The 69928-nt window shown below is 47.3% G+C and overlaps 7 protein-coding genes and 1 pseudogene across 7 annotated transcripts; 1 reads left to right on the top strand and 7 right to left on the bottom strand.

The window, feature by feature from the left end:
- Positions 1-1384: 1384 nt before the first annotated feature.
- LOC128278680 (uncharacterized) lies at positions 1385-2048 on the bottom strand. Its single transcript, XM_053017411.1, has 2 exons — positions 1671-2048; positions 1385-1564 (listed from the first exon to the last, which is right to left on the bottom strand). Exons 1-2 carry the CDS (start codon positions 2046-2048, stop codon positions 1385-1387), a joined length of 558 nt encoding a protein of 185 aa, XP_052873371.1.
- A 1942-nt stretch (positions 2049-3990) lies between these two features.
- LOC128278679 (uncharacterized) lies at positions 3991-5643 on the bottom strand (annotated as a pseudogene).
- An 8676-nt stretch (positions 5644-14319) lies between these two features.
- Positions 14320-17100, bottom strand: LOC128278678 (uncharacterized). The gene is made up of 6 exons (XM_053017410.1): positions 16942-17100; positions 16745-16878; positions 16388-16678; positions 15553-16309; positions 14616-15498; positions 14320-14549 (listed from the first exon to the last, which is right to left on the bottom strand). Exons 1-6 carry the CDS (start codon positions 17098-17100, stop codon positions 14320-14322), a joined length of 2454 nt encoding a protein of 817 aa, XP_052873370.1.
- Positions 17101-45932: 28832 nt separating this feature from the next.
- On the bottom strand, positions 45933-49278 carry LOC128267705 (spondin-2). Its single transcript, XM_053004595.1, has 4 exons — positions 48693-49278; positions 46681-46958; positions 46390-46611; positions 45933-46298 (listed from the first exon to the last, which is right to left on the bottom strand). The coding sequence occupies exons 1-4, from the start codon at positions 48913-48915 to the stop codon at positions 45933-45935; spliced, it is 1089 nt and encodes a 362-aa protein (XP_052860555.1). The 5' UTR covers positions 48916-49278.
- A 2914-nt stretch (positions 49279-52192) lies between these two features.
- On the bottom strand, positions 52193-57239 carry LOC128277646 (uncharacterized). Its single transcript, XM_053016135.1, has 4 exons — positions 57106-57239; positions 56541-57031; positions 52354-52768; positions 52193-52288 (listed from the first exon to the last, which is right to left on the bottom strand). The coding sequence occupies exons 1-4, from the start codon at positions 57237-57239 to the stop codon at positions 52264-52266; spliced, it is 1065 nt and encodes a 354-aa protein (XP_052872095.1). The 3' UTR covers positions 52193-52263.
- LOC128277647 (ER membrane protein complex subunit 8/9 homolog) lies at positions 53159-53947 on the bottom strand. The gene is made up of 2 exons (XM_053016136.1): positions 53719-53947; positions 53159-53641 (listed from the first exon to the last, which is right to left on the bottom strand). Exons 1-2 carry the CDS (start codon positions 53905-53907, stop codon positions 53237-53239), a joined length of 594 nt encoding a protein of 197 aa, XP_052872096.1. The 5' UTR covers positions 53908-53947; the 3' UTR covers positions 53159-53236.
- Positions 57240-57394: 155 nt separating the features above from the next.
- Positions 57395-58418, top strand: LOC128267510 (DNA-directed RNA polymerase II subunit RPB3). The gene is made up of 3 exons (XM_053004360.1): positions 57395-57539; positions 57620-58182; positions 58244-58418. The coding sequence occupies exons 1-3, from the start codon at positions 57454-57456 to the stop codon at positions 58414-58416; spliced, it is 822 nt and encodes a 273-aa protein (XP_052860320.1). The 5' UTR covers positions 57395-57453; the 3' UTR covers positions 58417-58418.
- Positions 58419-58506: 88 nt separating this feature from the next.
- LOC128267914 (protein Dr1) lies at positions 58507-59168 on the bottom strand. The gene is made up of 2 exons (XM_053004868.1): positions 59016-59168; positions 58507-58941 (listed from the first exon to the last, which is right to left on the bottom strand). The coding sequence occupies exons 1-2, from the start codon at positions 59109-59111 to the stop codon at positions 58507-58509; spliced, it is 531 nt and encodes a 176-aa protein (XP_052860828.1). The 5' UTR covers positions 59112-59168.
- Positions 59169-69928: the final 10760 nt, after the last annotated feature.

Raw genomic sequence — 69928 nt, 5'->3', positions numbered from 1 at the left:
TAAGCATAATTGTTGCAAAGTGAATATTTTGCTTTGGTTGCGATGGACCTGGTTCACCAGGCTGTATTCAGGGCTTTTTGCGTTTAGATTCTTGTAATAACTGCTTTTTTCATCACCAGTGACGATTCGGTACAAGAACCCCTTTCTTTTCAGCCGCGCTAGCAGAAATTCGGAAACGGTTTTCCTTCTTTCAATGTCTTTTTTGTACAATTCTTGTGGAACCCATAAGACATTTTTTTAATCATTCCCACGGACACTCAGGCGATGGGAAACAATCGTGTGGTTAACTCCTAACATTTCTGCAAGTTCTTTTTGCATCTGACATGCATCCCGATCGAGCAATGCTGCCCATTCTTCATCATCACCCTTTTGTGTCTGTTCTGGTCGCTCTTGGTCTTGCAAGCCAAAATCACTACTTTTTAACCGTGCAAACCACATCCGACACGTTCTGTCAGTACGAGTTAAGTTCATCATAACCTTCCATTAAAATGTTATTACTTTCGGTAGCAGTTTTCTTTATATTGAAGTAATGAAAAAATACTCGCCGAAAAAACACTTTACCAGGAACAAAACTAGACATGTTCAAAACGGTGTTATTTACACTTAAGATAACCTATACTGCGTTAGATGCGTAATGACAGTAGCTATCAAACACATATTTCAGTAAAAAAATTGTGACATTTAGTGAGAAATGCCATCTATTGTAAAACCGCAAGAAGTAAGTTTTACACCTAATAGTATTCCCGACGATTTAATTTAAACATCATTGGTTGAATGAATTGGTTGTGGATCGGCGCTAGTTAAAGTTTGAACTCGTTGCCGAAGAGATAAGGCTTGTATTTTCCAATAGGCCATATGATTGCTAAAGGTTCTCTTTCAATCGTAGTGTAGTTTTGTCTGCTTTGTTTAGTGTCCTTCTTGCCACAGCGATGGGTTTCTTTTATCTTATTCTGGACTTGAGACAAGATTGCGAAATTAGTCTATAATTTATAAGTATTTTGTATGGTGTGAATATTTATCATACATTAATTATACTGCGGTCTGTAGAGCCCTGGAAAAAAGCCAACATTTATGCACACGAATGTGCATGTTGCCTCCTTATATCTGGCGCGTACTGCCTGAGCGTAACCAGATATTGGTTGCTTAAGTCCTCCTAAGAAGCAAGGCGGCTAGGGCATCTTCCTCTATACAAGCATTTGTAGCCTCCCAGCTCTTTTTGTGTGGCTAAACTTTTAATATTTTGTGGAAGATTTCATTTTCAAAAATTAATTTTAAGTGTCGAAGTCTGCCTTACCCGTTAGTACAGTACAGTACCTTGTACATTTTGTGTCCAGTTGTAAGACCAAATAGAATATTTGTTACAAATAACTTAATTTTATTATCATCACCACTCAATCATGGATCGAAACAATCCCTTGCTCCTCACATTGAAGAAAACATGCACTGAAAATAATGTCACGTTGTCGAAGAACAGAAATTTTACTTTTAGCCTATATTCACCAGTCGGGATCGACCTGGGAAGAATGTTGCTGTCCATGGTGAATTGTAAATTGTACGTCTCGTTCTACGGAGTAAAACTTTATATTTAATTCCACAAATGTTTACACTTATATTGAATGATTGAAATTACACACCTCGTGAGGACATGGGTGAAGAATATCTGGTACTACTTGCATCATAGTCCAGTATATATATTGTGACAAAGGATCCCTGTACTTTTTGGTAATAAACGCACAACCCTCTGTTCTAAAATTAAGCAACAATGGTTGCCACGTCGTATACTTATAGTCCAACTGGGCAACGAAGTACACAATATTAATTACTTCCGGTACGGTAAGGGACACGTTTAATGTTGCCGATTGATTACGCCGAGGAATCGTTTTGCAGCAATGGAGTACCGTCCGCTGATAGGGTGCATCGACGCAAACGAATTTAGTCAAGCGAAGGGTATTTTTTGATGGCGTATTATTGAAATAGTAGTTGACCCCAAACGATGTGTGAAGAGTGTAGCACAAACATATACCAAGAAGCACTAACGAATTTTTCATGATATGCAAATTACAGAACACTATCCCGTTATGATAAACTACACATGCCAGGAAATCACCTTACATTCTGACATTATTTTCCAAATTCGGATGGTGTTTTATACCGGTCTTTTATTATCTATGAAGCTTAAGTCCAATTAGTTTGAAGTTACGCCAATTAGACCGACTAATGGTGATGCTGACGTGCTTGATAAACACTAGTTGGTATTAGATGATAACCATTAGACCTTCAATGGTATATTGAAACAAACACTGATCACTGTTAGAGACATTTTTTTTCTTATAAACAAGAGACCATTCGCTCCGGTTTGGTTTATTTTGGACACTACATGCATTCTGTACTCTAACTGATAAAGCTTGGACATGATTCGTTAACCTGATGAACGGGACAAGCGGTGATCTACCCGATCATCGCTATAGAGTAGAGCAGAGCATGTGATTTGAATACTCGCATTTGGTCACATTCCGATGGTTGTCTAGGCTTCGCCAGACTTCGCTGGTCAAATCGTCATTTTTCTATATTATAAGTCGTTTATTGTATTTAGTTATTGTTTATTGTTATTAGGCCGAGATCACCAATCGATCATGGATCGAAATAGTCCTTTCCTCTTTATTATAAAGAAAATATTCGCCGAAAACATTGTCACGTTGTCGAAAAACAGAAATGAAGTTCTCAATCTGTATTCACCTGTCGGCACCGACCTGGGAAGAATGTTACTGTCCATGGTGAATAGTAAGTTGTACGTCTTGTTCTATGAAGTAAAATTTTAAGGTTAATGCAACAAATTGTAAAACTTATTAAATGTTTGAAATTACAAACCCCTTGAGGACATGGGTAAAGCAATTCTGGTACTAGTTGCGTCCCCATCCAGTATATATATTGTGACAAAGGATCCGTGTAATTTCCGGCAACGAACGCACAAGCCTCTGTTCTAAAATTAACCAACACTGGTTGCCACGTCGTATACTTATAGTCCAACTGGGCAACGTAGTACACAGTATTAACTACTTCCGGTAAGGTAAGGGACACGTTTAATGTTGCCGATTGATTACGCCGAGGAATCGTTTTGCAGTAATGGAGTACCGTCCGCTGATAGGGTGCATCGAGGCAAACGAATTTAGTCAAGCGAAGGGTATTTTGCGATGGCGTATTATTGAAGTAGTAGTTGACCCCAAACGATGTATGAAAAGTGTAGCACAAACATACACCAAGGAGCACAAACGAATTCTTCATGATATGCCGATTACAGAACACTATCCTATTATGTAACAGTACGCACTTGCTAAACTACATATGCCAGGAAATCACTATAGCTTTCTGACTTAATGTCCAAATTCGGATGGTGTTTTATACCGGTTTTTTATTATGCATGAAGCACAAGTCAATTGGTCTGAAGTTACGCCAATTAGACCGACTAATGCGAGTGCTTGATAAACACTAGTTGGTATTACATGATAAAAATTAGATCTTCAATGGTATATTGAAACTATCCTTGATCGCTGTTAATAACGTTTTTGTCTTATTAACAAGAGACCATTCGCTCCGGTTTGGTTTATTTTGGACACTTCATGCATCCTGTAGTCTAATTAAATGGCATGGACATGATTCGTTAACATTATGAACAGATACACGATCTTCTACCCGATCATCATTAAAGAGTAGAGTAGAGCATGTGATTTGAATACTCCCAAATGGACTGAACAAATGCCGATGGTGGTCGAGGCTGCGTCACACTTCGCTGCTGGTCAAATCGACATACTATAAGACCTCAGCTCTTTGGGCGTACGGCCTTAAAATTTCAAGAGAACATTGCTGCGTTCTGTTTCGTTGAAATTCTTTCTATATTATGATTACAAACCGTTTATTTGAGGAAAATTATTGTACGATCCTTGTAGTTCACCGCAACGATCTAATAGTTCAGCGAAGTTCAGTAAACCGAGATCACCATTCGATCATGGATTGAAATAATCCTTTCCTCCTTACATTACCGAATATATGCATCGAAAATAATGTCACGTTGTCGAAGAACAGAAATGAACTTCTCAACCTGTATTCACCAGTCGGAATCGACCTGGGAAGAATGCTGCTGTCCATGGTGATGAGTAAATTGTACGTCTTGTTCTAAAGTAAAATTTTGTATTAATACAACAAATTGTAAAACTTACATTGAATGATTGTAATTACGCACCCCTTGAGGACATGGGTAGAGGATATCTGGAACTATTTGCGTCATATCCAGTATATATTGTGACAAAGGATCCGTGTAATTTTGGGCAAACGCACAACCCTCTGTTCTATAAAAACAACAGAGGTTGCCACGTCGTATACTTATAGTCCACTGGCAACGAAGTACACAGTATTAACTACTTCCGGTACGGTAAGGGACACGTTTAATGTTGCCGATTGATTACGTCGAGGAATCGTTTTGCAGTAATGGAGTACCGTCCGCTGATAGGGTGCATCGAGGCAAACGAATTTAGTCAAGCGAAGGGTACTTTGCGATGGCGTATTATTGAAATAGTAGTTGACCCCAAACGATGTGTGAAGAGTGTAGCACAAACAGATACCAAAAAGCACAAGCAAGCTTCTCATGATGCCGTATGTTGCCACAGTTTATCCGTTAACGTCGTATACCAGAACACTCTGGTTATTTTTTAAAGCGCTCGCTTTTATATACTTTGTTTGAATCAATGGGAAAATGTATGTTCCAATTATAACAGTTTGATTGACATAACTGATGAACATGAAACGATTAACATTAAACGATTGTGCTCAGGAAAGGGTTCTAAAGGGACATGGTAAGCAGATTCTCTTCATACGGGATTGTTTTTCATGAACAAGTTCATAAATGCTTTCGCATTCACTTCAGTAATTATGGTTTTCGCTGATCTTAGTGATATGTTATAATGTCCTGACTTAATTGACTGACCTGTAATTGATATGAGAATTGTAGAAAAGACCACAATACTTCATCCAAACTTGATTCATCTGCTCGCTGTGATTTTGGGAACATTTATTGTACAAAACAATTACGTTTGATACTCTTTCAGAATCACATTTCTAGATACGATATGTAAATTAGTCATGCACTACAATCTGATACGATGAATAATCAGTATAATGACTGAGACAGAGCGATTAACGTGAGAACATGCTAAAACTGCTCAATCGTTCAGTCGCACTATGATAACGATGCCAAAGGAATTAAGAATGCCTACTCGTGGAAATACAATTGACGTGACCATTGTTAGTGATTGTGTTTCTCTCAGATTTATACAATTTTCTGTAACATGTACACCGATGGTTATTTCTGCTTTTTATTACGTTGGATAAATTTGTCAAAAGCCTAGCCTTTTACCACTCGATCATCGAATCGAAAATTCCCCTCTTTCTAGCCACGAGATATGTGAGGACATTCAAGGCTGTTACGTTGTCTTTAAACGTCATCGTCGTTGTCATTCGATATTCTCCCGCGGGGATTGATTTCGGAAGGTACTTCGAATCCACCCAATGTTTCACTTCATAAGTGCGATTCTGGAATAAAACATATTAGAGCGATGTTAATCATAATGCGCCGCCGAGAACTTACTCCATGTGGACACGGCGACTTTAGACTTGGCAAATTTTCTACAATTACATTGTAAGCGATGCTCGCCGCGGGGTCTCTCAGTTTTGGTCTAAGAAATTCACAAAACTCAAAATCGTGGTTAAAAATGAACGGCCGATAGGAGTTAAACTTGTAATCCAATTTAAATTGTAACTTAAGATAATTGATCACTTCCGGTATGGTGATCTTCAGATCAAGAAATGTTGGCTCGTTACGGCGCACCACAGTTCTGCAGTAATGCAACTCAGTTCTCGCGTACGGTGCATCTATGCACACAAATTTCGTAACTTTGATCGAATAGTCCAGCGTCCGCGTTTGGTGTACCACAGAAATTAGAAGAAAAACACGAAGCAAGCTAACGAACGTTCTAATGCGGTTCATGACTTGAAACCCAGCAATATGTAGATAGTTTGATGCTTGTGTGTAATTACGAATGCCAATTGTAAACGACAGAAAATAGAAGATAAACTATCATAAAATATTTTCAATTGCTGGCAATTGGTCCTAAACGAGCAATTATCTTACGAATATTTTAATAGGGCAAACAATCGGATTAAAATTGGTTCATCTCTTGCCTACCTGATAAATCTACGCACTATCGTTCTTTTATGTCGTTTCCGTTACGGACGAGCAGTGCACCTAGTTTGTAGTATTTGCCTTCGTTATATATGTGGTCTGTTCGAAAAGGATAGATAATTTGTATTTCCTCGGGTTAAGTATCCTCGATTTTGATTATTTTTTGTGACGTTATGCTACTCATGTCACTCACATCGGCCATTCGGAAAGTTCGACCATTTTGAATGATCAGTTTGTTTTTGACAGCTACTTTGCTTGGACGCGTTTTGGCTCATCGTCGATTGTTGTCTACTCCAAAAGATGGATATCAAAGAATCGTGAAGGTTTTGCTTGCAGTTTTCTTCGATTTCAGGGGCGTGGTGCATTATGAGTTGTTACTACAAGGTAGATCGGTCAATTAGGAATATTACCTGCAAGTATGCGCATTTGCGAAACAATCCGCCACAAACGCCCGAATTTGTGAGAAAAAGAAAATTAACTTAGACACCCAGCTTACACATCGTATTTTCTGCCCAAAATTTTGGCCCAAACAACACACTATTGAGCAGAAAGAGACGGTATCAAAGAACGATCAGTACAAGATCCCAAAAAATGTTTTTGAAGTGTTTCGAGGATAGGAAAAATGCCGGCACAAGTGTATAATATCTGATGGAGATTGCTCTAAAGGGGGTAGCCCAACTAAAACCAATATTTTTATAAAAAACACACAATTATCCATACTGTTTTAACAAACCTCATATTACTGAAGCTGCATGTTTGAGTTGAAATCGATCACATTTCCTGGGGCCTTACCTGGTGCTACCTTAATAAAAGTATTCCGTATCCGTCGTTAGCTACTACTTTCTTCCATTGTTTTGGTAGTTCCTCGAATACGTGTCGATAGAACTTCTTATCTTTAGAAGCAATCCAATCACAGATCTATTTTTCAATAATTTAATAAGAAGTGAACCGCTGTGCGTACTCATGCAACGGAATAAATAGTAGTCCGAAAGAGCCACGTGGAGTCGACCGTTGTCATCTGAAAAAATCAGTCTATCATGTTTTTTATCCCATTCTAATCGTTTTTTTATGGGATTGTCCATCAATAATTTCATTAGGTTTCGAAAGCTCATAGTACACCACACCTTTTATATCCCACCATATGCATAACCGTTGCAAAGTGAATATTTCGCTTTGACTCAACTGACGAACAGATATTGCTGGTTTCCTTTCTAGAGATCACTCCTCTACGCTATCTCAGTTCTGTTTCTAACTATAACGATTCTAACTATGCGCCACAGACGGTCCAGTTTGAGCAAAACGAACCGTTTTGTTAGCGCAGCGTACAGGCGATAAGACACATCTGTTCCACATCCTGCTTTCCGATCTCGAGCTTCCACTGAGATGACCAACAAACACGCACCCTCCGCACAGACGCCCATACAAACTGGCAATAAGTCGTGGCTCGATGAATCGCACCCGTCGCATTTTCGTTTCCTTCCGCCAGCTACTTGCCTGTGACCGCATCTTCTAACGGGTGAAAAGGATGTAATTATGCAACACGGTTTTGCATGCAACGCCAACAGCCGTCGGGCTGTCCGCATAATTATATCGTCCGGGGCGGAAAGGCGGATCTGTGCGCGCGGTGACAAAATCTCGGAAATCTCCACCACGCGTTGCATCCCGTTCCGATTGCAATTCGATCAAAGCCAAAGTCGACGCGCGGCCTGCACAGGGCACGGCGAGCGCGAAGCTCAATAAGAAAGTTGTCCGACCGGACGACCAAAACCGGCCTCCAGCCTCCGGAGTGAGAGCGTCAAATGAAAATACCCCCGGACCAGTTGGAGCCCAGTTGGAGAAACCAGCGTCACGAAAAGTCAGACGCAAAAGTTGCTTCCCTCTTGGGCATGGCCGCGAAACCGACCGACGGTCGACCGATTTGCTGACTGCGTTATGTTGCGGCCTTTTTTTGTTGCTGTTTGCCGAAGGAGCCCTACGGTCAAAGACCACCAGCGTGTGTATGCCGGAGGTCTCGTAAAGGTTAATGTCACCGAGATTGCCGCCTCAGCAGACCGAGAGCGACAGAGCGTGTGGTACTCCACAATGGTGGTCTCGGTGAACACTTGAAATTGATTAACGCGTCGGCTGTCGACAAGCTGTCGAAATGTGAGGCGACGTCTTGTTCTCTCGACAAGGTTTCTCGACAGACCGACCGGGGCCACGCGGGCTTCCCTTCTTGGCGCGCACTCAAGGACTTGCTGCTGCCACTGATTTCCTTTTGCGGCCGCCGTTAAATGTTCCGTTTTTTTCTCTCTCCGGCTCGTTCTTCGATTTTCCAGTTTCGCCTTCACTTGTGGACGCGCCGACGTTCTGCGCTCCGAAATAGGATCGATTTTTTGTGGCTCCTCCGGAGGCGTTCTTTCTTCACGAAAGCGTTCGTGTTGGCGTCTTTTTTTTTGTTTCCCTGCCAACGCTGCTACTGTGCACCTTTGTCGAGTTGCAAACGAAAGAAAGGAAAAGCTTTGCTGATGGAATTTGGCGCAAGGATTCTGCCGCTGGCGCTGATCCCCCCGACCGCTGGTGACTCGGTGGCACCTCCGGTTTCACTTTCGGGTGGTGGGGGTGCAAGTGCAAAATCGTCCAAACGGTTCGAGACCCGGTCCATTACGTAAGTGCAGTCCAATAAGGTGGCGTGGCGTGAAGCGACTGCTTGCAGCAATTTGACGGCAGACGATTTGCATGGGCAGTGCAACGCGCCGTTGCCCGATGCACCTCTCTGAGAGTTGAAGGTGAACCAGCGGAACCGGCTTAAGGCGGTGTGACGTGGAGAAAGCAACCGCCACCAGGCGCGGGCGTCCTGGCGTCTCACAATGGTTGACGTGGTTTGAAAGCTACATCCGAACTGGAAATCCTGTGTTTCTGATTTCTTTCACATTTTGGGGTGGATCTAACCCGCTATTGACGTAGTGCGACGTCTGTTGGCTATCAGTAATTTCGTTATAAACCAAAATCAACAGAAGTAACCGGACAACATAGTCCTATGGTGGCTCCTTCTTCTTTCAAAGTGTGATTGCATACTTCAAGGCGTTTTCAACAGGGAATTGAACTGAATGGTCCAGAATTGAATTGAATTCGCAGTCTAGAATCGACGCCTTCGTGAATTGTCTGCAAAACTACGGAATAGAACTTGTTGTGAAGTAGTTGTTCACCAAGCAGCGAAATCCCACCAGCAACGCGCTTGACACCATTTTTCGTTACGTACTGTAGCTCATAATCAGCCAAGCGACTCCCATCTCGTCCCCGATCCGGGTGGTCAAATCGCGGAAGCGGCTGTCCACTGTGACACTGCCCAGGGCCGCTCGTTGGTTTCGAACTTTAATAGGCCCTAGTCAAGTGCAATTTGCCACGCTCCACAAGCCGGCACGGCTTGAGCCCCGGACACGGTCAGGAACCAATCGGGGTAACGATGGCACGTCGCGTACGTCAAGCGGGTGCTGCCTACATCTCTGGACTGCTGGACCCGTTCCTAGATCCCCAGGAAGGATGGCTACCAACCGAAACTGGCGGGACCAAAACTGGCTTCGAAACAGAGCTTCACATCGAAAGATCTCGCCGAAGATGCGTTACCAAATCCTCCGAAACCAGCACCCGGTCGGCGTGGCGAACGGTGGTATCGATTGACGTAATCGTTCAATTGAAAAATCATATCATTTCGCCACTGGAGCAACACAATTTTCGAGCTCCAAAGTCCATCAACGGCACAATCGACGGCTCATCGGCGGTGCGCGCGCAAGTAATAGTACTTATCAAAATCTCATTGCCGGGGCCGGGGTCGGGCGCGCTGTTGAGCTGATCAGACACCTTCGACTACACACGGATCGATTATCGATCCGTGGCCGTCCAAACACAGCACGCCAACCGAGCCGAAGCCGAACAGCCACCGAATTGGACCGCCTCGTGAACAGAGTGCAGACGCGAGCATTTCGATGTGCCTCGCTGTTTATGCTTCACGGCTTATTTCATGGTGCGCGGTTATGTGGCTGTGGCTCTTGGTGGCGGTGACCCGCGTGAAATGTGTGCGTTGTCTGTCTGCTATGGTACGGTTTTTGCCACCGTTCTGCACGGTACGACCAAGATGTGGACGGTAATTTACATTGCCCCGGTCATCGGAAGCCCGCTGACGCGGTGACTGGAGCATGGGAATCTTGTTTGCAGTTGACGGTGATCGCATATGCGACCCCGACTGGTGACCGATTGCTGATCACTTTCTCCTACGTCCACTGAGGTGACCTACTTTCTTGGGGTTTCCGAGGGTTTTTTGACAAGGAGAACTTTTGAGTGACTTCTTATTGTTTCCGTTGGTTAGCACTTGTGACGCAATCGTTTTCCCACGGATTTTCGTTGCGGGAAACGACCATCTGTTGGTGCGATTATGATTTTTAGAACTGAAACGTCGCGTTTTTGCTTCTGTTTGGACGGATTTATGATTGATGAAGATTTATCTACACACCGGTACCTGGGGTTGGCATAGTTCTGTATCCAATGACATACGTAACTTATCCTTATAACATATGGGCTGAAAAATCCTGAGAAAGAAAATGCGATTCGCTCAACAATAACCTCTTCATTCGAGCGAAATTTCTTACCGATGAGCACTTTTTTGAGGTCTGCCAGTAGTTGCTGGGAACCAAATCTCCGTCGCATCCAGTTTTAACCTTAAAAAATATGCTTCGAGAACGTATGGTTATATCAAGTTTCCGTCGTAGAACTTTGATAAATCAGCATTGGAAACAGTTACTCTTAAACCGTTTGATCTTGTTGTTTTGAGATTATTTTTATTGACCTAACACATTAATATATCGAATCATTGAAAGTACATAAACTTTATCATCGTTTACCTGGAATCGTAATGCTTCAACAAGACCAAAATCATACGGTTTTTACTGTGTTTAGTAATCTATGGTCAAACAAGTTGCCGGGTTCAAGCTTCCCAGCTTCCGAATCCCTCCTAAGCTGCCAACGGAGAAGGAAGCCCAGCCTCGGAAGTAATGAAACCTACTTCCTTCCTTGCCCATAAAACCATTACCCCGAGAGCTGCTTCCTTACATCCTACCCAATTTGGTCGCATCACATCCGACGGCGGGCCCAAGGAATGTCCCCTAGTGAACTGTCGTCCCCGTGTAGCGCTTAGGATGCATAAGGTAACGCCGCTACAACTTCCGGGGTTCGGTGGCGGCAACTGGCCGAGGTGCATATTACCGTTTGCAGCATAATTGAACGGTGCAGGTGAAGGTGCGTGCTGCTGACGGGTGTTCGTGCTCGTCACCGACCACTGCGAACGGTTGTCCATTGCCGCGACAATCCGGTGATCAATCCTCGGCTCGCCGATGGAAAAATGATTTTATTAAGATTTCATGCGTGTCCATCCGATGTAGCGGTGGGATCGGTGAGAATGACGGTGGTCAAGCGTGAGCGTGTTGTGTAATCGATCCGGTACAGAAGCTACCGCAGGCCGCATGATGGACAAACCTCGGAGCAGTCGGAGCGTGTGCGAAGTTGTAAACATTTTCTACATTTTCCGCGCACCGAAGGCTGCGACACTCTCTGTCGGAAACCGACCGCCGGCGACATGGGGACATGGGTGCGATGTGGAAGTTATGACGAAGAAGGTGGCCATCGATCCGGCAGTCGGCAGGGAGTAAGTTAGCACCTGACACGCTGGCGACGGCGACAGCAGGAAGTGATCTGAATGCCAAATCCCCGGCGGTGATCCTCAGCTTTAATGAGCCGCCAACAATTATGTGTCGTACAGGAGAAATGCTCGACGAAGCAAAAACATTCCATAACGACCCCAGGCCGATCAGCACCGAGCCGCCTTTCTCGACGGTCCGATGATTGTTTTCGGCTGATTGTTTTGATGATCGCACCGGCACAAACGAGCTGGCTTGTTCGTTTCCTCTACCGGCATCGATCATGCTGAGAGGCGGCGGGCATCTTTGGCCGCGCAAGACGATCGCCAAGTCCATCGGAATGGATGGCACGCTTCTGGCGCGAGGCGCCCGGTGAAAGGCTGGACGCTGGGGCCATGGAAGTCAACGATTGTGTCGGGACGCCAAATGTGTCAATAAATTGTTTTCGATAATCTTCCACTTTGACGGGGCGCACGAGGTGTTTATTGGCGGCGTCTGGGAGGCGTCATTAACTGTACGGCTTATTAAATAACCGGGCTGTTGACTTACCGATGAACTGTTGATGTTTTGTTTTGCGTATTGCGCATCGAATCGAAGCATTGTGCCGAGGTGAACCGAAGAGCTCTCCACGTTTCGGGTTCACAGCCTTTTGTTCGTGGCCATCGAGCGTTGGTTGGACTTCTCTTATTATGGGGTGGGGGTATATTTTCCATATTTACGTTAGAAACAGTTTACAGACCATAAGATTGATACGCTTCTAGAGCATCACCTAATAGTTTTTTCAAGAATATTAATCTTAGTCTGGACCTGCCTCGGAGACACATTAATTTGCCACCGAAACTGATGTGTACAGGATCTCATTATTAAGTTCTGGAACGAGCATTGACACTCCTAGATCAATTAGCATATAATTCGTTTTGTTTCGGAAGGAATAAATAAAATACAATTCTAAATGGTTTGTCGCATTAATAATAAGTTTATCAAAAACAGTTATCTAAGTTCATGTAACTTTTATAAAATAGTGAAGATAGAAAGTTTAATTTCTTCCGAGGAAGTCTGCAGCATAACCGTCATGTTGCATCGCTCAAACGAACAGCATGTCGCAAGATGTGGTAACATGAAATTGTTGCTCTCCAAAGCTTTCGCGATCGACGAAGCTTTCGCGATCGCCAAAACTTGAAATGAAGCGTTCCCAGCCTCTGGCCGTTTTTAAAGCTTTCCTATGCTTAAATGAAAAGATCTTTCCGCAAGATTTACCTAGAAGCGGAATCCAGAAACATGGAAAATGATCAACAGTAAAACAGTCGCTCAATATGAACAAAAACCACACGCTTAGCATGTGGACAAAAGCTGACTTGCCTTGGACGTTCACTAACCGCTCGGAAAATGTTACGTTACGATACGTTACATTTGCTGTAACGAGCTTTCAGCTTAGCGTTAGCTCCGAAAGTGACCGTAGGAATTCATGAAAAAATCCATTTTAAATTGAACCATTAATTTTGTTACTAACTGTTATAACCTGCACTGTATTTTGTTCTGTAATGGGGTAGGATCCCGACGCCTCTCGAAGGATTGATGATCGCAAATCGATGAGGCCCTAGCCACGGTGCAACTGGATATCGTTGCACTACAAGAAATGCGCTGGCTAGGAAGTGGTTCGCAGAACAGGCGTGGCAGCAGCTACGATATCTACTAGAGCTGCCAAGACCGCGACCACATGCTTGGAACCGACTTCGCCGTTAGTCCACCGGCGGCGAAGCAGGCGATCATCGATATCCGACCCGTAAATGAGAGGCTATGCACCTTACGCCAGTCAGGCAGATTCTGCCAGGACAGCCTGCTAAGCGTTCACGCCCCTACCGAAGACAAAACTGAGGAGGAGAAAGACCACTTTTATGGCATCCTCCAGAAGGAACTGGACAGATGCCCAAGATACGACGCAAAAATCATTCTGCGGGATGCAAAACTTGTATGCAATGTTGCATACAACAAGTTTTAGAAGACAAAACCTCCGCCCGTTCGTCTGAAACGGAGGAGCAACAGGGAGTGAGAAGGAAAGCCGATCAGACACATCACCGAGAAGACCGATCGTCTGAAATGTTGGATAATCGAGAAATGGGACTGAATGAAGGCGTGGCGACGTACGCTGGAAACTGCTAGCTTACGACAAATTAGCTTACCTTCAAATTTTGTTGAGTTTGTTATTCAAAATAAAAAATAAAACTGATACAAACACGTCGTTTCGTTTTGCAATGTTTATTCGCTTAGTGGCAATAACAAATAAATAATAAAACATACAACAAAGTCCAGTCTAATGAAAAACATATGTTAGTAGAAAACAGTATTCTCTGTTACCATCCAGTCCAGCCAGCCGCGGCCCCAAAGGTTCCACCCGTAACAGTGGGTGCCTATCCCTGCCTATTTCTTACTATCCTTGTTCAACGGCACTCCGTGCTCGTCAATTTCCACCGATGGCACTAGTGGTGGCTTGAACCCGCCGTACTCGATGCGGATGCTCTTCCCGTAGCTGGGACTGCGCCGGAACTTGACGTCACTCTTGACGGCCCAATGGTCCTCCAGCAGCGGCGTAGGGCCCACGTAGTCATCCTTCACGATCGGCTGGTGGTGGTGCGGGAACCCAAAGTTTGCTGCGAGATAAGCAGAACATGTCCTTTACTAGATCAAGTGAAAATCACCCGCCCAGTCACACTTACCCACGTGGTGACCATCGCCAACGTATGGCACGCCGTAGATGGGATTCGGGACTTCAGGCGGCAGGTAGTGAGGTTGAAGGTTCAGATGGTTTCCATCAACCAGCACGCTTGGGCTGGGCACCGACGCCCCGAACTGTAGATCGTTCTTCGGATAGTGGTAGTTCGGGACGTAGAAGTGTTTCCCAGGCACCTCGACTACCTTCGGATGGTGGTGCGACTTGGGGAAGAAGTGCTCTACGAAGTGTTTCTTCTTCTGCGCAAAGAACTTTCCGAAATCGAAGTGCTCATGGTGGACGGTCTTGATGATCGAGTGCGTCGGTTTCGGTTCGTGCACCGGCAGGGCGATGTACTTCTCCACCGGATATGGTATCGGGATACCGACCGGTACTTCGACCGGATAGTGTACGGGAACTTCCACTGGTACCTGCACCGGATAGGGACGATCAACGATCTTCTCCACTATCTTCTCCACTGGATACGGCCGATCGATGATCTTCTCTACCGGGTAGGGACGATCGATAATCTTCTCTACCGGATAGGGACGATCGACAATCTTCTCTACCGGGTAGGGACGATCGATAATCTTCTCTACCGGGTAGGGACGATCGACAATCTTCTCAATCACCTTCTCGATCTCCACCGGAACCGGTACCTGCACGTGCTTCTCCACGATACGCTCCACTTCGACCGGCCTATCGACTAGTTTCTCCACGATCTTCGCGACCTCGACCGGCACCTCGACCGGGTAGGGACGATCGACAATTTTCTCTACCGCGTAGGGACGATCGACAATTTTCTCTACCGGATAAGGACGATCGACAATCTTCTCCACCGGATAGGGACGATCGACAATCTTCTCCACCGCATAAGGACGATCAACGATCTTCTGCACTATTTTCTCCACCGGATACGGCCGATCGACGATCTTTTCAACCACTTTCTCGATCTCCACCGGCACCGGCTTCTCCACGTATACCGGTTGCTTCACGATCCGTTCCACGGGCTTCTCTACGTACACCGGCTGCTGGATGACTTTCGTCCTCGCGCCGAACTGCCGCACAAAGTTTGGTCCAGGCCTTTCCGGTCCGACCACTATGTTCTTCACGTTGACGCTTTTCTGGACTTCGACCACCGTCCGCTCCCGCTCCGGTTCGTCCGCGCAATCATCCACGGAGCCACGGTGGTGAGGTTTATCGGCGTTGGACAATCGCAACCCGGCCTGGATCGGAGCGAGATACCGGGAGGAGACTGGCTTCTGCGTCGTCGGAACACTGTCCACCGGCTGCGGAACTGCCTTGTAGCGCGTGCTCAACCTAGCCGCCGTCGAACCTCGCACACGGCTCACCGTAACCGGCTTGATGGTGGTCACTTCCTGCTTGGTGATCAGCAGACCCTGCTCCTTGCCATCCTCATCGCACGGCTCGGCCGGCTTGCTGGCAAGGATCGTCGTTTCTTTCAGAAACTGCCCCTGGTTGTGGTCTTCCGATTCGCCCAGAATCTCCACGTTGATGTGCTTCGAGCGGTCGATCGCCACCGACGGCCCAGCACGCTGACTGCGCCCAGTTCCCGTTTCCTGCGCTTCGCTATCGCCCACCACAATCGGCTTGTCGAAGCCCCCGTGCGCCGCCACACTATCCCTCACGTGTCTGCTCTCGCTCGGTGCGTTATCCTCTGGGCTCGGACTTGGACTCGGGCTTAGACTCGAACTTGGACTCGGACTTGGACTCGAAGTTGGAAGAGTGGTGACTTCTACGGTGGAGTTGTCAACGCGCTCCGTCATGCCCTCCTGAGCGTTGTTGATGTCCACCACGTCTTCGTTGCTGACTAAGTTTTGCGTACTCGACACCAGCTTCCGGATGCCCACCTCGTCTACATCCACCCTCCCACGGGGCGGCTCTTCCTCAACCGCTTCGTCGACTTCTTGCTTTGAATCGTCGCCCGGTCGTTCCTTCGGCTGGTCGCCTTCGAGCGTCGGCTGTACGAGCGTCACCAGCTGGATCGGGATCGGATTGGGACTGTAGACGGTCTGTCCCGTCGTGGGGTCACTGTTGCTGAAACCGTACCTGGAGAATGGAGAGACCATCAATCAGGCTTACTCAAGGACCGGCGGCTGCGTGCACTCAACTCACCCATCCAAGTACTGCTGTTTGGGCTGATCGACGACATTGTCGGTGTAGTACACGAAGTAGTTACTGCTCGGTGAGTTGTTGATCAGATGCTGGTAGCGCACCACACCGTGCGGCAACGGATCCGGGACGAAGATCTGCAAAGTACGAAATGGTTATGTTTCGAATTCCGCCTTCCGGTGCCGAAGCCACTACACTACCTGTTCTGGGGGAACGATTGTCGGCAGGATGGTCGACGGTCGGTCCGGACGATCTTCCTTCTGGGTCCGAGTGGCGTTGGCGCTCCCGGTGCCGGGCTCAACTTGGGCCCCTATCCGTAAGACGAACGCAAAAAGTAGCGCAGGTGCCCACAGCAGCATCCTGTTTCATTTAGGGTCGGGCTCTGCAGGATCGAGAGAGAGAAAGAGAGAACAGAAAGGGGTGTTACAAAGTGGGACAAAAACACAGTAACAAGATCACGACAAGCGAAAGGCTGGCTTCAGCAGTTCGACAAGCACACCGGCGCCCGGCCACGGTACGATAGGCAAATTACATAGTCCATCCGAGCGCAGCCCAGCCCATTCGGACGATAAATCGGAGCCTCGGATCACGCTGCATGTTTTTGTGAAACAAATTGAGCAAAAAGTGTTGAGATTCGATGGAAAAAGGTGCTCCATAACGGCGTATCGGGCCGTGGCCGTAGGTTAAAAGTGGCGCAAAAAAGGCGCCCCTACTAAGTAGCATAGAACGGCCACGGCGTTACGGGGCAAGGCGTTCCCCTGGCGTAGGTGGTTCCAGGGCACGGTTATTGGCACGGTCGTTATGCACCGCCTGGCCGACAGCAGGTAATGAGCTTTATTAGAGAGATAAACAGCCCTGGTCCAGGCGGCAATTGGACCCAGGGGGCTAGACCTGAATTAGAGGCTTCATTTCCCTCTCGCGAAGCGCTTTCAAGCCGCACGGGATGAATCGCTTTCTTCGTGAATGAGTTTATCATCGAAGGAGGAACAAAAAGGAAGAAAATGATCACTCCTTTTTTCGTCCGGCGAATGGGCTGCAAGTCTGGTGCTTTCTTTGCCTACAAGCTATCAGTTACTGGAGTAAAAAGTTGAGTCACGCAAATCAATATAGAGTGTAAATAGTCAGAAGAAATCATATTTGTAATATTTTTACATATGCGCATCCGAAGTTGTGTGATTCTATTGTTTATATAAATTGTTAACTCAAACACAATGCTTACGCCAATGTCTGTTTCGAATGTAACTACAACCCTTTATTGGAACGTTCCACACTCAATTCTCGATGCAATCAATGTACAAATAACGTACTACGAAGGTGTGCGTGGGTATCCCTTAACCAGGATTACACTAGCAATAAAAAAATGGACGAAAACAGCAATTACTGTAAATTGTTGTTTAAAGCAATTATATCAGGTTGGCTAAAAAGAAATCGACGTTTTTCACGATAGATGCCTTTAGTGATCGATATCTCGTGAAGTATCGATCGTACAGTTTCAAATTTAGGCTCGTTTTAAAGCTGATTCTTTACACTTCAAAAAATGCTTTCATTGTTTTGTGTTTGTTCTATTCGTTTGTGAGTTACAGGGTGTTAACAATGGAGGTCAACGAAGAGAAAATTCGGTACATTTTACAGTTTTTCTTGGAAAAAGCCGAAAACTCAAGCTAGGTCGCTGAAATTTTGCATAGTGTTCATGCTGCCGATACTCTAACAGCTAGTTGCGATAAATTTTAGTTTCGTTGACTCGTTTCAGTTATTTTCGATGTTAAAGATGCAGCTCGCCCAGGCAGACCCGTTATCGAAAATGTCGACAAAACCACAGAAATAATCAATGTTGACCGGCATGTTAGTAGTCAGAGCATCGGCCAGGAGCTAAAGATCAATCATCGAAGAGTTTTAAGTCGTTTGCGCAAAGCTGGATCCACAAAGAAGCTCAATGTTTGGGCGCCACCATATTTACACCTAAAAACATGATGGCGCGAATTTCCATTTGCGCAATTTTGGCCAAACGGAATGAAATTGACACATTTCGTAAACGGATGGGTACTGGGAATGTTAAATGGGATACATACGACAATACTGTGTGAAAATGATCGTGGTCTAAGCGTGGTGAAGCAGCTTACAGGGTGGTCAAACCAGAACTTACGGCCAGTAAGGTTCTACTGGGTTTATGGTGGGACTTGAGAAGAACCGTTTATTGTGAGTTGCTTTCGTGTGGTCAAACATAAAATTCAGATCTCTATTGTCAATTACTGTACCGTTCGAAGCTAGCAATTGACCAGAAACGACCAGAATCGGTCATCGGAAGAGGTGTTGTGTTCCACCAGGACAACGAAATGTTACGGTCGTCTTTAGTGACTCGCCAGAAAGTCCGGGAGCTTGATTGGGAAGTTTTAACGCATTCACCGTATAGTGCGGACCTTGCACTAAACGATTGACACCTTTTTTACGCATTACAAAATTTCCTGAGTGATGAAAAACTGAGATCAAAAAAGGATTGTGAAAATGAATTGCTCGAGTTTTTTGCCAATAACGACTAAGCCTTTTGAAAGAGAGGTATTATGAAGGTAGTTTTTAAAAGACAACAAATTTTCCAAGAAAATGGTGCATATTTGACGCAAATCGGACAATTAAAAGTATCTTAAATAATGTTTTGAAGTTCGCGCAAAAAACGTCGATTTCTTTTTAGCCAACCTGATATAATGTGAGCCATTTGTTTGGTTTGGAAGTATTTGTACTAAACTCGACTTATAAAATATTCCAAGCCAACCTGAAATGAGTTACGAATATTAAATGTCCTTGAAGAGTTACCAATTGCAATGAATCTTGTTATAAACACGATAAACTGAAAAAGGACAGAAAAGGACGAAAAGAATTTAAACAAAGCGATTTTTATAATGTGCAATGTTCAACAATAATCACAGTTCAGTAGATTAGTATATGGTAGCCTGCGGCACTTCTATGCCGTTTGTTTGAAGTTTTTGCTGAATAATTTTGTCCGGTGGACCAGAGTGTGAAAATAAGGTATTAATAAGACTAGATGTCTATCAATTTATTTTGGTGTTGATTCCCCATCCGCCCATTATACGAACATGAGCTTCTCATAACGATTGATTATTACTTTTAGTGAGTAGATCTTTTATACGCTAACCAGGTTAAAGTGACAGCAAAGTGAGACCAAACCTGGGCCAATCGACCCAATCACAGTTCTAACCACTGTTCGAAAACAGACGCCATACTTTATCCTCACCGATCGACTGATGCGGGCTGAAGATCGATCAACTACCAATTGATAAGTGTGCATGAGCGAAGCAATAAACGGCACTGTCAAGCAATCAACGGTCCCTAAAACGGTGTCCAGACAGACAGAAAATCGTTGCCCACTGGCAGCAAATCGGAAACGGAACCAGCTAAATTGTTGGCGCTCGTTAGACCGTCCCCGGGCAGCCATTTCGCAGCCGGCAGCCAGCGACACGCGTTAAGTGCTCGTTTTAAACTACTCGTAACAACCGGCGGCCAGTTCCCGTTTAAACAACGTTAATTAATACTGCATACAGCAAAGCGATTTGTTTCTCAAACATCACTTTCCCAAGTTGCGCCAAGAGGGTGCTACCGTCGGCCGCGGATTGCAGGGCCCGCTTCCCCGCAGCCAATCGGCTTGCTAGATTACAGTGTCTGTTTAGTTTGATGCGTTGGCCAACACGTTTGCCATTAAAGAAAAAGAAAAACAAAAACAGCACACACACACACACACAGCATCCCGTCCGACATCGTCCATACTTTCTTTTCAGCGGCGCACCGCGGCAACTAACGCACCGCGCGGTGCCAGAAGGCGGTCCCCAAAGTCGCCAGTCGAACGCAGTAGTGGCGGGTATGTGGTCGATAAATCGATAATACACCCTGCCCCGTCATCTGACGTGGCGTCTCCGGCGGGGAAGCGCCCAGCGCCTGGGAGGGATGAACCACTTGGAGGATCATTAAATATTTAATTAAAGATAATTTCAGTCGTCGCCATCACCTCGAGGCGCGTCGCCAGCTGCCAGGGGAGTTGGGTGCACCATGAACGATCTAATTCTCTCTGGCGGCTGCGAGTTGCGACTTGGACAACCCGCTTTACGGCGGGAACTTTCATCCGGGAACCAACCAAACGGGGCATTCGATTGGAATCACGCGAAATTTATTTTCTGCGCCCCGGCGGATCGGCTTCGGGCACCTGCGCAGATCGATTGAAGCCGGGTCGGGAGCGCCAGCGAGGAGGACCTGCCATTGCGTACGGCCTCCGGTCGAACGGGCGGGCGAAGAAAAGAAAGTCCAATATTCCCGCTTAATATGTAGTAAACTATAAAAATCATGACCGCACCGAACCCGCCCATGAAAGGGGAGTTCCGAGCGGTGCCCCAGCGGTCGTTAAGAACCGGGAGCACCGGGGCCGATAACTCCAAATCTTGGATCTTTGATTCCCTTTTTTGGGGGACACCGTTTGGGCCTGCATGCTCGCGTTCAGCGGACAAGCCGAGCACTAGTTGGGACAAATCCCACGGGCTCACTTAACTCTCCGTTTGCTGCTGTGACACCGCGAAAGACCCAAACCGGAACATTTCCGGATGCGCATGCCCAACGCCATTCAGCAATCCATCACACCGGGGCGGCCACTGCGTTTTTGGTCGCTGTTACGGCAACGGGCCAATCACTTTCAGTGGAGCGCGAGTAACGACGAGCCCCTCAATGGGGTTTGTTTGAAAAGTTTGATGCAAAACGCGTTCGGAATGTGACAGGAAGGCAGTCCAGTTAACGGGTCGACCGATCGGAGCTAACCCGCTTTGCCTGTTTTGTGTCCTGTGAAAGGCATTGAGAGAGGCACTATGGGGAAAACGGGGACACTAGGCGAATACAAAGTTTGAGGATTTAAGTTATATTTCAGCTTAAAATAGATAAGTTAACTATGACCAATCCGAAGTTTTACCCTTGTGAATCCGAAGCTTTACCCTACCCGTAATCTATAAACCGATTCCGAGAATAGAACCGTCAAAGTAAAAAAAATGATAAAAGTTGGCTCTTTTAAGTCAACTTTTATTGACTACTTTAAAGCGATCGTTTGCACGGTTTTCAAACGATGATGTACCTATATCATCATTCGATGTACCTGTCATCACCTGCATCATTTGATGAAACAACTAACCATATACAATTACAATTAAGTTTGAACATATTAGCAATGCGTAAACGGAAGACCTTGGAGGAGCTTTGTAAACGTCAAAGAGGATGAGTGAATTAGAAAATTTATTAACAGAAAAATAGAATTTTAAATAAGTGATTGAATTGGCAAGGAAAACAACCAATTATGAGGCCCAACTTGTTAGGAATATTCCTTTGTATGTTACACGCATAAGTGACAAGATTTTTACCAGAATTTCGATATTTCCAGATGACAATCGATTATAACGTCATATCAGTTGTAAAGCTGATTGCATAACTTGGAGCGTTAAAATACCCCACAATATCGAAAAATGACTAATTTAGTATTCCTGAACGCGTGTATCAGAGATAAAATGGTAGATTAGATCAAACCACACGCAAAACAAACAAACAAACTTACAAAAATCATCATCAGCTTCCTGAAACCGTCAATATTCGTCTGCCCCAAAGAAATTTCCTATAGTGACAGGAGGTTTCGCTCAAATACCAGGAGGTTGCATATCTATAGGCGTTTTCTTATTTGCTCAACATCAGGCTCATCAGGAAGCATTTTAATGCGCGCCCTTATCTGATCGGAGTAGGAATTTAAGATAAGGTCCGGTGCAATAACAGTTGCAGAATTTGGTTCCACTTATCTTGCGCGATCTCCTAAACCTTTGTCTGGATTATTTTGCAGCATAGCTGCGGTGCAAGATACAAAGCGATAATGAGCTGCAAGAAAAGTTGTTGAAAAAGGAGTGCTAATTTCCGACGTGATGTACCGAAAAGCAGCTCCCTTAATGCGGTGAACCGTTGAGAAGAAATAAACGGAAAGCGCGTAATTGATTGGTAAGTTCGTTAAGTTGGCGCAGAAAGATGGATTCACCGAACCATCAGCGGACGGCATTGAAAAAGGGAAACAGCGCCGCAAATCATAATCTGCCGCTGTCGGTTGAGTGATTGCCCACTTCCGGAACCGGACTGGACCGGCGTACGGTGACTGGACACTGACGGTTGATGGCGCCAGGATTTCGCGAAATCCCAAACCCAAACAAATTGGACCGGGTCCAATGTTTGCGGTCGCGCGTTGGGACACTTTCGCCTCGCTCCCAGGTGCCCTCACAGCGGGCAAGTAGTAACCCACATGAGATTTCGCCCCGAAGATAACGAGCCAACACACGCGGCAGGGGGGACACGGAAAGGATGATACCGGAGAGGGGCAGCGGTGAAGGCAAAATGGGCTTTTCGTACTTTCACGATCGAACTCACGGTCTTACGCAAAACACCTCGCACGCGGACGACACGGAAAGCGCCGCGCGCGCCGTCATTCTGCCGCGTGTGAGCTTCACGAACGGGCAACGGCAAGATTTGATGTCTGGCCAATTAGTCGTCGGCTGATCGGCATCGGAGCGAGACGATCGTTAGTGTTGCGCGAGGGTCGCGGGCAGAGATCGGAACTGGAAGCTGGAAGCAAGGCACCAAAAAGGGCCCTGTCGGCGATGCATTGGCTCTGGCACCGTGGGGGGCGGGGGCCGATTGGCATCTGCCGGTGAGATTAGCGTGAAAGTTCACGCACGACCCCACGATTGCTCAATGTTTAATGGATTGGCGTTTCGGTGGCGACCAACATTGAGCGCTCGTCTGGTGCCCCTAGGGAACGTCACAATGCAAAAAGGTTGACAATTGGCATTGCGATACGGTGTATTAATTTATTGTTTAGTACGTGAGGTAAGATTCATTTAATACGTTACATACATTAAATACTGACAAGTAAAATTGATGAATAAATCGATACATTTGTTTTGTATTAAGTATTTATTTTAAGTATTTATCCAATGAAATCAAGATATTTAACATTTTCAATAATTGCCAATATTGTGGAAATGCTGGATTGAAGCAAAATTAACAAAAAGTAATAATACGCAATCAAACGGTTCATGTTGTGGCCTGCGTTACCGAACCACAGGATCGAACGGTTTCATAACGTTTGCCACTATCAGCAAAAGCTGAAGCGTCACACTAAATCAGCTTTCTGCGCCGAGACACATTAGCATGAAATCAATTGATGTGCATCATAAATTGCATACACAATGCATCGATTGGATTAGGGCACTGGAAAAGGGTGCCCCGCAACCATTCGCTCCACCTCGCTCAACCTTATGTCTTTATCATTTCACGCTCCACCACCAGCACAGCATGGGATGCTGTCAAACAGCTGTCACACTTCCGGGGAACATTCAATGCCCAGTGCCCGCCACATAATTGCAAAAAATGCGCTGCTACACTGACGACTTCATTTAGCCTTCGATAGAGCTGCTCAGCAAACGTTTGTAGCGTGGAGAATCAAACCAAGCACGTCGGCAAAATTGCATCCCCATGCTTCGTTACGAATTTACGCTCACAGATCGCGATGCACGACGGGAGTCACGGACCGCGCGACCGATTATGCTCTCCAAATAAACTTAACTTTAGTGCAGCTATTGAACTGCCGTCCTTTCAGCACTTCAAACCGTATTAAGGTTTGCACACATTTACCGACGCTTTCGGTTTTTCCCCGTTTTCCAAATGAGCACTCGGAAATTGTTTCGCTTCGTTCGACACAGGAATCGATAGAGGAACGGCATTTCTTTTTTTTGCTTCTATTTTCGATCACTTCCTACTTTCCTCGTTTATCCGGAATGGGGACGGGACACGCCATTTTGACGCCCACATCTTGGCCACTTGAACCATAACTTCAAACACCTCGTGACTCGTGATCAAACAATGAGGTGGAGCGCCACGGGGCTTCTATGCACCTTGCCGACACAACAATCCACAAGTCATCCATAGTAGTGCTGGGCCCTTCAGTTGGTGGCCATGCAATCAGTCAAGCTGGAAATGTAGTCTCGATGAGATTTCAGATATTATCTTCACGTCAAGAGTCACGGTCCTGCAAAGCCTTATGGTTTTACTTTACCTCAGTAGTGGCGTTACAAGCTACTAAACTTTATTTTTTTCAATCGTTTGGAACTTCTGGACAAAGTTTCTAAGTACACGATCTCCTGAATTTTTGTTTGATTCAGATCGATGGCCCTCTCCACTGCGAAGTAGAAAATGAGACGAGCTAGGCTTGGCTTGCCTAGGCATTTCATTAGATTATTTTTGGTTCGCGTCTCAATATTCTCAGTTTTACTAGAAACAAAACTAGAAAGTAAAGATACAAAATTGGGTATCAAAAACACAATAAATTACGTACTGCTCTGTTCAATGTACAGAATTCAGGAACGGGTTTTAATTTTTTTTAAACTTTCATTTTATCATTGCATTTTCTTCTTTCTGTTTAGTTGAGCAAACCTTGCTTGTTACTATCCTGTGTAGATTTAAATAGACTTTGGGAAACAACAACAAAATATTGTTAATAAAGTTAACACTTTACACACACAAGTACCAGTAACAAATAATTAACGAAAATTACAATATTATGCGAAAAACTCTTTAAAAAAATGTTGATTGTTATACATGCATGTTATAGAAGCAACTAAAAATAATAAAAAACCAACCACATTATGGTTCGCCTTCGCTGGACACCCAGCATGAGCCACTTCTGTTTGTTTGCCTTTCGATTTGATAGCATAACGCACGCCATGGAAAAAGGGTTTCGTTGGCTTAGACAACACTTCCGGCTTCCAGCTAAAAAAGGCGTCCGTCGTCTAATATTTGTCCAACCCAAGCACCCGTGTCTCGCGCGGTGCCTTTCCAGAGACGACGGTCCATGGTCACGAGCGAAAACGAGCAAACCCGGGGGCAGCGGCGCAGAGATTAACAAAAAACCTGACACGACCCGTGGAGCCCGTGGAGCCCGTGGAGAGACATTGCCTGTTTGCCTGTCTGTTTCCAACAATCGTCACGGTGCCAACCGGAACCACCGCCAGAGAGAGAGCGAAAAACGGCTGCGGTACGTCAAGCAGATCGTATCTTTATCAGCAGACAGCAGCAGGGAAAAAAGACCCATTTAAAAGGGACGTCCAGCTTCGGGCGCCGAAGAAGACACGGTCAACGAAACTGGCCCGGGGTGAGCGATAGAAGTCCCAGCCCTTCCCAGCGATAAGATAGGTAGGGCTATTAACGAGAAGTGGGAAACAAAAACGCAAAACACAAACACACGGGTCCACTTCTCACGCAAAACCGTACCGTCTGCGACTGCGACTCTAGTGGACGGAACGCTCCCGACGACTCCCAAGAAGGCGTCCGCCAACGCCCTCAACACGGCATGGCCGTTTGCTTCCTTTTGCGGAACGGCGGAACGTTATGCTGTCAGCCGTGGCTGTGGCTTCCGCCAGTGCACTTGCTGCTGCTGTTGATGCTGGTGTTGCCAGAGACACACTAATGTTTGCCGTGCTAAGTGCGGCTCACGCATGGGAACAAAAACCACCCGGGAACGAGGACCCGGCCCGGTCGAATGAGCATAGATCGTACCGTTTGTGAGGTGACAAAATCGCGACCGCGATCGTAAACGTTTACGACTTGCCCTCGGGGAAGAGGGTGACTTGCAGCGACTTCAACGGTCGTAAAAGCGACGTACGGAAATTAAACGCACATTGTTGATGTGGAGCTGGAGTTAGCGCGTTATTAACATAAACATAGCTGTGGTCGCTCGATTCTCCACGCTCCTCCCCCCCCCCCGGAGGGCCTCTCGAGTGTGACCAATTCGGCGCGGGGTGGGTGGGGATGGTGGTAGATCATTTTTTATTTTTTATTGCCGGTATCAAAACCAACCTTCGGCGAGACGACGGTGGGACCATTAAACGGGCAGGATGAAAGGTCCGTTTTTCATCCTTTCGTGACAGCACCGGGGACCCGCGGGACCCTTGATCGTGATCTTCCACGCACAGCACCCTCGTGTGTGTGTGTGTGTGTGGTTCGCTTTCATTTGGAAGGTCACACCTTTTACTTTTCACAAAACCCGGGGACTCGTTCGGACCGTCGGCGTTAAGGGGTCATAATGTGAAAAGAGAAGGAGATCTCGACTCGCTTTCTCTCTCCCTCCCTCTCGATGCCTCTCTTTCCTACTGCCTCGCTCGCGCGGCGGGAGAAAACTTGCGCAATCATCACATTAAACCATCGCCAACCCGAAAAGGGTTCCGCGCAGAGCCGCGCAGCAACAGCCAATGCGTCCAACGCAGCTAGCGAAATTAATTTAATCTTCGCCTTCGCAACCTGACGGATTATCTACTGCCCATCTGCGTGAGCATAATCGTGAGGGCATAATCCAATTTGCTACCCACCCTATTGTTCGCGGGCCGGGCCCACGGTTGACGCCTACGTGACGAGCCGGCGTTCGGCCGGGACTGGGACGCGGCGTTTATTGACTAATTTTATATTATGTTATCTGGCGGCGGGAATCGAAAGCGTTGAATTATGTTGCGCCTATTAATAGTTCATTATCGTGTGTCGGTGCGGTGCGCAATCATAATCATGCCGCCGGTGACGATGATGATGATGAACTTTGAGCTGCGCTCGGTGCGCTTTGATTGCCGGCCGCTTTGACTAGCGAATGAGAGAATTGCGGCTTTTTTGGGCACCTTCTTTGGAAAGCACCTTCTTTTGGAACTTTCGCACCTGGCAAGCATTTTGTCCACTGGGGTAATGTTTAACAGTTTTGCATAGCTTGCAAGTCACATTTAAAATTGAGGTTAATTAAAGAGGTATAACGATATAGGGGTAAGTAACTAAAGGCAAACTAAGCAAGGAGTGTCAAACAATACGGGAAGTCAAGATCTTAAATGAGCATATGACTTAAGCCAACTAAAAGGCTGTGTTGTATCAACCAAGAATCCAAGACCAAAAGAAGCCAACCACGATCCGATCAGAGTTCTTCAAAACGAGCAGGAATCCGTTTGAAACGATTGCAATGCGATACTGAGAATTGTCGAAGTATTAGGCATCAACAAAGAAACAATTGGTTTTATCCTGGACATGTTGTTCAAAAATTAAAATAAAGTAAACGGGATGCCACCCGAAGACGGCAGGATGCCGGCGTTTAGACGTTTTAGGACACTGAAACCATCAGAGTAATTATAAAGACGTGCCCAAGATTAACTCTATTACTGAAAACAGTTCTCTACTCTTTCCATTGCAATACGCAGGGTGTTTTTTATTATATACTTTTCTCAAACATTATATCCTCGTGTAAAAAAGAGCATCTGAATTGCAATTGCAAAAATAGGCGTACGTAAAAGAGGGCAGCTAATGACTGTGGAGCTGCTTTTTACAACGTGTATTCTTTTTAAACAGAAATCCCTGTATTATTTAGTGAATATACATAAGATAAAGCGTTACTCTGTTACAGTAGAAATAGGATAATAGGATGAAGAAATAGGATAAAAAGGATGGTCCTTGTTTGAAACGTATTTACAACAACCGAAAAGATTTACCACAACTAAAATGGTCGCCAATCATCTCACAAATCGAAGGCACTTGTCCAACAGCGCTCTCCGAATGCCCCTGCGGTGATAATGACCATTTAATGTACAGTGAAAAGGCAAAAAAAAACTAAATCGTGATCATGCAGACCACTTACGGACTGTGCGCAAATCCCTTGATCATTTATTGTGCGCGATCCCGATCGTGCTTACCCTTTTTGCAACGTCAGCATCAAGTCCAAAGTCAGCAGGAATCCACCGGCACACAATGTTCATTAATTATCTGTCGTGTTTTTTTTGCTTTCGTCGTGTCAACTTATTTCTGCTAAAATAGGCAGACAACCGGAACCGCCGGGTGGGGGGGGCGGTGGGTTGGGACACTGACTCCGACTCTAACTTATGATGCGCTCCGACACTGCGCTTTCACGATTCTCACCGTTCTCGTTGACAGACGGGGCGTTTTGGATTTGATTTTGCCTCTCGGCCCGCTCCCGACCCGCAGGGATCCTTTTATGGCACTAGCAGAGCAGAATCACCGTCACGAATTCGACACGATTCCCGCCGTGTCGAGCGTCCCGCTGGGTCGTCCCGTCGTGCCGTCGTTTGGTAATTGGTTCGCGTCGCTTCGCCACGTGATCTGCATCGACAAGTCACCGAATCAGGCGGCCACCGAAGCTCCGGCGAAAGATGAACACACACAAAAACACGCACGGGAGCACGCACAGTGGTCACAACCAGAATCGAATCCCACCTTTGCGGGGTCACTTTGGCTGGTCAATCATAAAGCTGGTGTTTCCCAAAGCAAGACCCCACACGCCGCAATCGAAATCGGTCGCTGATTTACGGGTCACTCGTTAGGAGCACAACGAGCGGGCACACAGAAACGGCAGGACCCAAGTCACAGCAAGCCAATTTTCGATAGATTTGCCGATCCGCGGGGTGTCGTTGACACTCACTTGCTGCCGCGCGTTCAACCTGTGGCCGCGTGAAACTGAAAGCCGTTTCTTTCTCTCTATATCGGTTCACCATACGCACGGAAGTCGGCGAATGAGTTTGTTTTCATTTCTCTGCCCGTTAAGCAGAGATTTTTTTTAAATCTGAACGCATCACTTTCCGGTTCCTGCTGCGCCGGTCCGGGAGGGTCATAAAAGCTCTTTCACCGTGGCACACGCACACCGTCCGTACGGTGGAATCTAGCAAAACCCCGAACAAAACCCTGCTCCACGTTGCCACGAGCCGCGTTGCTGCCTTGAACGCTGTTTTCCACCAACTGATCGCGGACCGCTTAGGTTGCACTATATTTAACATTTCTTTCCGGTGAGCATAAATGCGCGTGCGGGATGCTGCGCCGCTCCGAGTGAGTACAACGATCGGTTCCACCCGGGAAAAAGCAACGAAAACGAGAGTCGCCGCTCGCTCGTCCGCACTCTCTCTCTCTCCCGAGAGAGACAGTTTTCCGCCGGCGAAAGCTCCCGAAGTCGTGGCGCGATCGCACTATGGGGCATTTGTATGGGACAAGCGGACATTTGTGGTTTTAGGAAGAATCTACGCACTTTTTTCAACGTTTTTGTTTTCTTTGCATATGTTTTGAATAAATTTAATATTTTATGTGCAATACACGCGTTCAAGTATTATAAAAAACCTATTATTATTGAATGGAAAAAGGATGAAGGATAAAAATTCGGAACGCTCATAGATAACATATCTATTTTAGGAAGGTATAACTGAAATCTTCACCTTTCAAAATTGGTCTATGACCGCCTTTCCTTGATCGCCGCTCGGCGTATGCTGCGTGGCAGGGGTCGCGCGATGCCGACCGAACGTTGCATCGCTCAAAGTGCCGTTTTTCTCACCCAAAACAAAAAGCAATTTTCCACCCAAAAACTGAACACCCAAACGCGGAAATGAGCGTCGTTTTGAGGCTTCATTTTAATCCCGCGCTTCTTACGCCGGTCGCCGCCTGGTGCGGCGCGTAAAATTTATGCAAAACGGTCCGGCGAATTAACATGAAAATGGAAGCCGCGGAAGGTGGTGATCTAATGTTTGCACAAGTTTTATCATCAATCTTCCACGGCAGCTGGTAGCGGGGTGCGTCAGTTAGATCTAATTAAGCTCACAAACTGATGCATTTTCTGACATAAGCCTACTTTCTAGTGCGACCGGGTCTTGGGAAGCTTTATCACTCCGCATCGGACCCACTTGGGCAGCCAATCAAATCAATTTCATTATATCCTTTCCATTCCATCCCGGTAGGGCGACGTTTGGAAATATTGTTTATAGACAACTTTGCCATCCACCAAAACCGAAATGAATCGCGGCTGATAGCAGTAAAACCTATCACGGACGAAAGTAAAAGCATCCACACCGGACACGGCAGCATAGTTTCGGGGACCAAAAATCCAATTTCTCGGCTTTGAATAGTCTTCGCTCTCCTTTTCTTTTTTTTCGTTTTTTTCTTCTTGTTGTTCCTGTTGTCAAGTGGCGACCACCAGCGGTCGATAGATAGTGATCGAAAAGGAACAAAAAAAAAACAAAAAAGGGAACGTTTAACGTTAAATGCAAAGCGCCTCATAAACGGTCCGTGTGTGTAAATTACAACTCGCGCCGTCGCCGGAGGCGCTCGGTCGGGTTATGTAGAAAATTGAACGACGCCGCCGGCGGCACGACAACACGAAACGGTGGTCGTGTATTATATCATAATCTAATCTCCGGTCGTCGCCAGGCCGCTCGTCGAGACGGAAAAATGGAGCAGTTTTACCGAGTCATCAATCATGCGTAATAAAACAATAATTAATGATGTAACGCACTGATCACGGTTTTCCGTGCGACCAACAGAGCAGCGCAGTGACGCCTGTGACAGGTTCCTGTTCGCTTCCCGTCGCCGGTGTCCGCGAAACGCATCGATCGTGCACATGCAACACATCCGGTTCGCGCTGCCAGAGCATAAAAGGGCCTCCGGTACGTCTTTCTTGGCTTGCACGGGCCGCCGAGTCGAGGGAACGGCTTCGCCGACGACGCCAAGGATTCCGCAGGAGCAACAAACAATCACATCCTTTTGCGATCGCCGGCGCAGACGGCGATGAGATCACGTTTCGGTAACGAAAGTGAGATTAACATCGTTACGATCGTGGCGCGAGAAAGAAAACTGGCGAGCAAAAGACAACGCAACAGAACTGCAGCACTGCCACCCAAAAGGCGACGCCATCTGTTACCGGGGAGAAACATGGCGCGAAGAAAGTTGCAATAAAGGAGGGCCCCCCGCCATTTTTGAGGTGCACCGTTTGCTGGGATTGTGTTTTGCGCGATGACTTGCCGTCCGCGCGGACGGACTGTGGTGCGGACGATACGATTTATGTTGCCCGACACGATCGGCGCTTGTTTGGCGCTCGAAATTCACTGCTCCATCGGGTGCGAGTTCCGCGAGGTCGTGTTCCGGGCCTTGCCGCGAGGCAATCGCCGGCGACGACAGGTTTATGCTCTCCGTCTTCGTGTTTAGTGATTTCGTAATCAATAACACCGGCACTGTGCTGTTTTATGCTACAGCGAGCATGAGCCAAACAAGGCGGGCAAGGGCCTAACAAAGCGGTTTCTGGTCGTGGCAGCCTAAGCTATTTGTTTATTGTTTTGTTACAGTTTTTTCGTCTTGGAATTGAAGCTTTCGATTGATTCGACGGTACACTTTCTTAGCCAAAACAAAACAGACATTTAGCAAACATCAATAAAGCGATTAAGACAAATCTGCAAAAAAGGACGAGAAGAAAGAGTTTTGATTTATTCGCTTCAATTAGAGATTTATTAGTACCAATGTAATAGCACGAAACAAATGATTTGGTCCGTGTTTTAGCTTTCTCTGTCACATACTTGTTCAGGCTAAATGGTTATATTGTAATCCTTGCAGCAGAGCTACACTTAGCCACAAAAAACAAAGAAACTAACAATGGAAATCAAAATATAGCCTCTCGGGGCCTGCACGCTTTTGCATTGTTCTGTTTTTCTCGTTCGTCCCGCCAAATAGAAACACAGTAAATTTGCGGAACTGAACGCTGGATTGCCGATGTAGTAGAACGACATGCGACAGGAAAATAAAAGGCCCACTGCACTGCGTCGCAACGGAAACCGCGCTCTATGGCTGATCGGATCGGCTCGGAAGCCACTGCAACCTACGGGAGCCTCGTAGCCAAGTATCGGTACGATCAGTGAAAGCATGCATACGCCTCACCTCAGTCCATGAGCTCGCCTAGCCGTGTGTGTTTGTGTCTGAGTGGTACTGTGGTACTGCAGGCAGATGATCTCTTTGCAATTGCATCGTCGTTGACGCCGCACTGTGGGGCCATCTGGAGGCGCAGGGACTAGGGTAGGATCAGTTTTAACGCCTGTCAGCTCATTTATCATGTCCCCCAGGACCGTCCGCCCTCCTGCGGAGGCGAGTGTTGGAATGGCGGCAATTAAGTGACGAAGTGATTCATTATAAAGGCATAAAAGTCCAAACGGCGTACGGGTCCGGTACGGGCTCATTTGCTGATCGTTTAGCAAGGCGAATCGGTTTGATGATTTAATGAACTTCCAGGTATCGCCTGGCAGAGAGCAAGTAAAGCCTGTCTGCAAAACAATGAACGTTTGTCATCGAGGTTTTCGAACGAAGATCAATGTAAGGAAGCAGGTTCATCGCTTGATGTAACGTTGAAGTCTTTCGATCGCATTAAACGCGAATCGTACGCGAATATTGTAAACTAAACAGCTTAAATTAATATACATAACAATGATTCAATAAAGCTCTCCGGAAAATATTCTAAATCCTAGGAGACTTCGATGCTGCCACAAAAGATGAACCTTCTTGAATCGGAATAAAAAATAAAGAAACAAAAGATAGAAAATACCATATTTGAAGAACCCTGCTCAAACCGTTGATTAGCAGAATAACATGTTTCTGATATCCATTTGAACGCCGTGTTATGTGTCAGAGGAAAGCAAAATTGTAACAACTGACTGGAAATACCTTTCACCGTCGGTTTGCCCGCCAGCATCAGCGTGACAATCAAAATGGCCAAGCCAACACCACACACGTCATCGCGAAGGATACTCCGAAACCTCGTGACAGTTGCGATTGGACGGTACGGTCATCGGTACGAAAAGTCAACGCCCCGAGCCCGACCGGTAATTTCGCTCATCAATTTGCATGACGAACGGAAAACCCGACGGTTCGGGTGATGGTTTCTGAGGCCATTCCGAGGCAGGTTGGCCGCCATCAATTCCGTCAACCGTGTGGTGCCATACCGAGCCCGTTGGCCCACCTTTTATCGATAAATGCGATGTAATAATCATGCTGATTAGCCCACCCGAGCCCGCACCAGCACGGGCACCACTCCACCCGTTGCCGAGAGCGCCCGGGCTCCCGAGAAATGAGCTGTTATCGGTGGCCGAACAAAGAAGCATCAGTCGGCCCTCCATTCGGCGAACAATCGCGAGCGTGCCGTGGCCCGACTCTTTAAACCGCGAGCGCGGTATTCATGTTGTTATTGTGCTTGGCAAAGTGCGAAAAATAAGTTCTTCCTTTTTCTGCTCGTGATCTGCAATTAATCTGCCATTCAGGACCGTGCCCTGGCGCGCGGTGTTATTCATCAGGCGGAAGAAAAAGCCCCACTTCTTGAAGCTTGATTAACCATCATTATTCACTCAGCTCCGGGGGCCAGTTTCGCCGCCACACCGTACCGTATCCCATGGGCTAATAACACCGATCACCAGCCCGGTCATGCCCGAGTGCTGATATGCTAATGCCCTACGCGGATCTACGACGACGTGTTGCAACACGATGTTAGGGCCGCCAAACCAGAGCATCATCGTCGGGTGCGAAGCGAAAAAGCGTTCGACCGCGTGACAAATTCATGTTCCTGCACTTGCACGGACATTCGCGGGCTGTGTTGGACCGCCGTTGGGAATGGGATGTGATAAATTATCTCTTCATGGCGCAAAAACCTGCGGCCAACGTGAACCTTACCCGGACGTCCGTGGCACACCTGAGGACCCCACTTTGTCCCCTCGACGTACCATTCGTCGAAGGGGCCTTTGTGCGCTCGAAATCCGGATTCGGAATTGGATTGGATTGACGACGATCGCGATCCAGCACTCCGCTCGATCCAGTACCTGCAGGTGCAGTACATACCGTTGAAGTCCAAAGTATTCGGACAGAGTAGTTAGGTGCCGCCTGGTACATTTTATTGAAACATATTTTATTTTATTTTTATTGACTAGATATTTAAAAAAATATTACTTGAAGAAAATTGTAGTGTATTGAAGTAAATTATATTAAAAATGTTTTTGAAATATTGGAAGTTTATTGAAATATTGGAAAAAACAATAGAGCGTAAAACCTATGACAAATGTATGCTGGGAAAACTTCTTTTCTTCCTATCATATTTTATTTGAAAAACGGCAACATACAAAAAACACCTAACCAAACATAACACTAACAATCGCTAGTTGTCTGTACTGTTTGACTGATGGCTTATCTGTTTAAATTGACCAAGAACCCTTGCTGGAATACTTTTAGCCAGCCGGCTACCATTTTCCAAGGTGTGTCGCACGGGTTTCGCGCTAATGGCCCCTTCGCTGGCGAGGAACCGGAAACTGACCGCCAATCGGTGCATTGCCAGTGTAATGTAAAATGTCATTGCCGGACCAACACAGCGCGGAGCGGAGCGGAGCGAAACGGACTGCGAAACCGGCCCCTTCTCTGGCCGACATGGCCAATGAAAACGCGACCGAACGGATTTATCCACCGGTGGGAAGATGCGGTGCTCCGTGGTACGATAAGCTGGACGCATCAGGTGGGGTGATGAGAAAAAAAAACAAAAACAAACGGTCACACGAGGGCTAACTTTCGTATTTTCCCGCGTCGAGCGGCGAGGATTGAGGCAGAAAAAAAACACACACACACCGATCCAAAGAAGCGCTGATCCGATTTGGTCCAAACCAGATCCGTAAGTCGACGCCGATGTTGTGGCCCATTGCAGCATTACTTCTCTTCCCTATCATCGCTTCCTTCCTATCATCGCTGGCATGATAGGCCCTAAGGAGGCTCGGAACGGAAGCGCTCTATCAGGCCAGATAAAATGTAATTGGCGTGTCTTGAATATTGAAGACGACATCGTAACCTCTGTCATCTCTGGCTTTTCCCGGCTAGTTATAAAAAATAGGAAATCTTTTAAATTCGGATATTCATTTTGGATCATGCAGAAAATACTGTAAAGGTAACTGTCTTCAAAGTTTACTACCCTCTCGGACGGACTCTAACATTTGAACGGTTAATCAGGAACAATGGAAAACTGACAATGAAATTACATTAATTAATGATTACATTACATTATTACATTAATGATTATTGATTAGCCCACTCACTCAGTGGGCGGTCGTTCAAACAATGTTAGTCTCATGGACATGCACCCATTTGAAGTTCAGTCTTCCTTTGGGTGATGTTTCGGTTTGCATCGGGTCGGGTCGTTGCATCTGATTTAAACCAGTAACAGAGTTTTAAAAGTACATTTCGCGTGTTGCTATGCTTTGACAGTAGCCCAAAATAGTCAAGATGTTGTCCAGAGAAAGTGCGAAACGAAACGGAAAAATCTGCAAATCCGTCGCCGAGTGGTTAACCGGGCGTTTGACAAATTAAAGCTGTGTGTGTATGTGTGCGCGACCTGCCTAAACAATGGTCCATTGCGATTCGAAAGTCAACAAACCACGTACAGCAAACGACGTTAGAGTGCGGAGAATGATTTTATAATTCCTCTCCGACGACGCCCGTGGCTTGGCGCGAATCGGCGTGTCGTTTCCGGAACGAAACCAAAACTCCGAGCCTTATCCTCCGGGCGCCCTGCCCGGATTGCATAACTGCCTGTCACCCGCACGTCACCGCATTGATCGTTGTCGCCAGTCGCACCAATCACAGCCATTACCGCCGCTCCGGCCAGTCTTCCCGAGCATTCTTGGGAGAGGACGGCCCACCCCTCGGGTTGCGCCCACCGCTTTCTTTCGCATGAATTTTAATGATCCTTATTACCGAAACGAAAGGCTCCACCGAAATCGATTACGACGAGCAGTGGTGGGCCACTCTCACTTTCTGCCGCGACCGGACCGGGAATCGGTTTCGGGTTTTGGAAAACGCCAGAGAGTTTGCCGTTTTTTTGGCTTTGCCTTACTCGACTTTTTTTGCCGGTTGACGGTTGATCATTGTTGCTTCGCCGAGATCGGTTCGCGAGATCTCATTACTGGTGCCCCCGGCGGTGCCTCACGGTGGGCGCTTCGTTGGGACAACCGAGGAAAACAAAAAACCGTCATTAGTACGTCGTCTTTCATCGGGGCCGCTGAAGGCCGGGATTCATGCTGCGAAAATCACCGGGAAGGCACCGTATTTACTGTACTTTGTTGCATTGTGTCCTATTGTGGATCGCAAGCGCAGTGCTGTTAATGACTTTTTTTAACAAATAAATAAGCAAACGAAAACGTAAGGTGTCATTTGGTGTTGAAATTGAGAGCTTCAAAATAATGGACGCTGTTTTTATTGGTGAAACTGTTCTTCGTTCAACAAGTGGTTCATAAATTAAAATATTGAGACTCGACCGTCTTTGCCCATTTATTGATAGCACCTCGTAACAAACCTTGCCGAATCAACATCAAAATTCAGCAACCACTAAACAAAAAAAGATTTTTTGGCATCGTAGAAAAATAAAGAAGAATAGCCTGAATGTTGAATGTTGTATATGTTGAGTGCCTTGAAAGGATCTTCGGAGTTAATCTTCAACTTACCATGTTCTTCAGACTTTTACCCTATAGTTTATTATCCGTTCCCGAAACCTCATGCCAGACCTCCATTAGATTCATCCTGATACTAGAGGAGCCTTGCGAAGAAAACTCGAAAAAAGATTCGAAATAATTCAACAATAATTCAACAATTCAATTCAATTCAAGATTTCGAAATAATGCAAAAACTGTTCTTCAATCGTTTTAAAGGTATCCTACAAATCCAAATCCGCATCCAAAAAATATCGTCCACCGCTCAACGGAAACCAACAAAAACCGGTGAAAAACAATGGGAAACGAGTGGCAAAACTAAGGCCGAAAACCGGAAATCGAAAGTGACCAGCAACATACCGAAACACCAAACCCCAAACCGAAACATGCAACGAACGCGCAACTTCGCTCAACGCGTATCGGAACCAGGAACAACTGTGACAAAATGGATCACATCCCAGACCTTAGTCCGAATACCGAAGTCCGAGTCCGAGTGGTATGAAACGAAATCCCCACCGGTCCGAGATAACAGGATCGAATAAAAACGGCCTTAACGACCACGATCCGATGCCGATGCTGATGCCATGTCAAACATCAATCAACGAAACAGAAAACCAAACAACCCAACGATTGCCAACGCCGTTTTGCGGCATCGGCGAGAGAGCCTTGACCATACCGGGAAGCCGGTGGACGAGGTTGTATCCCCAAGTTGCTCCAAGTCCGTGTCGCTCCGGGGCCGATTGTGTAATCACGTACACACAGACACGACGCAGGGCATGTCACGGGCATCATCATCGTAATAGTTCGCCGCCGGCATCGAACCCATTACCAAGGGCTACAGATTAAATTGATACAGTCGCGATTCGGGCGATAACCATCTTTTCTGTGAAACCAGTCCGATCCTGCGGACTCTCCGGTGGCCAACGCGGGCGTAGCTTTCGGGACAAAACAAGACACAAAAATGCTACATAAGCGTGAGGAGAAACATATCCGTTTGCCTCTTCCTGGTCGATTTCTCGAGCCCTCCTGGCCTTCTCCAGTGCCCTCGGGGCATCGGGGCTCACGTCGTCGTCACCGTCGCGCGAACTGGACGCTGGAATGCCTTCCGCTGCCAGTGCCGCCGGAAGCAGAAACGTGACGAAGCGAACCAAAAACAAACGGAACATGACGTAACACCTGCAGCTACAGGGCACGATGAACTTGCTGTTCGGACTTTCGTTTCGCAAGAGCTGCGAAAACTGCACAAAACCGAGCACATGTTTAGGTAAGAATGTTGAAGTGAATATAAATAAGAAATGCTCGCGTTGATAGAGCAGGTGCCGTTAGCTTGTCGATGTCACCCCCATAAGGACACAACGTTACAGTAAGCATCAGAGATTAACATGCAGGCTCTGTTGTAGGGCAAGACCACTCGACAGTTTCCGGACTGCCGGACAAGCAGAAGAATCACGTAGAAGGCAGAAGGCAGAGGTTCAAAGCGAATGCGAAATTTCAATAGAAAGAAACAAGATGTAAACAGAAGTGTAAAACGTAAACGGAATACAGATGCATACTCCCTAGTATGAGCATGTTAACCTTAGTACTTAACTGCAAGATTGCAGCAAACAAGAGAATGGAGAAAAAAACTTCAAATTCAAATAACAATAAAAGCACACAAAATAAAAACATATACAAAAGAATGATACTGCAATAAATATAAATTTACAACATTATAAAAAGAAAAGATGAAGGAAGTAAAAAAATGCACAGAAGATGAAAAGAAACAGTTGTATATTTGTATAAGTAGTCGTATCATATACTGTAAACACAATATCATTCGATTCAACGATTCGAAATCATCAAACAAAAAGAAAAAAATTAGCAGAAAACCGGCATAAACCTAAAAGTATTAAATCGATCAATAAAAATTTCAACATTAAAAGAAGAAAGGGCAAGTAGTAGATACATGAAAGTAGTTGTCAGCATGGAAAATGTAAAAGTGGAATTTCATAGAGTTCAAAAGGAAGAACTTGGACTAGACGAAAGAACAGCGAAAGAAGTGATGTGCGGCGTTATCTTTCACTTGGCCGTCCACAAACGGCCAACAATGTTGCCAACCAATAGCCGACAGCTGGCTGTTTAATGCGCAGCGCTTTATTTGCTCACCGTAAACGCTCAATAATAATCGAAATTGGAAAATTACACTAATTTTCCAGTACGCTTTACGGGATTTCCTGCCCGCTGCCCCAGCGTCCATACCTGTGTCTGTGCCTGGTGGAGTATTTACATTTTTCCCTCTCGTTGTGCACCGTTTGCTTCCGTTTGCCTTAGGCCGCCCCAAGGAAGCGAAGTGAAGTCGAAAGCAAAGAATTGCGCAAACTTCTTCTCGCCGGGGTTTTCGAGGAAACGAACTGAGCTGAATGGCCGCAAACTGGAGCTCTAAAATCGGAATTAAATAAATATAAGGTTTGCTCCAGTTCAGGCGAACACCGGCGGCAGTATCTGTGGGTTTGATCTTCGGAAAAACCGCCGCCGCTTCGTAAGCTGGTGTTACGACCGACCGACCGACCGGCGGCAGAAGTCGAGTTGGGCTACATAAATTATAGACTCAACTCACGCTGACGGTGAGAAATGGGAGCGGGGTGGCAATTACTCGTGAGTACGCCGTAGCCGTCACACGGAAGCCCGCAGAGTACGGAACTTCCTGCGCGGAAGCTGCGCTTTGTTGGGTCTTGGCCCGTTCCCGACCCGAACATAGAATGGTTCAAATCTTTCTAAGCTCCATACAGCCATCCGTAAGGTGTTGCTTTCAAGCGAAAGTGGAAAACTGGAAGCGACCGAAACGGGAAGCCGCACCGGGAAAAGCGTTCCATCACCAAAAACTCACCGCCAGGAAGTACCTTTTAGGCGACGCGACTGGTTCTGCCGGCACTGGCCGAGCGCAGGTGATTACGCGACAGTAATTACCGATAGCTGGGCCTAGCTGCCGAGCCGGGACAGGCAATCTGGTGGAAAGTTTGCATTCCAGCCGCAGTTGGTCAGCGTCCACTTCCTTCATTGCGGCGTGCGTAGCGTGGCACGGTGGACCTGTCGGGGACCTGGAGGTTGACAAAAACGAGCAACAAGCAGCCAGGGCCCGGCCGCGTACCCGAACGAAAGCGCAAATTGATATGAATCGAGAAAATTTCAATATCCTTTTAAGGCGCACGATGCCTAAACCGTTAACCGGCCCGGACAGCACCGGTCCAGCGCTTTCTGGACTGGTTTCGATTTCGATGGCGCGGTCGGATTTGCGTGCCAGCGAGGCAAAACACAGCCAAACGGCGAGTCCACGACTTGGCAATTACTTGTCATTAGAAGCCAGAGCTGCCCAGGCCGTACACGGTGCGCCCTACGCGCGATAAGGCGTTGCGGAAGGAAATGACTTATCCGCACACCCAATCCACACCGAGTGGCCATATTTTATGAATCATTTTCCTTCGCCATGTGGCCCGCCACCGCCCGTTAAGGCCCATTTCGACAGGCCTGGACACCGGACACGGGAACCCCGGGGCGGATGTGAAGATCTTGGGCTCCATCACACGACTCCCGGGGTCCGGGGTGGCACTTTGCGTCCCGCTCCCCAGCTTCTCAGCTCGCTGGCTCCGCGTGTTCATGAAATCCTGGCCGAAAGAAAGCGACAACATAAGGCGAGGAAGGCTTATCAAAAAGTGGGATAAAACGTGTTTCTCGCGGCCCGGAGGCTCGCTGCATTAGCCGGAGCGTGCGTTCGGCACTAAAATATGATATCTGAGACCGCCGAACACACACACACACACGGGGGGAGATCATTTCCTTCCACAGAGAGACGGAGAGAGAAGCAATGAACCGAGAAAAAGACCGAGCCCGAACACTCATTCATATTTTTCAGCAATAAAAAGCGCTGCCGCAGAAGAAGAAAGCTCACGCGCAAACCTGTCGCAAACACTCGCTAACTCGCTTAACGCTGGCGACCGGCGTAGTCCGTCCGGTTGAAATTTATGTTGCATCCCGCCACGGTGACCAATGTAATGGATTCGTTTGGTCCGACGTCGCGCGAATTTATGCACGCGCCGCACGGGTTAACGGGCAGCGTCTTTTGAAATGTGCTCTTGTTCGGCTTCGTTAATGTCGCGTATTGTGTCGCATTTGGAGAGCAGAAACTGAGCTCCAGGCACGGTGCAAGAACCTTGGGTAGCATCCTGGTAAATCATAAAAGGTTTTAAAAAGCCCAACCACTCTCATTCTAGGTACTACTTAGCGTCGAATGTTGCATCGTTTATACGCGATCACATCGCGCCACAGTTTTGTAAGCAATCAATTTGCGACTAAGCCCATTTATTAATTTTTAACAAAACAATGGGCAACGTAGTCTGATTGACATCTTACAGGAGTAACTTAGAACAAATAGCGCAACTACCACAACTGGTAAAACAAACGCAGAAGCTAGCCCCCGGTATATTGAGAGATACGTGAATACAACAGCAACATGAAAGGAACAACTTTGAAAGCATTGTTAAGGTTTGGAATACATGAGGGCATATTTTACAACCGTTTAAAATTTATTAGAACGGTTTCGCATGATCCAGATATAGAGATTTTGTTCATTGATGGACAATTGCCACTCAAAAGATGCATTGAAATGAGAATAAACTGTTAGACAAATATCAAAAGCCAGACTCAAAGCTCCTTTAGGAGCTTGTAAATTTGCGCCAAAGCTTTAAATCAACCAATTTAAGGTATGAATAATTAATTTTATTGTATTTGTATTTATTTTTATTTAAAGTTTTTCGACCAAAAAGCAGATTCCGTAAGATTACCATCTATCGAACGAACAAATCTGATGGATATAATTCAACATTATGCGTTTTGCAAGAATGAAAAGCAGCAGCCAAGTTCAAATACTGTTGATCACTGAATGAAATTAGCACCGTGGTTATTATTCTTGAGCTTTTGCCATTCGTTGGGGTCAAATTATATGAGCGTTTAATAGAAGAGGCCGGCCAGCACTTTTTAACAATTCGCTTATCGCAAAAAATGGTTGAGAATGGTGGAACTGGACCTTAAATCAAGTTTCTTTCCATCACACGGTTTAACATCAATTATGCTGTGCAAATGGACCATTAAATCACTACAAACGCTTACATCTTCCCATACGCCACGGATGCGTGCCCAAAGGCACCCCGAGCGGCGACGCCTTTGACGCGATCCGTCAGTTACGAAAGCCGCCGCCGCCTCCACGTTGTTTCACGCAACACGCCTTTGGCCGTGTTTCACATAATCCACCAGGAAAATGACTAACGAAGACCACGCCATCGGCGGCCGGCGTGCACGGTGATCGTGCAAATTATTTGTAGACCCAGAGAAATTCAATTTACTATCCCTTGCTGCGTGATAATTAATTAACAGACCCTTCTGCCTTTCGCTGCGCCGTGCGCTGAGTAGAGCTCGATGTCTGCTGCCGACTCCTGGCGTCGGAGCGTCGCTCATCGTTGATCATACCCCGACCGGTAGTCGGGCTGACCATTCCGGCGGCCTTCATTTTGCGAACTTAATTAACTGCTAACTATTTTATCGTACCGTGGCTGATGGCCGCGGTCGCGGAAGCCGAAGCATGGAGTCGCGCAATGAATGCAACGTCGATGCAACGGGCGGGCGGAAGCTGCCATTAGATAACCGCGACGGATGTGGCCAGCTCTCTCACACACACACGCACACTCCCCCACCAACAATCAGCGCGATCTCTCGCGTAACGAGTTTGGCTCGTAAATCAGTTCGCACTGTCGCTAATTCATCACATCGCTGGGGCCATCGGCGGCCACCAGCTCCGTCTGGCGTTGTGTGGGGTCCGCGCTGGGGACGGGAATGCGATTTTAATGAGTATTACATATAGGTTGGCCGATAAATTAAGGCTTCACTCATCAACAGGGTGCGGTGATGTCGCTGCGTGAGTGTGCTGGTTGGTAATATTGTGGTTTTCGGATTTTCGAACCAACCGGAAAGTTTGATAAATTCGTTCCGGTACCACTGATCACCAACATTCAGCTTTCTCAATCTTTTCGGCAGCTGGTTGTGGCGGTTCGTTCAAAATAAAGATCAGACAAAATGCATAGCCTCTGTATCACTCTACTTGTTGAAACTAAAAAAATAGCAATATGATGTAAGTAACCTATTGCCAATCCGGGCGCGCTATGTTTTCAAAAACAAAGCGTTTAACCTGAGCCTATTTTATACGCCTATAGCTATGCAATTTGATTTTGGAATTTTTTAATGTTTCCGTTTCACTTTTAAAATCATTAAAATCAATGGAAGCAGATAGAATTTTTCGATTATTCGAAAGGAAGCATCTGTAAAAACAACTTGGAACGTACAATTATCATGTGATCTATTCAATAACCAAACCTGGCAGAAACACGAGCTATTATATTCACGAGCTATATTATGTTACGATGAATACTGTCTATCAATATGTAACGGAATCCTGGTAATATTGAAACAAAACTACGACCCATAAATAATGCAAGTAAAAAAGAAGTGTAAATGGACTAGCGGTGTTGCGAACGTCACCATCGCTTGGCCAACACTTACTTAGCACCTTTAAAAGCAAACACTCAACCTGACACTAAAGTGCCACGCCGATCGGAAACAACATTTTCTTTCCATCGCCGTCGTCCCATTCGTTGAGGGCTTTCGTGCGTCAATCAAAAATCTGCTCAGCCCTTTGCTGGTGCACCGTTGGACAATCGAATGTTACAATTTTCTATTACCTCTTTGCCGGGCCGGACCAGCTTTCTCCGGGGCAGCTTTGACATCTCGAAACACGATGCTGCCAGCCCGTTACGGGCTAGGGTTTGAAAAGGGTCAATCGAGAATGGACCGCATCTACAGACTGCACTGCAACGACGGCCGGCGGGCTCACGTGTTCACTTCCCGATGGCGGACCCGTGGGACAAACCGTGTAATGAAAGCCGTTTCTTCCCTCGAGACACTTTCGGCAGCGACAGCCGCCGCATCACCGGAGGCCAAGTAGACGTCTCGTCGATTTGTTCCAGTTATTAATGGTGTACTAATCTGGAGAAAACAACACCCGGGCGATGGGTGTGGACATTCCTTCGCGCTCCACCGTTGTCTTAGCTAATCGAAAACATAACCAACATTTCATAGCCCTTATTCGTGTTTGATTTTGTAACATGCCGCCGGCAGCGGCCTACGGGGTACCACGGGAGCGATTATGTTGGCACGAAAGGAATAAATAAAAAAAGCCAACAGCAAAACAACAACGGTGTCTGTTCCCATCTTCATCACGCGAAGCCCGCTGACTGCTGCTTCCTTCTGCTGCTGCATCGGAACCAGCCACCAGCCGGGTGCCCGGGCGATTTTCCGCTTCACACGCGAACAATGCTGGCCCCAAAGACAGGGCCCGGAAGATGTGGAAGACAGTGGAACATAAATCTGTCTCATCACGCACGCGCGCCTTATGTTGTCGCGCCGCGCGAACTGCCCGCGAGCGATTGTTGGTGGCCGCCACTGCCACGGAAGACGGGCGGTAAAAAAGCAAAGTTGTCCAGAGCTCAGGTGGCCAATAAATCCTGCCGATCTTATTTGTTAAAAGCTGACGTAATACACATCACACCCTGGCCAGTCGAGGAGTTCGATGTGATGTTACCTTCCGGCACAGCTCGGCTAATGAAATCGATATCTTTCAATCTGTTTTCTTTGATTATCGCTTTTGAAGTTATTTTGGGGTTCCGTCTTTTCGTTGACTTACCAAACCGAAACAGCCGGTGGAGTTGAAAGCATAAAAGAAGCTGAAGGAGGGCTTTTCCTGATGATGGTTTAATTACTTCAGTGAATGGAAAAGTGGGCAAAAAAAATTACAACTCACCAAATTATTTGCAAACAATAGGCCGCAGCGCGCTTACAAAATTAGCAAACTCCAAGGCATTTACTAAGCGGTGCAGAGTTGTAGAAGGATTATGATTTATTTCTTAAGTTATTTGTTTGTTATATGTTGAGTAAAAGTTATTAGTTACAATTAAGTTATTGGTTACAATTCCAAATTTGTTGAGTTGTTTTTGGTTGAATTTTAATCGGTTATTATTTAAATTGGTTAAAGGAAATTAAAACAAAATCAACAAACGAGCCAATTAGTTAATTTTAGAGCAATATCAGAAGACTTGCACTGTCTGACCTAAATTTTTTCTGAGTTTCAGTTCGGCCTTTAAGAAAAAAGAGTTTGTTCGGCAGATACCTTATGATATCATTTCTCCACTAATGCATATTATTGAGCTATTTGCTTATGATTTTTATCACAACAAAGGGCACACAATGTTAACATTTCAATTCCCACCGATAAGCTAATTAAATTATCATATAGTAAGTAACTATTGAAAGTCCATTATTATGTGCAAAGTAACAATCTTCAAAGAAGCATATAGATGTAAAACAGTTCATTTTTTAAATTACAATAAGATGACAATTTAAAAAACAGATACTTGGCAAAATTACTAAACTAATCTCCTATTAAGTTTAATTTAAAATTCATATAAAAAATTTCAGTTTTAAGAAAACCAAATGGATTATACAACATCGACTCTATTTGAATATTGATGACGGGTATTGTTGGGTATTTTCCATCATGAATAAAACTGGAAGAGCCTGATGGTCTTTGTGGATATTAACAAAATTTTAGCAAATATTAAAAAAATAAACAAGAAACGTTGTTCGACGTTAGTACCTTCAAACGTAGTTCTTTCATGGGGTAGCCAAACCAACGAACCAACCTTCCACTCTTCTGCGCCGGCCCGGGCGGACCAGTTTATTGCCGCCAGTAACCTTCACCATCGGAAGTAGCTGTCACTCTCGGTACACTGCCGCGCCGAACCACACCACTGCGTGTCGACCAAAGGCGGGCACTCCAGACCCCCGGGTCGTTGCGTCTGAAGGATGCTGCGGACGCGGTTCCGTTTGCCGAGCCCACACGACGTGCTACAAGGACTCCAGGCCGTCCACGCGCTAACCCTGCAGTCGGCCGCGTTAATTGTCTCGTCCACGACCGCGTTCTCATTGTAGTTCCCAGATACGGGGGCAGCGCCGCGGATCGTCGGCTGCACGGTCAGCTTCTTCAGCAACTTCGAGCGCTGCTTGTGCTTGAGCCGCTTCACCTTCTTGTGCACGTTGTTGTGATTAACGTATTCTTTAATCTGGCGGAGAGAGAGAGAGAGAGAAAGAGGTTCAAGTCACAAGTGTGTCAGAAATCGAAATCACACCGAGAGCGGTTGAACCTTGGCCTACCTTCGTGAACGTGACGTGTGCGATCGCGGGAAGATGCTTGATTTCCGGATAGAAAAAGCTGCTGGCAAAGTGGAGCGGGTAGCGTGCCGTGATCCGTTCGATCACTCCCGGCGGCTTCGTTGGCCACTTGGGCGAGGTGAACGTCAGGCCACTGCTGGTGCCGGCGTCCAGTGGATGAAGCGGAACCGTCGTCCTATCGATCCAGCGTCCCCGGGAGCAGAGCTGTCCGCGAGAAGAGAGAAGCGACTTCTAGAGCTCCCTGACTTGCTCACGCATCATGCATCAGCTTACATTGAAGGAGTCCAAACCGACGAACCAGTCCGGCGACGGGACGATCTTCGCCATGAACGACACACTCGAATGCTGTCCGTCGACGAAGAACGTGGTCTCACTTTCGCCCTTACCCTTACGGATCTTCGGCAGCCGAAACTCATCGAACAGCACGTCCTGCCGCTGGGCTAGGGACTCCTCCAACGGTGCCACTTGACCTGTTTCGGCGAAGGTCGCCACTGGGCCCGACGCCAGCTGCTTCATCTCGAACAGGCGAAAGCTGTCGTTATGCGTTTGGCCTACGCAGCAGCCGGTCCGGCAGATCGCATGTAAAAAGATAAAGTAAGTGGTCAGGATGCGCTCCACAATGGCAGCCGCAGCAGCACGGCGCTCGCTAAACATAGCCCGGCAATCTTATTCTATTAAAAACATCCATAAACTCGCATGATTCATATGCACCTCCTGTGGCTGGGACACCATCACGATCACGATCCTCTCTCATCAGGTCCAAGCACACACACGCACACGCAGCCGACCGTTATGTTGATTTAGGTGCACGCAAAACACGCTTAATCGTGCGGCTAAATGATGGCGTGTGCTCTGCACTGTCGACCACCGCGCCCGAGCATAGCGCCCGCAAATCGTTTGTTATTCCTCGGCCTGGGGGGGCTTGCGCTTTGATCGCCTTTTGAGCTGAATTATGAGCACGGTGGTGCAACCATTACTCAGCCCTAATCCCACCTCTATCAATATCACGGCACGTTGGGTGCAAAGAAAGGAATTCGGGTGACGCGCGGGCACGGGCGATTTGCGATTTATGATCTATTTTTATGTGCTATTTTGGGGGACCCGCGCTATTACGGAATTATGCGCGATATTTCGGCGCGTGCAGTTAAGATGAGATCGGATACGGCATCGTGACACGGAACAATGCCAATAACAATTTGAATTGTTTGTCTGCGTGTCACAATAACGTTGCCTTATTTCAACCACCCTTTTCTATAGGATTGACTGCCGTTCCTGAGCTGAGCTTCATCCACGTGTCATATTTCATATTTCTCTACTGGCACTTTTTCAAAACATCGACTTTGGAAGCGTTTTAAACGCCTCAATAAGAGACGCTAAATGCTTTTAAAAACGTTCAAATATAACGATACGAAAAGGCTTAAATAAATATTAGTTATTAGCTATTTTCTAATTCCAGCGCTCCTTAACATCTTGACCCAACTTGATCATACGCCTTTTTTGCAAAACATTCTCTTTTCGTGATAAACTTTGTACCAGCTCCGAAGGAGCTGTTAAAAAAAATAAGAAGAAATTGTGAAGGCGTTCGACCTCAATAAGCATTTAGATGATGTACAATTTAGTTAAACCTTCAGAAACCACTAACTAATTGAAATGTTCTAAAGCTTTGAAATCAAACTGCAAATCAAATCAACAAATAAACAACAGTTCAAAATTAAAATAAATTTGCATTTGAGGGATATTACTAAATCATAGTATAGGTCATATTAATCGATTGATCGAATAAGAGCTTTTCTGTACGTCACACTGTTCACTAAACGACTAAACACACCATAAAGTAAAGAATTCAATAAAAGTGTGAACAAAATCAACTTACAGCACTACACATTGAACACTTGAAAATAAATTGCAAGGGGAATGAATAAATTGGGCACTTCGGTAACCTTTGAATGAATAAACCCTTTGTGCCAAAGACATCGTACGAGAATTATCTTTTAACTAATCATTTTCACTTTCTCTATTTTTACCGTTGGAAGCCAAAAATTTGAAGACTAAATAGACAACTCCACGAGTGAAGGGCAAAGTGACTAAAGTGTTATTTATTCGCAGACAACAATTGTAACCTAACCGAAATTTAAAACGGAATGGTCCACAGTTCCTATCCCTATGCTGATGTCGCTGCTGCTGCTGCTTAGTCGATATCTGCGACAGTGACCAGACTCTCCAATTAACCTCCTAAGGAAGCCCACAAATAATTGATTGGTTTATACAGAACCTCTGGAACTTACCGAAAGTCATGCTCCAGTGCGGCGGAGGCCGGAATTCCGGGTAGTGCTTGGGGAACAGCTTCTTCGACCAGCTGGTGACCAGCTTGATGCGATAGAAAACGAGCACCCCCGACTGGCGACAGCTTTCACCGGTGAAAACCGTGCCCTCCGAGCTCACCGGGCCGACCAAGGCGATCACCGCCACGACCACAAGTGGTAGGACCAGTTTGTTGTTGGTGCACATCGTGCGCGCGTTATTTGTTTTAGTTCCCCCTTTGCTTGCGGCCGAAAGGGTTCCACGGTCCGGGCCGGCAATCCGCCGTGGTAGGTGTGGCGCGTATGACGAATGGGTCTGGACGGGCAGGTCACGGCTGCACAACGGACCCGTTTTCACCTTTCGCGACCGGTACCGGCGACGATCAACGCTCCGCACTCCGATCAAGCAATCAATCACTTCCACTTGGCACCCTGGCGCCAACGAGCCGCACCACGACAATCAACGGGTCCGCCGCCAAGTTGGCTGGAGCACCAAACTGAGCCGCCCTCACTCGAAGATCGCAGATCACAGATCGCGCAGAATATCGTGCTCGCCTGTGGTGCGCTTCGACAGTCGGTTCACCTAGAGCGGCACCACCGGGTTCTAACCAACGCGGACCAGATCCGCCGACAGACTGATTCATCCAACAACCGGCGGACCACCGGTGGACCGGCCGCATGGTCTCAAAGCGGACGGAAATTTCCGTACGAAATCCTTTCCTTCGCACTGACGCCCCCACTGACATCACGGGCTGAGTCTGAGCTCACGATCTCTAGTATCCCCCTGCTAGACGCCCCGGTAGTGCGATTCGTATTTATAAACCATCTGCACAGACATCTCGGTTGCGCCCTCTCGTCGATCGCGTAGGTCCGTCTCAGTCTCTTACTGACCAACGCAGTTGGCGGCGTGCGATACGCAGGTCTTCGCCTTCCCACTGTGGCACATCCATACAACACATCATCATGGCGCGGCAAAATGTCTGGTCGTTCAAATGGCAAAATGTCTGGCCGGTCGTTCGTTCGGAACGGCTTCAGAACTGTCCGGCGGCCTTCTCGGCCTCGTCGTGGATCTCACCGAGGGGCTGAACCCATAACGGATGATGATCGACGCGCGGTGATAACCTCCTCCAAACCGTGAGCTCGTGAGCAGAAATCGATTAGTGGTGCAATACGTGAGGAGAACTACATTAGAACCACCTTTTAAAATACGTCGCCAAGAGATTCATTTTATTGTTAATTTAATTCGATACCGTCATTATCCGCCCCGTCGATGCCAGTTTGTAATTTTGGAGAAAAACGAGCTTTGCTTCTCGTTATTTATCGTACACTATCGATTTTGATGGTTGTGCTGGTCCATAACTGTCGAAAAACTACACCCCGAACACGCAATCTGGTTCGGCCCATTCACAAACTCCAAGCCCCATCCGCAGACCATCACGGACTTCCTACACCGCCACACGTATCAGGTCCGCTGGGGGGACTACTAATTGCGTCACTTGGCTGGACAACCTCCGGAACAATCGGGCCTCAAGCGGCCCCGTTCACGCTTCGACGCTGCCTCTTAAGCCGGATCCCAAAAGTGAATGCTAATCATCGTGGGCAGCCGCACGTCGTGATGGTGACACCTCTCCAAGAGAGCGGAGGCAACATATCAAACCGCATGACGACCCAATGCTGGCCCCAACGTACATGAAATTTGTTTGTTTTATGTGATGCCTGTCTGACAACTTTATGGGATCGCGCATCTCTTCAACGTTTCGACAGGCTCGTCCGCTCGGCGGATCGCGCTCGCACCACATAAATTGGTCGTGCCGCCCGCATGCCACACCAAGCGCGGTGTTTTATCAATGAATGGCCTACCGATCGATCGGTGGGCGCAATAAATTGATTGAGCCAATAAATAAATCGTTTCGCCGAACCGAAGAAACCGCAAACCACCGTGGAACGCACGCGGGCAGCGGCCGGCGGCGGACTCGTCCATTAGCATTTAAATGGCGTCGTTTACGCTCGGAAGAGGATAGGTCAGCTTACAACAGGCAGGCGTAAACCACCTTCTCCGTGCGAATCATCGAGCAGTTTCAGGTTTCACAGCCATTACACACCACCACCTGGCGGTGGCCGCTTCCTCAGCCTTAGCCATGGAAGATGCGGTGGTCACCCCAAATCATTCATCGCGCTGGCGCGATCGGCGATCTCTCACTCACCAGCAGCTCGCACACATTTGGTGGCGAGAATATGACACCACGTGAAACTATTCCCCGGAATGGTGGTGCGCGACCAAATGAAGACTTCACCGAAAACGATTCGCGGAACAAAGTGTCGATTGCGGGCCGAGGACGAACGAGATCGTACGGAAAACAAAACAGCCAACAACAAAACACACACGATGCCCCGAAAAAGGAGCGGAAGGCATGATCATAAAATTGATTAATCCTTCTTGGTTCGATCGTAAACATGGCTTCCTGGATGGCGTCCGCGTCCCAATCGCTCTAATCCTGTAATACGCGCCTTAGAAGGCGCCAAGCGCAATAAATCCATGCCATCGTTCGGATGGTTCAGATCGTTGGCTTAAAAAAGGCCTATAGGCTACTACAATAACTCATTCGTGGCCACGCTCAACGTGCCCCGCTCGTTAGAGATACACGCGACGCACGCGACACTAATCCTGACGCCCGGTGCCGATCGCCGCAGGTGATGCACGAAAGTCGCCCAGGTGGCCCAGGCCTCGCGTACTCTTCCGGGAGATCCGCACTCCTTTCTCGCTTGCTGATAGCCCTAGCGGAACCCGGGTCAGGGCACATAACTCATTGGGGGCCCTGCTAGCCGGTGATGTGCATGACATCACTTTCGCTCGCCCAACACAAACGCTTGGACGCTGGTAGAGCACGGAACCATTTCTCGAAATGTGCACCAGGTTCGGCGCAATATATTAGAGCTACGCCACGTAGGTGGACATATCCTTCTCACCCGCGGATGCCAGCTACTTTCGAGATCGTGTGTTCGGGTGTGATCGAGTCTGCGTGCACGCCAATCCTTGAACGAAGATTAATAGTACGCAGCTCGGCGATGCAGCGTTAAGGCCATAAACTCCCAACGGGGTGTTAAAGCGTTCGTCACGACCCGGGCTGACGAGTCAATTTGTTGGCACATTGTTCTGCGCGGTGAAACCTTCCCAACGGGCCCAGGAAATTGAGTGCAGAATTTATCGATTAAAACGATCGGCACCGAAGCTGAAAGTAACACGGCCAATCGACTGCCCTCCCAAAATGGACGAAAGAGCACAAGGTAAACACTATAAAATGGGAAGAATACCGACCATTACGGACGCCGATCGGTCGAATACGGCGTGACGAACCATTTATGTTGAGCGGCCCGAGTTGATCTCTAATGACGATTACGGCCTATGATCGGAATCTTACTGAAAATTGCGACTTTATTTTAAGACAACCAATTAACTAAGTTTAGATGAAGCGATAGCTAGTTGAGGATCTTTATTACATAGGTTCGATTTATTCGAGAAACAATTTCACGCCCCATCCGAATGGCAACTTCCGCATCAGATGTCCAGGTTATCATTTTCACTAAAAATAAAAACACAATTTAGGATGCATCCGTACTCGTTGCGGAGAGTCAAGATCTTACTCACCTTAGGGAATGCTTTTCTTTAAAACCGAACCGTGATCGACCACGGTCATTTTTGAAGGTACGATCATGCGATGCGGTCGGAATCGCCTCACCGACGGACGACGCATCCGGCTCCTCCGGATCAGCGTCGTCGGTGGGTTGGCCAGCGATTTGAAATTTCTTCGCCGCAACCGTAGTCTTGTATGCTTTCCTGCGTATATTGTATCGCTTGTCGCCAATCTTACCTTGTCCCAGCGGGTCGCTCTCGAGCGAGACCCCCTCGCTCTGTTCTGACGGGTCGTTCTGTTCCGTCCCAGCGTCTGTGGCGCCGTCCGTCTTGACCACCAGCAAGTCGAAATCGCTGCGTAGGCTTTCCATTAGCGTCGATTGCGGTATTTTGTCACCTGCGATTGCGTCAGATGAAGATGGTTCGCCATCTGATGGTTTCGCGAGAAATATGCAAAATGCAAAGAACGAAAAAAAAGGATGAATTTGAGAAGAACCGTCAGCGGTGCTGCTCCGTGTGCAGTGTGTAGGTTGTAGCGGCGAGTTTCGCCTTCGAATCGGTTTCTTATTCATGGAACAGATTTGTCAACAAGCTGCACCATTAGGAGCGTACATAAACACCTAGTTTTAGAGATTCAAATCCTTTGGTTTATTATTAAATCTCTGCAAATGTTGCCACGCGCGATACACTTTGGCGATACCAGGTGATCGGGTGGGTCATTCGCAGGATCAAACTTCCAAATGTTCAATTAGACATTTTTGTGCATGCATTGTGACATTTGAAATAAATACTCTAACCAGGCACCATTTTACTAGTTCTCTTCAAACTGGATCCGTTTAATATATTTTCCTCGTATTTGGTACGTAAAGTAAAGGTGACAAAAAACCTAGCGCGGCATCTAATACATTGCTAGAATCTGCTTCAAATCGACATTCAAATGCACATTGTCCCAGTCGTTTTGCGTGTTGTCCAGATAGTTGTCAAAGTCGTTCAGCTCCTTGGCCGCGCCACGCTGCAGCAATCGGGAAACGGCATCGAGCGTCACGCGCTCGTTGTCCACCAGACATCTCGCCTTTACCCAACGGTTATCCCGATGTTGCCACATGCGCAACGCCGGGAACTGCATGTTAATCGTAACGGCCGTGTTGTCAATCACGGCCACGCATGCATCGGCACAGTTTTCCGCTATTTTGTCCGCAATCCGGATTCCCGGTGCCCGTTCGAAGCGATTGTCCAGAAAGTTATCGGAACCCACGTAGTAGCCCACAATCTGGCGACCTCTTCTGGCGGCTTTTGCCTCTACCTAAAAATAGAATACCGAAGGAAGGACTGTGTAGCAATAGTATTTTAAAAACACCGAGAAAATGGAGATGGACGTACCTGAACGAGGGCCACTTCGGCCATCGGTGACACGTGAAGGCACTGATGGAACAGGGGCACTGCATCCACTATCGTGCCAGGTTTCCCGGTTTCTGCCACCAACAATCCATTGACGGCCAAATAAGGGTACTTGGCGGCGTGCAGCATTATTTTGCAATACGCACGCGGATCGAACACTATTTCCGACATTGTTAAAACGATCCGTGCGAAAAAAGGCAAACTCCCCTAAATCTGGTGTGATTTGTTTTGATGAGAACTTTAATTGAAATTTGACAGTTGCAGACAGACGGAGTTAACCCTGGATTGACCCGGTGAAAAACATACCATGTATTCAAACAACGCAGACAACGCACATTAAAAAAATCTAAACCACCATCGGTCAAAAATTGGACGAAAACAATATGTATTAATCGAAAATTTGTTAAGAGAATCCAGTAGAAATGCCAAAACTGTTTTTTCTAAAATCAATAACCTTTTTGGACAACTAACATTTTTTAGCGTGATTTTAATTCCTACCAATAAGCACTAGCGGAATAAATGCTATGCTCATGCAACAAAACAACAGTTCTTACAATGCTACCAGACTTGAAAAAATCTTTTAACTTCCCCAAATTCGATAACCTCCACACTAACCTCCACTTAAGACTAACTAAAGCCCATTGATAGATCACAAATGACAAATCATGCAAAAACTAATTGAAATGGTTCGTATCTAACGGTCTAGACTACGCTCAAATTATGCAGAGTGCCCCACCACATTCAAACATCACACCGCTACCATTTGATGATGAATAATTAACTGCGGGAGTTCTAAAACAACAAAAATCCCCCCACGGGAACTTGCCGATTGCACAACGACTAACTCGTGTGTGATGTTCGGGTGAGTAATATAAAAACCGAAAATTGAAGCGACTGAACATTAGTCCATTTCCAGACACGAATGCGAACCGTGGTAGTTTTATAAAATGAAAACGAGTATTTTGGTTATAGTTGCACTAATATTATCGGAAATATCATGCACGCCATCCCCGGTTCCAGCGATCGTTCATACTCATCTCGGAGCAATTGAAGGGTCAGTGCTGGAGTCACGTTTGGGAGCGAGATTTTATGCCTTCCGTGGAATTCCTTACGCCAAACCTCCTACCAAAAAGTTGCGCTTCCAAGCGCCAGTGCCAATAACGGAACCATGGAACGGAACATACGATGCCACGGAAGATGGCACAATGTGTCCGCAGCCGTTCATGAACGAAACGTACAAGGTTTCGGAAGATTGTCTACGCATTAACGTCTACACGCCGACAATTCCCGGGGAGCTGATACGGATCATTCCGCGCGATGTGCTTGTGTATCTGCATCCGGGAGGCTTTTATTCGCTTTCGGGACAATCGAATACCTTCGCTGGACCGCACGCCATTATGGATCATCCGGTCGTGTTCGTCACGATCAACTATCGCCTGGGATCGCTCGGTTTCATGAGTACCGGCACTGCCGAATGTCCTGGCAACATGGGACTTAAAGATCAAGCAACTGCGCTTCGATGGGTACGAGACAATATTGCCAGCTTCGGCGGTCGTCCCGATTCGGTGACGCTTATGGGATACAGTGCCGGTGCAATGAGCACCGGGCTACACCTGATATCACCTATGTCGAAAGGCTTGTTTCATCGGGCGATCATTATGAGCGGTTCGCCGGCGGCTCAGTGGGAGGTACCAAACCATCAACTGGACCTAGCTCAGAAGCAGGCCAATCTACTCGACTGCGACACCCACTCGATACCGGTCATGCTTGAATGCTTGCGACAAAAATCGTCGGAGGATTTCTCCAACACGTTGGAGCAAATGTTTGTCCTGTCCTGGAACCCGGTTCTGCTGTGGAAGCCAATAATTGAGCCAGACTTTGGCCAGGAGCGCTTTCTGGACCGCAATCCAACGGAAGCGTTCCGGAAGGGAGACTTTATGAAGGTACCGCTGATGGCCGGCATTACAAAGGACGAGTTCGCCGGACCGGCTGTGGATTTTCTGCGCAACGAGACATTGCGACAGGAATTGGAGCGGAATTTTGAAACGCTAGCGCCGGTCATGTTTCTCTACGAGCAACACACACCCGAAAGCAGGGTCAAGACACGTCTGTTACGGGAAAAGTTTCTGGGCAAAGAGCCGCTAACCCTGAATAACTCTTTGACGGGATTAAACTATGTAAGTCTTTTGACGAAATTATAAACAAAAGAAAAGATCTCATTTGCCTCCTGAACAGCTCTTCTCTGATGGATTGATTGGATTCGGAATGCATCGCTTGGTTGCCCTCGCCTCGAGACATACGACGGTGTATCAATACAAGTTTACGTACGTTGGGCGGTACAGTCATGTCTACTATCCTGGTACTGAACCGTATGGCGCAGTTCATCATGACGATCTAATTTACCTACTGACCGGCCCTTTCCTTGCTCCAATATTCAACTCTACCGATCCCGAGCATCAAACCGTGGTTCGAATGACCTCCATGTGGGCCAGCTTTGCTATGCATGGGTAAGATATTTTCCAAAATGTGACCAGCTTCGCACTATAGCATCGGTGAGTACTGCTTCTTTTCCAGTGATCCCAACCGAGCCAAGCTGCCACAACTGGACTGGATTCCTGTTTCATCGAGCAGCGATAATTATCTTGAAATCGGTGATGGCTTGAAAAATCAGCAAGGACTGTTCACCGAGAGGTATGCTTTCTGGGAAAAGCAATTTCCACTGGCCCTGTAAATGGGGCCAGTAGCAGGGAAGGGTGTAGAATTTGAAATCCGAATACAATAAACCGAGCGCTGCGGTTACTTACCTTGCAATTTTTCCTTCATCTCGTTATACGCCATTTCCAATATTTCTAAGCCTTTCAACAGTCCATCCGGAGCATGCAATCCGCTGAGCTCCTTCTCCATGCTTGAATTTAATCGGAGCAATAGGCGTTCCTTATCGTCAAACGTGCCGGTCGTGGATCGTTTCGCCATGAACGAATCGAACCCATGCTCGACATCTTCCTGCACGAAGAGGAATGCATCCGATTGGAACAGTTTCCACAGGATGAGCGAAATCTGCGGCAGCGGTTGGTTGTTGAACGGTTTGTCGACAAACTCCCTAAACGCTCGCCACTGCGGCAGCGTGAGGCGTATTTTACAGAACATAAACGACGGTTGTTTAAAGTACAGGGTGTAAAGTGTGAAGAAAGCACCGATCCTTTCCAGCTGGTTTTTCGAACTGAGGAACGCCTGTTTTACGATGTGCAACACCTCGATGGTATATTCCACCAGTTCCACCACCGTGGCGCGGCCGCTGAAAGTATTATTGATAAGCAATCGTTAGTAAAAACACGATGGCCAAAAAGGGGCAACTACCGATGTACCTACTAGAATATGTACTGGAAGTTTTGTTTTCGCCATTCCTGAGAATACGTCTCGAACAACGGAGAACCAATTGCAGCGAAATTGGACAGAAAGCCTAACAAATCTTCACGAAAGCCGCGCGAAACAACGGAAACCATCGCACTAGTCCGTCGTTATCTCACCGGCCTTTACCAAACATAGACACTTCGTCGCCCGGTGAAAAAGGTACCACAATAACAAAACCGTGAAGCCAACCCTTCTCGTATGTCAAAATTTGTTTGCTGTTTTGTGAAGACGCCGCTGCAAACTTTGCCGGACGCAGAATCGCGTAGTTTGAAGGGATTTGTAACTTTTTCTCCAATTTGAAACAAAATGCCGTACGCAAATCAACCGTCGGTCACTATTTCCGAGCTCACGGATGAGAACGTAAAGTTTGTCGTCGAAGATACCGAGCTCAGGTAAGTTTATCTCCTCAAGTGCCCTTGTTCGCACCGATCTGTTGGGTTATGTTGATCGTTCCCTCGTTTTGCTTTTCCAGTGTCGCAAACAGCCTGCGGCGAGTGTTCATCGCGGAAACACCGACTCTTGCAATCGACTGGGTGCAGCTGGAGTCGAACACCACCGTTTTGGCCGACGAATTTCTGGCCCACCGCGTCGGGCTGATCCCACTGATCTCGGACGAGGTGGTCGACCGCATGCAGTACAGCCGTGACTGCCCGTGCTTGGACTTCTGTAACGAATGCAGTGTCGAGTTTACGCTCGACGTGAAGTGTAGCGAGGAACACACACGGCACGTGACGACGGCCGATCTCAAATCTAGTGATCCGCGCGTTCTACCCGTCACCTCCAGGCACCGGGACGACGAAGACAACGAGTATGGGGAAGGGACGGACGAAATCCTGATCATTAAGCTGCGCAAAGGGCAGGAGTTGAAACTGAAGGCGTACGCCAAAAAGGGGTTCGGCAAGGAGCACGCCAAATGGAATCCGACGTGTGGCGTAAGCTTCGAGTACGATCCGGACAATGCGATGCGACACACGCTCTACCCGAAACCCGACGAGTGGCCAAAATCGGAGCACACCGAACTGGATGACGATAAGTGTGAGATTCTCAAGTCCACTTGTGTGCTTTATATTTGCTTAATTGCGCTCTGTCACTTCAGATGAGGCGGACTACAACTGGGAGCTGAAACCGAACAAATTCTTCTTCAACGTCGAATCATCCGGAGCGCTGAAGCCGGAGAACATCGTGCTGATGGGTGTGCAAGTGTTGAAGAACAAACTCTCCAACCTACAAACGCAGCTCAGCCACGAGACTGATGTGTTGGCCATTTAAATCTGGACATAAACACTGCTTCTACACACCCGACCGTTTTTCTTTCCTATACTTCACTCACGTACACCCGAATTCATACAGTTTCCTCGTTTAATATTCGTCACTATCGTCTTCGTCCTGCGACGGTTGCTTCTGAAACAGTTCCGCATTCTGTATTGTCGCTGTTTGCACGGTGTACCATTGCTGCTGGTCTGCGGCTGCCTGTTCTTCCCGCGCACGGGCAAACAGTTCCTGCTGCTGGCGCAACAGCTCTTCTTCGGGGATGCCCAGGTTTTCGAGTCGCGTGCTCTGCCTCCGTCGTTTGGCCGCTACCTGTTTGCAATCGTTAAGCACAGCTTCAGCCTCCTGCTTGTAGTCTTTGAAACCGAGCCGGTCGAGCGCTTCGAGAACGTGTTCTGCGTTGATAGTTTTCTTATTCCGCTGGTTGCACACATCGTTCGCCTCGGAACTGATCAGGTGTATGAACTCGGTGCAGCAATTCAGTATCAGTTCCCTGCTTTCGTTTGCAACCCGTATCGAGGGTACCTACGGCAAGCGAACGATTTAGAGTTTGTGCTGGGCGCCAACGAAAAGGGCAGCCAGTGTGCCGCGTGTCTTACCAGTTCCTTGATGATCTTGTTGATGCTGGCGCGCGGTAACGTAAGCTCATCGTCTTCCGGATTCGGTGGACACAGTTCGTCGTGGGGATCCGACATTGCGCCTCGATTCGTAGCACTTTTGCTTTCCTCACCGCTAGCCGAATTGTTGTTTGGACCGACTTTTACTTTCTCTTCGTCTTTTCCTGAAGGACGCGTGATCGTAAACAAAACCATGTTTAAACGCGCCAATCTTAAGATCCAGTTCGTACCAGACGGTTTCCCGCCCTTAACGCTACGAGCGTTCCGGGGACCTGCTCAATAGCCGTTGTGACGTTTGAAGTTCAACTACGCAACATAAACACAGCCGGAACGAAAGCTCGCTGTCAAAATGGAACAAAGTTTCGTCGATTATCGATGATCGAAGCAATTCAACAGTTTCTTTCCAAATTAATAATCTGCATTCCAAATTAATATTTTTATGACTCGAACATTTTGAGTGGCTTTTTGCAAAACTTTTTACAAACTATTGTGTCATCCTGTCCAACATAATAAAAATATACTTGGAAACAATTACAGTAACTTTGGACCTTTTGGACTTTGTAAAAAACTAAACTCTATCTCAAAGCCAATTTTACGTTCGTTTGCTTGTCAATCGAACCATCGACCGACTTTCGTAACTCGTAATCATGTGAACTTTAGCTGCACATCCGAGTGTGTTAATCCTGGAAACACAAATTGTGTTAACTCTGTTCGCTTTCGTCTGGCCCTACGCCGTGTTCCCTTCGCACACGCCCTTAAGGGCACACTCGTTTACCCACCCACCTGTCGCCGGTCGCGGACACGGGTCAACCCTCCGGGGGCGGCAGCAGTGTAAGCTCTTTCCGATGGCCGATCTCGGCAAAGCCCGTAACAAATGATCACACCGAGCAAGTATCGAACGATGGCCCCCGGGAGATTAAGTAATAACTACACAAATTTATGCCTCCATTCCATTCGCCTTCGCCAACCTGCCTGGGACCGGCGGAGACACAGCGGAGCGCCAACCCCTACAACATGATACCCTCTCAGCCCGGAAGACGATGCGTGGAGCCGGCCCGAGGCCGCCCCGTCGTAAATCGATTCGAATCGGAATGCCGGCGTGGCCGGCGAAGAACGGGAGTGGCAGCGCGAGAACGCGGCGCTAGCGTGCCGAAGGGAAATCTACGAGTAGATTTCGTTTGTTTACGATTCCGGATTAGGAACCTTCTCGACGGGGGAGCAAGAGGCGCGACGCGGCATCTTGAAGGGGACCGTCGGCTCAAGCCTTTCTCAAGGTGTGTTGCTCTTCATGCTATTATCCACTCCATTCCCTGCCACGGTTTCTTCGGGAGCTCTTATGCGGCTGTCACGACACGGAACACGAGTCCACAAGGCGAAGACGCCGACGGCGACGGCGACAAAGACGACGCGATGACGAGCGGCGAAGCGCACCGACGTTCCCCTCGCCGGGCAAGCGTTGATGAATTTATAATGAGCTTTTGATCAACGAATTGAGATACCAAACCCATTCCGCCGGCAAATCGGAATACCCGTGGACTCGCCGCGCAAAAGCAGCTCCTCCATCCGTGTGTGCCCGGAACCTGGTGTTGGTCGGTGCGGAGCAGAGGAATCTAAATCATAAAAGCGAGATAGACATCGGGCAAGCGAGAGAGGCGAAAGACAGGGTCACGGGGACTAATGCCACCGACGAAACGGACCCCCTCTCGTTTCCTGTCCGTTCGTTTTCGGTTGTGGGTCCGCGGGGACCCCGACCGCAGGAAAGAAAGGAAACCAGAGAAGCTGGAAGAAGAGTAAAAAGACGACAACAACAAAACGCCGATCATCGCGGAGCAGCGAGCGGACCTGGAAAGGGGCGACGGGATTCCCTGCCTAATGAAAGATGTAAATCTATTAGAGAATGGGCCGCGCGAACCGCCGGAGAAACGTCAAGTCTGAGTGAGTGCGGGCCGCCGGCCTCCGGCCACGATCCGATGTCTTATGAATAATTCCAGCGCGCTAAAGATCTCCCAGCCGGATAACCTGCTTTTCGGTCCGATGCCGCTGCACGAATGGTCGCGCTGCTGCGCTATCGTCGGATCGCTCGCTGATGATCTGATGCCTGGGGCCCCGGGGTTGTGCGGGGCGGCGAGCTCCGGGCCCGCGGAGGTGACGGAGATTTAACGTTTTAAAACAATTAACGAACATGGACGTCGCCGCGAAGGTTGTGGAGTTGGGGACCGGCAGCAGCAGGACACGGGCCACGGGCGGTTGATCACGAACGGCTGGACAGTCCACAGTCCACGTTATCCCCCCCCCCGCCCCGCGCCAATCGTGGCGCAACCACTCTGGGCTCCACAACCGTGTCGAGGTGAATGTATAATGGTTGTATTATGCATATGACTTCGCATAAATTAAGACCCAATTGATCATCAATCAATCAAAACGACTTCTGTGTGCGCGCACCCTGCCTTTGGCTCGCGTATTGCTGCCCAGTCCGACGCCCAGAATGGCGGAGCTACATCGTCGTCGCCGTCGCGGTCGTCGTCGGGTAATCATGGTCGGAAGATCTGTGCGATTCGTGCCGGTCATTGCTCAAATGGTCGCCTCGCCGACCAATAATGGAGTGTTGATGGGGCGATGGGGGTCTGTCTGCCGGGCGGGGGCGGGGCGGTGGCTGAAAAATGGCACGGGCGGCGTAGACGTCGAGGGTGTTATGAATTCATTTGGCAAATATCAGATATAATCGCCGCCGAGCCCACCTTGTACGTAACGCCGACGGCCGGCGTAGGTTGCGACCCCCGCCCAGTAGTTGGAGACGTCAGAGTGTTCATTAGTTTTAACCTTTTCTGTTCTCGCTCTTTGGCGGTTTCTCCCGCCGGGGGTGAGCAGCTTCCGGTTGAGCAACCCCTGAACACAACGGCGATCTCCGATTACGAAGATCTCCGATTTGCTAATCCGGTAGGTAAACAGAACTTTTGGTGTGCCTCTCCAGTCACGACGTTGTTGTAAATCATTAAAACTGACCACGGTTCGTAGTGATTACTACGACTCCCGGGAGGACTGCAGGTAGAACTGCGCTACGAATAGTTAACTTATTTGATGGACTTGTCATTCTTTTATGATACGAAAGGTTTGCTCTAGAGATTCAAGTCTCAACTAGAGATTCAAGTCTAGAGTTAATTCTAGATGGGGTGTAGACTGTTCGGGAACGTGTTTTTTCCAAACAGATTTGCCAATAGGAATTGATTTAAAGAGGTCAACTTCAACTAACGATCAAACTCTGCTACATATGATAGAAAATATATTACTTAAAACATGTAGTTATCTAGTCATGCTGATAAGATGCTGTTATGCTAACGAGCAAAACTGATCAATGGATAACGAGTGACCATGTTGGCTGATGATAAGGGAGATTAAGATAAGGGTTTACAGGAGTGTAAACATTTTCGAACCCTGCTTGAGCTCCTCACAACGCAGAAAGTCATAAGGAAGTCATTAAGTCATTGGGACACTTTCAAGGCTGTAAACAATTTCTTTTATTGCACAATTGTGCCGTGCCGAATGGTCGCGATTAATAAACTCGCAGAATACTATGCTGACAAAACGTGCAAAAGAGAACACAAAATTGAACGTCCTAGAAAAGACAGTTTCTAAATTTAAACGTAGAACTTGAGGAGTCTACTCCATTTAAATTTCCTTCTCCGAACTCTGAACCGAATCCCTAAGCCTTGGCAATCCAATTTAATTCGTTATTAGGTATCTTCTTAGAAACGAGTGCGAGGCCCGACCGGAAACGGACCTTCGGAAACCGGAAGTTGGCCAACTTGACACAATCTCTTCCATTACAAGCAAATTGCATCACCACACCCTCTACAGCAAACCGGAAAAGAGATCAAACTCGGTCGAAACTGCTGGAGGACGAGGTTCATTTGGCACGGTCCACGCCAACGGCCAGGGATGGCTGGATCCGCCAAACCACCTCGGATGCGGTTCCCTCCTCCAGTACCCGTCGCTGCTCATTAAAACCGATTGCACAGAAGCTGCGTAGCTGGAACGCCAATTGGACAACCTGATCGAATCCGAGTCCTCCGATATCGGACCGGCGAAAACACGGAGCGCGACTCTCTCTCGGATCGTTCCGTCCCTTCCGTCGCCGTTGGCATTGGCGGGCAGACGCTCGGAGAAGTCGAACTTTTGGCCCTAACGAGAGCTCCGCCAGCCGAGCGTTCGCGCCGAGCGCGGTGGGCGCGTGTTGGATTTCCTGCTAAATTAACATCATCAGAATGTTAAACATGAAATTTAATTAAGAAACACCCCATCTTTGTTGGTGGCAGCAGGCATGGCAGCGCCCCGGGCGCCCGTCCATCCTTCCGCATCAACGCCTCCCGGCAGCGCGTTAGAAGGTTGTTTGTTCGGTTGTTTTGGCTTCTTCGCCGAAACGAAGTTAGCAAGTCTGACGCTCTCCTGCTCTCCGCTCTAACGTTCGTCCTTGTTGATGTTCAACTCCCGATGAGGTGTGCTTTGGAGAGGAACGCGCGAAGGAACAGAGACAAGGACCAGGACCGCGTTGGTTGTGATCGATCGCCCCAAGTTGGAGAATTCTGGGTACGTCGTTTTCTGTTAAAGTTTTAAAAACTGATGTATAGTTTCAATATACTGCCCTGACAAGGACATAGATCGTTTTATTCTGCTTCGAAATGGCAAGAATGATCCATTGAATCGATTTTCATCCACTGATTTTCCATTTCTATAAAGCATTTGATGTGTGTGGTATAAGTAAGCAAGTAAGTATTGAACATTTTGAAAACAAGTTTTGTCGCCTTCTTCAACGAATCGATAACTGAGCGGCCACTTGAAACATCGCGTAAATGCGGCCACTCAACTAGCCTTGGCTTGTTTGGAGACCATTTTCCTCTCCAGACCTCTCCTTTCGCCGACTTCGCGCAGTTGTAAGTCGCAAATATATTCCTCGCTTCTCGCTGCGCCCGAAAAGACGGTGTTTGTTGAAGAACTCCTGGCCGCAACCGGCGGAGGGCGAATGAATTTTGATCATTTCCTCAAGACACAAAAACGGGTAAAAAAAGACGAGCAGCTTCGGGAGCGACAAAAGTGTAGGAAAGTTCGAAAAGTCAATTCACCCGGGACGGGCAAAACGAGGTGTCCGGGTGGTGTCCGGGAGGTTCGCAGAACCCTTTCGGGACGGCAGCAGGGCGGGCCCGCCGGCAAATGAGTAAGGAAAACAAGTTTAATTGAATCCCGCACACAAAGGGGACGCCGGTAACCAACTTGACTTCCGGCGTGCGGCATGTGGCGTGCGGCATGTGGCGTGTGGTGGTGGGGAAAATTTGTCGAAATACTGGCACCGCGGGCGGAAGCGAGGGTACCCAACAAGGGGTCGAGGCGTTGGCAGGACAACAACGCGCGGGCGAAAGTGGCGAACCGTTGCCGCGGACAGCGGGAAAAACTCTCTCCACGCGCTCCCGCCCAACACCCAAGTTTCAACTTGATTTATAATCTTCTTCACCTCTCCTCCACCGAGCCCCTTCGCGGCCACCGTCTGTGGCCGCGGAAACTGCCCGGAAGTGGCTACGTGGAGGAGGGCGGCCCTGCAGAAAAAGTTATCCGTTGGCGGAGATTACGAAGTGTCGAGTTTCGCGAGCACGGGCCGACGGGCGAGGAACCCCCGACGGGTGGCTACGTGGCGGGGGGCGGCTTGAAATGATGAAGAGCGAAACGAAAGTGGACGTGAAAATTGATGCGTTTTCCCGCCGGCCGCTGCGCCCTCGACGGGAGAATCGCGACGTTATCTTGTCCACTGATTTCTGCTCGCCCTCTACAGGGTTCCTTCTTCGTACGGCCGAGCGAGAGGAAGGTAGATTCCTGGCCGTGGAGAAGAGCGGACAGCAGAGAACGGGGATACCCGGAACGGTGCGGTTTGCGGGAAACGGGAACATTTATGCACGGAACCCGGGCCGAATTTTCCCGGACCGAGCGACCGACGGACCGAACCGAACCGTTCCGAGGAGCCTTTGCGAAGTAAGTAATGTCTTAACGCTAACTTATGCCAACCGCACCATGGGACAGTCGTTGGGAAGTGGGGACCACAAAAGCTCAAGGAAAAAATCAGGATGATTCAGCAATGTCCGTGAAAAATATTTGTTTTAACACTCTGCTCATGAAAATGCATTGTTTGAACACAACATAACGCTATTTGAACGATAAATTCAATCCGAAAAATTCTTTCATTTATTTATGTGTTGACAACTTACAGGACTATCTTAAAACTAATAGTAGAACGAAGAATAATTGACCAAAAACAGACACAGGTAACTCTTATAGGAACTGATTCATGAAAATAAAAACCAGTTACTATGAAGGCATGAAAGTAAATCGACACTACGATATTGATGAAGGGACATATTCAAGTAAATAAGTGACGAAACATTTTCATACGTACAGCAAAGAGTCATCAAGTAGAGAAACTCTACTAGGAAGTTCAGAATGGACCAGGCCATGCTGCTGGTCGAAAATGTAAAATTTAAGGGACTTCTCAAGAATTCTATTCTTAAAGTATGATACGTTTAAGATCAGAGATCATTCAGCAAGGAATTTCCACGTCTTTCAGATTACACTGGGATTATGCAGCTGCCAGTAATCATTGACAACAATAGGCCCTCCATTCCAACGCCCAAAATAGTTCGTTTGTGGTACAAACCATTTAAGACTTCTGTTGCATGATGTACTAAACATACTAAATCAAGTGTCACGAGCACTCACATCCAGGTTGTCCCGATTGTGGCCATTCGGCCCAGTACCGGTGCACCCACTGTGCGGTGCCGCAAATCAAAAGATTATCCGCAAATGGAGACGCCCGGTGGTGGCGGATGTCAAATGGCAACGAAACAGAACGGAGCCCCGACCGTGGTGACCGGGAACCGGAAGCCCTCGACTTCGAAGTAGCTCGAAGTTGTTGGGGCCGAACGACAGGGCGCACAGGACACACCGGGCCGACCAGGAAGCACCGTAAGAAGAAGTTTGTTATCTGAAACCCCTGCCCAACCGACCAACGGTGGAAAAAGGTCACCAGAGACCGGAGGTACGAACGGAAGCACTCGGCGGGAAGGGATTTTATCACTTTTATCTTTCTTTTTTTTACCCGGCACGGGAAATACCTTCGGTGTGGGGAGAGGTAGAAAACTTGGCCGGATTTGGTTTTGGCGGAAGCGAAGAGTTCCTCTTTTTGTCCTCGAAACCGGATCCGTCCCGAAGCGTTCCCCAGTCCGCCAGACCGCCACAACCCTTTCGGGCTGATTGGAACGGGGGTTGGTCCGGGTGGGCAGGCATCCGTCGAGGAGTAAGTAAATGGCCACCATCCGGTCCGGTGGGGTGACTTTGGAGTGGAAGGACTAGGACTTGGTGGAATAACTTTTGCCGTGGGATGTTGTTTCGGTATTCTTTTTCTCCACTTCCTACTCCCCACGGTGAGTGCTCCGGTGGCGTTCGCCTTTCTTTGTCCGAAGATTGTTCGAAAACCCGGCCAGGGGGGGATGGTAGAGCTCCGAAGGGTGGGTGTAAGAAATTTAATGAATTATTAATGAGCTGCTCCTTACCCTCGGACCCACCGCAAAGGTCGTCCCTGAGGCGTCCTCCCCAAAAAAGGGCGAGCAAAAGTTACCTTATTACAGGCCATCCGTACCGAACCGGGTGCAAAAAAAAATGTTTGGGAAATTCTTCTTCAAAAGTCAGGGATCAGGAAGAATCTTTGATCCCAACGCGAAAAAGACTACCGAACCCGAGGGGGAATTCTTCGCTTGGACACTACGCCTGTCATCGACGGAGTTGAAGATATAAAGTGCCCAACATTCGAAGGATTCGCTTAGAAGGATTGAAACTATTTTACTGGATGTGAGAAGTACCTGAAGTACACTGCTTGGCCGTAAAGTTGCAAGTCTTGAAATCAGCAAAACTTCTGGTAAACAAAGCTATCGTCACAGATGTTAGCTCCATTTAGTCACTAGTGAGTATTATGGCGCTCAAAATACATTCTTATGTTCGCATATCAAAAGAATATTATTATCTACTTGGATTTATTTAGTATAGAATTGATAGTAGTCTTTAGAAGTTAAGTGTGAATGTGGAAAGTGTACTAATTCCTGCAGTTTGAAGCAAATTCTATCTGCAAACAAATGTGTACCAATAACGATATCGAGTACGTTTGGTCAGTGTAAATTCTTGCTTGCTTTTTGCTCGAAATTTTAAATACTTACCAGAACACAGGATATCAACGAACCGAATTCCAACGATATTTTACGGGTAGTGATCACATAACTGACAGCTTCTCCGATTTCTGATTACCGTTTGGGGCGCCAAAATTTGCACTTCTTAATTCTTGCGCACACTTTTGGAATTGTTTGCCACATCCGTAAGCAACACCGACTACATCTCGAAAAGTGTAGGTAAAGCTTCTCCTTCGGTAGTACACACATGTACTTAGACGTTAAGCTAAATATTCATTTTCCGAGACAGAACGGCGTTGCACTATAAATACCTTTTTTTTTATGTTTCACTAATGCTACATGCCCACATTTCGATAGGGGTCAAGTCTGAGCCTTGTAGTGGATAGTGGATAGCCTGAAACATGAATATGTTGGCTTTCGTGGTACTGCAGTGCTATTTTAGCCTTGCGGATTGGAGCATTGTCCTGATGTAGGATAAAATCTTCACCAATGAGTTGTTTGCCTTCAGGTACGATGACTTGAAGGTACCTGATAAAAAAGGTTTAAGTAAATTTTCGAGTCCACACGAATTTGAAGGGTCTCTAACTTATCAGTTCCATGTGGAGAAATGATTTTGCTTGGTGCTGTTTGTTTTTGTGCAAAAACTTGTTTTCGCGGTGCCCAAATTCACCTATTTCATATTATTACTAGCAGGCCCGGCGAACTCTGTTTCGCCCCAGAGGCAATGGGCCCCCGGTGATAGGAGCAGTCGGTAACGCTCGTCCCTGTATCGCAGCTGGCCATGGGTTCGATTCCCGATTCCGGCGTTCCAGAGGGGTTGGCGCGGGACTAACAATCCGGCCCGTAAAAACGAACGTGTAGAAAGAGTATCAGAGATTAACATTGTCGCTGGTTGGTGCAGGCTAAAACCGTTCAGCGGTCGTTGTCCAATAAGAAGAGAAGAACTTCATTTCGTCAGCTGATCTTGGAATTACTGGCAGTGTTTGGCGGAAATTTGAGGACACTAAAATCATTGCGCCTCCAAAACTTCTCGCAACATGCACCAAACATCTCGATTATATGCGTCATTCATTTCACGTTTTGGCGCTGGCAATCTTAACTGTAAGCTGGTATCTCCTCATTTATCTCAAGATCAGGATTTCTGGAATTGACACGAATTTAACCCTTCATTACTTTTCCCAAACAAACAAAAATCCAAACATTCGAACCCATCTCAAATGAAACACGGTACGGTACAATGGTTGGACACAGTACGGTACAATGGACCATTGTAGTGTACCATTGTACGGTACAATTTCACTATTTTTAAGTAAATACTTACTGATAAATGTTTCCCTACGATTAAAATTACTCATCGAAATAAGAAAGTGCTTAAAAATAATGTATTCAATATTATTTCCACGCACGTTAATTTTTTTACGACGCGAAGGATGAAAGGAGATATGAGAGCCGTCGAATTGTCGAACTGCGAGAATTCTGGCCTTTGTCGCTAAACAATTGCTCGCAGTGGTTCGCGAGAATAACTTGAGACTCTCTCACTGGCTGACAATTTGCCAAACTATTCGGCGTTCGTGAGAGAGAGTGTAAGCATACGCAAGAGAGAGACAATTGCGTGCTGTTTCGCTCTCTGTCTATCGTTTGTCGATGCCGCCTCAGCGGGAGAGATCGCGTCGACCTTATTTGGATGGGGAAAGGGGAGGGGGGGGGGGGAGAAAAACACATTGTGCGTATTGTGGCTTCATTGTGACGCGATTGGATTATAAAAAGTATCCTATGTTACCCCCTTGGATCTAAGCTACCTCCACACCAATTTTCAGCCAAATCGGTTCAGCCGTTCTTGAGTTCTGAAGAATATAACAATGACGCGGTACTCTTTTATATATATAGATTTTCCAACTGCACAAAAATGGCACACCAGCAGCTAGTTAGGTTCTGGCCCCACGTCTTTATGGGGGTTTCTACAATAAAATGATGGTTTCTTTTATCTGGCACGATTTCTATGCTCGTGCGCCTTCGTTCGATTAAATTTGGCCACGGTTGAACCGACGGCCATCCTATCACACAGAACCATCACTCAGAGGGTTGATAATGTGCCTAGATTTACAATCTAAGCCCTTTTTCATCCCAATTTTCATCAATCTCCGAGCACGACTATCGTGGGAATTCCACCTTGGCTCCAGCCCAGCGACCCCAGGCCCTAGCTGCCCGATCCAGGCGACCGTTGGCGGTTCATCTGGCGTTTGTCTGCTCCACCGAAAAGGATTTGATAATTTATTGGAGCGAACCTTTTTTTTCGGGCCCGGCTTTGCTTTGCTTAGGTTGCTTCCGATGAGCCGAACCGTCACAGTATCAACTGGGAGTTCGGAATCCGCCGAAAAACACGAGGAATGAAACGAAAAAAAAAACGTTCCGTCGGGGTCCGTCGAAGGTTGCACCGCATCGTAAACGGCGCACGGGGCGGGAAGGACTCCGGGCGGCCACGATGGCCCCGGCGGCAGACGTCGAATGTTAATAATTATGCTAATCGGTGGGATTTTTATTCCAACCATCACTGGCGGCCCTCTCCGAAACCCGAACTCCGGCAATATAACATCACACACAGCACATTGCTTCGTTTCGTTATGTTTTTACGATTATTGCCCCGTCGAACCCGGGGGCGCTTTTGCGAACCGTTGGGTT

This window comes from Anopheles cruzii, chromosome 2 (genome assembly GCF_943734635.1).
Source record: "Anopheles cruzii chromosome 2, idAnoCruzAS_RS32_06, whole genome shotgun sequence".
Classification (NCBI taxonomy): domain Eukaryota; kingdom Metazoa; phylum Arthropoda; class Insecta; order Diptera; family Culicidae; genus Anopheles; species Anopheles cruzii.
The sequence above is the reverse complement of the archived record's forward strand: the minus strand, read 5'-3'. Positions and strand labels throughout refer to the sequence as shown.

What these genes read in the sequence shown, in the direction of transcription:
- LOC128277646 (XM_053016135.1), bottom strand. Translation starts at nt 57,239, where the DNA reads ATGGTTTCCGTTGTTTCGCGCGGCTTTCGTGAAGATTTGTTAGGCTTT. An exon ending in GATGAAGGAAAAATTGCAAG is followed by an intron (nt 52,769 to 56,540) that starts GTAAGTAACCGC and finishes CGAAACCATCAG; the next exon opens with ATGGCGAACCATCTTCATCT. An exon ending in AAAGAAAAGCATTCCCTAAG is followed by an intron (nt 52,289 to 52,353) that starts GTGAGTAAGATC and finishes TTTTATTTTTAG; the next exon opens with TGAAAATGATAACCTGGACA.
- LOC128267914 (XM_053004868.1), bottom strand. Translation starts at nt 59,111, where the DNA reads ATGTCGGATCCCCACGACGAACTGTGTCCACCGAATCCGGAAGACGAT. An exon ending in ACAAGATCATCAAGGAACTG is followed by an intron (nt 58,942 to 59,015) that starts GTAAGACACGCG and finishes CGCTTGCCGTAG; the next exon opens with GTACCCTCGATACGGGTTGC.
- LOC128278680 (XM_053017411.1), bottom strand. Translation starts at nt 2,048, where the DNA reads ATGAAAAATTCGTTAGTGCTTCTTGGTATATGTTTGTGCTACACTCTT. An exon ending in TATACTGGACTATGATGCAA is followed by an intron (nt 1,565 to 1,670) that starts GTAGTACCAGAT and finishes TTTACTCCGTAG; the next exon opens with AACGAGACGTACAATTTACA.
- LOC128267705 (XM_053004595.1), bottom strand. Translation starts at nt 48,915, where the DNA reads ATGTGCACCAACAACAAACTGGTCCTACCACTTGTGGTCGTGGCGGTG. An exon ending in TCGGTTTGGACTCCTTCAAT is followed by an intron (nt 46,612 to 46,680) that starts GTAAGCTGATGC and finishes TCTCGCGGACAG; the next exon opens with CTCTGCTCCCGGGGACGCTG. An exon ending in CACACGTCACGTTCACGAAG is followed by an intron (nt 46,299 to 46,389) that starts GTAGGCCAAGGT and finishes TCTCTCCGCCAG; the next exon opens with ATTAAAGAATACGTTAATCA.
- LOC128277647 (XM_053016136.1), bottom strand. Translation starts at nt 53,907, where the DNA reads ATGTCGGAAATAGTGTTCGATCCGCGTGCGTATTGCAAAATAATGCTG. An exon ending in CCGAAGTGGCCCTCGTTCAG is followed by an intron (nt 53,642 to 53,718) that starts GTACGTCCATCT and finishes TTCTATTTTTAG; the next exon opens with GTAGAGGCAAAAGCCGCCAG.
- LOC128267510 (XM_053004360.1), top strand. Translation starts at nt 57,454, where the DNA reads ATGCCGTACGCAAATCAACCGTCGGTCACTATTTCCGAGCTCACGGAT. An exon ending in GTCGAAGATACCGAGCTCAG is followed by an intron (nt 57,540 to 57,619) that starts GTAAGTTTATCT and finishes TTGCTTTTCCAG; the next exon opens with TGTCGCAAACAGCCTGCGGC. An exon ending in CGAACTGGATGACGATAAGT is followed by an intron (nt 58,183 to 58,243) that starts GTGAGATTCTCA and finishes CTGTCACTTCAG; the next exon opens with ATGAGGCGGACTACAACTGG.
- LOC128278678 (XM_053017410.1), bottom strand. Translation starts at nt 17,100, where the DNA reads ATGCTGCTGTGGGCACCTGCGCTACTTTTTGCGTTCGTCTTACGGATA. An exon ending in AAACAGCAGTACTTGGATGG is followed by an intron (nt 16,679 to 16,744) that starts GTGAGTTGAGTG and finishes TCCATTCTCCAG; the next exon opens with GTACGGTTTCAGCAACAGTG. An exon ending in TGGCGATGGTCACCACGTGG is followed by an intron (nt 14,550 to 14,615) that starts GTAAGTGTGACT and finishes CTTATCTCGCAG; the next exon opens with CAAACTTTGGGTTCCCGCAC.